This window comes from Ziziphus jujuba, chromosome 4, assembly GCF_031755915.1.
Source record: "Ziziphus jujuba cultivar Dongzao chromosome 4, ASM3175591v1".
In the NCBI taxonomy this organism is placed as follows: Eukaryota; Viridiplantae; Streptophyta; class Magnoliopsida; order Rosales; family Rhamnaceae; genus Ziziphus; species Ziziphus jujuba.
The window spans coordinates 15,218,098-15,290,186 of NC_083382.1; the positions used below are offsets into that span (position 1 = coordinate 15,218,098).

At 29.5% G+C, this 72,089-nt stretch overlaps 7 protein-coding genes across 9 annotated transcripts in view; 5 read left to right on the forward strand and 2 right to left on the reverse strand.

Moving 5' to 3' along the window:
• The window catches only part of LOC107417251 (transcription factor bHLH75), a 1,794-nt gene extending 1,209 nt beyond the window's left edge, over positions 1-585 (reverse strand). The window contains exon 1 of one of the 2 annotated variants that reach the window (XM_025073070.3): positions 93-585. In XM_025073070.3, the coding sequence (XP_024928838.3) occupies positions 93-473 (381 nt within the window). In that variant the 5' untranslated portion in view covers positions 474-585. The remainder of the gene's footprint in view (positions 1-92) is intronic. The other variant, XM_016025857.4, reaches the window with a different exon arrangement.
• Positions 586-1,952: 1,367 nt separating this feature from the next.
• On the forward strand, positions 1,953-5,932 carry LOC107417246 (uncharacterized). Of its 2 annotated transcripts, none has more exons than XM_048472819.2 (8): positions 1,953-2,409; positions 3,172-3,235; positions 3,360-3,479; positions 3,968-4,037; positions 4,126-4,174; positions 4,467-4,564; positions 5,146-5,284; positions 5,510-5,932. In XM_048472819.2, the coding sequence occupies exons 1-8, from the start codon at positions 2,053-2,055 to the stop codon at positions 5,660-5,662; spliced, it is 1,050 nt and encodes a 349-aa protein (XP_048328776.2). In that variant the 5' UTR covers positions 1,953-2,052; the 3' UTR covers positions 5,663-5,932. The 2 variants fall into 2 exon arrangements, with proteins under 2 accessions (XP_048328776.2, XP_015881335.3); XM_016025849.4 differs by having other exon boundaries at positions 1,955-2,409; positions 3,172-3,216; positions 3,350-3,479.
• Positions 5,933-8,950: 3,018 nt separating this feature from the next.
• LOC107417247 (small ribosomal subunit protein eS7) lies at positions 8,951-11,438 on the forward strand. Its single transcript, XM_016025852.4, has 6 exons — positions 8,951-9,085; positions 9,719-9,803; positions 9,882-9,955; positions 10,047-10,170; positions 10,788-10,970; positions 11,068-11,438. Exons 2-6 carry the CDS (start codon positions 9,729-9,731, stop codon positions 11,185-11,187), a joined length of 576 nt encoding a protein of 191 aa, XP_015881338.1. The 5' UTR covers positions 8,951-9,085; positions 9,719-9,728; the 3' UTR covers positions 11,188-11,438.
• A 2,464-nt stretch (positions 11,439-13,902) lies between these two features.
• LOC107417245 (mannose-6-phosphate isomerase 1) lies at positions 13,903-18,540 on the reverse strand. Its single transcript, XM_016025848.4, has 5 exons — positions 17,828-18,540; positions 17,512-17,679; positions 15,521-15,733; positions 14,648-14,914; positions 13,903-14,427 (listed from the first exon to the last, which is right to left on the reverse strand). The coding sequence occupies exons 1-5, from the start codon at positions 18,197-18,199 to the stop codon at positions 14,092-14,094; spliced, it is 1,356 nt and encodes a 451-aa protein (XP_015881334.3). The 5' UTR covers positions 18,200-18,540; the 3' UTR covers positions 13,903-14,091.
• An 8,924-nt stretch (positions 18,541-27,464) lies between these two features.
• On the forward strand, positions 27,465-31,744 carry LOC107417249 (elongator complex protein 5). The gene is made up of 10 exons (XM_016025854.4): positions 27,465-27,755; positions 27,882-27,974; positions 28,182-28,348; positions 28,490-28,536; positions 29,703-29,772; positions 30,074-30,300; positions 30,394-30,483; positions 30,652-30,727; positions 30,895-31,122; positions 31,397-31,744. Exons 1-9 carry the CDS (start codon positions 27,589-27,591, stop codon positions 31,086-31,088), a joined length of 1,131 nt encoding a protein of 376 aa, XP_015881340.2. The 5' UTR covers positions 27,465-27,588; the 3' UTR covers positions 31,089-31,122; positions 31,397-31,744.
• Positions 31,745-66,926: 35,182 nt separating this feature from the next.
• LOC125420987 (uncharacterized protein At2g29880-like) lies at positions 66,927-67,832 on the forward strand. Its single transcript, XM_060816779.1, has 3 exons — positions 66,927-67,033; positions 67,179-67,373; positions 67,542-67,832. Exons 1-3 carry the CDS (start codon positions 66,950-66,952, stop codon positions 67,830-67,832), a joined length of 570 nt encoding a protein of 189 aa, XP_060672762.1. The 5' UTR covers positions 66,927-66,949.
• Positions 67,833-68,532: 700 nt separating this feature from the next.
• On the forward strand, positions 68,533-69,563 carry LOC107417864 (uncharacterized). The gene is made up of 3 exons (XM_048471668.2): positions 68,533-68,601; positions 68,749-68,964; positions 69,375-69,563. The coding sequence occupies exons 1-3, from the start codon at positions 68,533-68,535 to the stop codon at positions 69,561-69,563; spliced, it is 474 nt and encodes a 157-aa protein (XP_048327625.2).
• The last annotated feature ends 2,526 nt before the right edge of the window (positions 69,564-72,089 follow it).

Below are 72,089 nucleotides of genomic sequence, written 5' to 3' on the forward strand. Positions count from 1 at the left end.
AAGCAAAATATTTTCAAAAATCAAAAAGCCAAAAAGATATTAGAAAAAACCACAGAGAATATTAAAAAAAAAAAAAAAAAATGAAGGCTCACATTCTTTTTCAAACTCTTTTCTTTATCTTCCAATCCATTTTTGCTAGATGCTATTGAGAAAACATCTTCCATATTCACTTTTCTCTTCTTGCTTTCATTGAAATCATTCATGATCATCAGCTGATGATTGGACTGTGAAGCAGCAGGAAGATCTTCATCAAATAAGTTTGTTGGATTTTGATGGTGATGATCATGACCAAGTACATGGTGGTTTTTGCAGCCAAAAAAATTTGCCACTGAGTAATCTGTTATACTGGTGTTGAAATTCTTCAACAATATGCTTGAGTCCATCTCTGGTCCAAACTGGTTTATGATCATCTCCATATTTACAGCCGTCTCTGGGTAAGCTATAGAGGGCCTATAACATTTAGGATCAGCCATGAAATATCTAGCTAGAAAACTATAGCTAAGAGCTAGAGCTAGAGCTAGAGCTAAAGATCAATTACTACTGCCTTAAAATATATGGAGGAACTAGTACTAATGGTGTGTTAATATATATAGAGGTGGAAAATTGTTTTTGTATTGTATTAATTTTGCATTTTTGTTGGGTTCAAGTGTAATTATGTTTTTCTTTACAATTAAGTAAAAGAAAAGGAAAGCTCTATCTTCAAAGACTAGTAGTGTCATTTTCTTCATTTTGGATCAAATCCTTTAGTAGGGTCCATTATAGGTATATATATATATATATATAAATAATTCTATCCAGGAATGCAATCCAATTTAAGATTTCTTTTTCTTTATATATATATATATATATATATATATATATATATTTTTTTTTTTAAGTCAAGGTTAATAATGCATATGATAAAGTATACGTGTTTTTCCTTCTTCTTTTTCTTTTTTTGCCCTTACATTTTAAAGATAATTTTCAAAGTTTGGTAAGTAAGTTGGAAAAAATGAAGTACTTTCATGGCCTTTATTATTCTTTTTAATTATATATATATATACACATACAATATACATATACTTTTTTAGTAGGATATACCTTTTGGTCTTAACGTGGAAAACATGGTCTCTTTATCATAAAAATAATTAAATAAATCAATCAATAAAAAAAAAAAAAAAAGAGGAAGTCAGTACGTGTGTTTCTTTTTTTTTTCTTTTTTTTTTTTTTTTTTTGGGTGAATAGAGAGGAAGTCAGTACGTTGTCTTGATGTGGTAGCCTAGCTTTTAACCTGCAAAGAGGAGGCAAAAAAAAATTGAGAAAGGTTTGGCATTTGTTCCGAGAAAAAATGATGAGTCACCAAAATACAAATTAAAAAAATGGACTGAAAGGTTAGGCATTTGTTCTATATTTTTCTTTAGTGTATCTATAATATAATGAATATTTATTTCTTTTCAAATATATATATATATATATTATAATTTTTCTCTCATCAAAATACAACAAAAAAATTAAAAAAAATCCAAAATTGGTCTAGAGAGCACTTAATATATATATATATTTTTTAAACTCTCACCACATGTGGAGAGGCGTTTTCTGGATGAATTTTGAGTAGCTTTTCTCAGATGAAAGAAAAAGTATATTTGTATATTATTTATATTTTGTACAATATTCTTTTCAAAAACTTAATTCCCAACTAAATAATTTTGCAAATAGTGCAGTTCCTCATCAACTACACTACACATAAAACGGCTTTCAAACACACATACAATATATATATATATATAATAGATAAATTTGATTTAGACCATTTCAGTTGATTATAATTATATTTGTAATTTTTAATTATAAAAATTAATAGATAAATTTTAAATATGATTTTTCAAAACCATAAGTTGGATTGTAATTAAGGTAAGTTGAAAATATCTAAATGGAACATTATATATTTATATAATGTTATTAATTTTGTCTCTAAAAATTGTAAACAGGGTATTTTGTCCCGTGTCCAAGTGAGATAGACTTGAAGTTTATGTAACCGAGTGGGAAAATTGTCAGCTCAATTTCAGAGCAAAAATGGCTGCTGCTGCTTTGCTATCCTTCCACACTGTTTCTCCGTTTCCGCCGATCCTTTCCTCCCCAATAATTACCATAAAGCCACGAGCTGTCCTCAACGAAGCTCGCAAAATGCGAGTCCCATATGAGTTGAAGCAGGGACAGTCCCGTCTTTTCCACGAGCTCCCTTCTGGGCTGAACATGGAGGTAATTATGCAGAAAGGTGCTGCGGACGAGAGAAATAAGAGAAAAATTGAGAACCCACCTCTGATTTTTGTCCATGGAAGCTACCACGCTGCTTGGTGCTGGGCTGAGCATTGGATACCATTCTTTTCAGCTTCTGGGTACGATTGCTATGCCATTAGCTTGTTAGGCCAGGTGGGTTCTTGCTTTTCTCACTCTAAAATTGTTTCATTTTTAAATCTCAATTGGTTATAATAACTTGAAATTTCAGTAAGGGTAGTTGTTAAAGTTTGTCTTTCCTTCTATCTTTCTTGTTCTTTGATGCTTTAAATTGTTTCATGTGATGGTCAGAATGGTTTGATCAAATTCTGTATACTACGTAGTAAATTGTTTCTTATTCTCGCTTTTATCTTCTTCTTTAATTTTCGCTTGCATTAAATTCATAGTTGCCTCTACAATCATATAATGTGAAAATGGAGTGTCTTACTTCTGCTCAAATTTTGAATAAAACAAGGAGAAAGTTCAAATTAATAATTGAACTAATAATTATTGCTGGTCTCTTCTAACATTTGGGCTCATTGCAGAAACATTTTATATCTTCTGCTGTTCTGTCTTAAGGAGACATTAGTCGTATTAGAACAACAAGTTTCACAGTGTTTCTTATTGAACATTTCAAATATAATAACTATCACCACTATGTGTTGGTTGTGGCACCCAAATAACTCTGCTAATATGATTAGTAATCTGCATAACCATTTTTGGTATCTTCTATTGCTAAGAAACTATTTTTGGTACTTAGAACTCCTATCGTTCTGATCATCTGGATTTAGGAATGCTTAATTTTATAGTGGAAATGTAGATGGAATATATCTCCAAAAGTTGTATTTAGCTACTAATATCAAGATTGCTTTGTATCCAAGTTTGGCACTAATTTGGCATGCCTTTCAAATTTACTAGGGTGAAAGCGATGAACCTGCTGGTTCTGTTGCAGGAACACTCCAGGTATATCAGCACACCATCAGTAAAGGCTCCTAATTCAGTTTAATTGATAACAGCTTTAGCAAAACTATGTTCTGTACATGCGATAGTAAAGAATGCTCTTCCTAGTTCCGAATAACTCTGACTTCAGCTGTAGACACATGCAGGTGATGTTGCTGACTTTATTCGTAGAAAACTCATGTCACCACCAGTTTTGCTTGGACATTCATTTGGGGCTCTTATTATTCAGTACTATATTGCAAATATTAAGAATGACCAATTCTTAGGTAATCCTCTACTTCTTCTATTGGTGTATACTTAGTTCTTAGAAATGATGTAGAGACTTCAAGGTGTATGAGGTGTAACTCAAACCAATGTGTTATTGTGGTGCTAGATGCATGGTAAATCTAAATCCATCGTTGAGCATATGAAAATATTTTTGTTTAAAAGAAAGGCCAAAAATTGGAATTGATAGTCTTCAAAAAGAATGAATCTAAGAATGGTAATTCCTGTTTTAGATATTAATGTTGATTATTCTGTTCTCACATGCACTACGAAAACCAAACCTTTTAGTAAAAGTATAAAAGTTTATTTTATTGGAGATGCATACTCGTGATACAAGATATCAAGCATAAACATATTATTAGCCCCAACTCTAAGCTAGGTAATGCATAAACATGCACATTTCGTTAACATACTCTAGATTTCTTCTTAGATTTAAATGAGGATTTACTTATGTAGACTTTTTGTATTTGTTGATTGAGATTGATTCTAGATTTGGAAAATTTGTACCCAAAACTTGCTGGTGCTGTTCTTGTCTGCTCTGTTCCTCCTTCAGGTAATAGGTAACTTCCATTCCATCTCTGATTCAATGTTTATAATTATAATTTCTATTTTATATGGTTTTTTAACATTCCTCTTCACTTTCTCCAGTGGCTTAATTTGGCGCTATCTCTTTACAAAGCCCGTTGCTGCTTTTAAGGTATTTTCTTTCACTCTCTTAAGAGAAAAAACTCAGTGTACTCTTTCTTTGTGTACATTTCATATTCAATGATATAGATTTTTATGTCTTAATTATATTTCAAACATCATCCTTGGTCACTTTTTTGGACATATAACTACTCAACTGTTAAATAATTCTTTATGAGGAATCCTTCTCTTCATGGTCTAATTCTCAAACAGTTCAACCTAACTACTATCCCTCATGTTCTTTTGGATTCCTTTTCTGTCAATGTCTTTCAATTTTCTCATTTATATTTGAAGTATATATTCAGGTAACGCGTAGCTTAGCAGCAAAAGCTTTTCAAACTTCTCTTCCTCTCTGTAAAGAGACATTTTTCTCTGCAGCAATGGAGGATCATCTGGTTCTACGGTTAGTCAAAAAGCAACTCTGTTTTAGTCCATAAAAATTTTGTTAATAATGAGAACTGATATTGCATAATATGTCACAATATTCTGGTTCATACATACGTTTTGAAAATCATGAATTGCTATTAACTTATCAAAGCAGATGGTTAATTCGATATGGTGGATTGCTAAATCCATGATTAGTAGTTTCAGAAAGCTGTGTGTTGAGAAAACTGGAAAAGTGGCTCTTTACTGAAAATTGGAAGCATGACCTAGGATTTTTTAAATGTCTCAGTGTTGGAAATTGACCCTAAATTCAACACAGGAAATGTAAATTGCTGGCTCAATACTAAAATGGAGGATGGAGAAAACTGTATCTGGATTTCCCGCAAAAAATCATCTAAAAAGTCAAATTTGCAAATGCTGGGGAATAATGCTTAATGACATAGGCAGCATATATAAAATAGGTTCTCATGGTTTTGTGTTTCATAATACTTATGTTCTTGTTGGTTAAAGTGAAAATTATGTAATCAGAGTTAAAATAAAAGATATGTAATTTTTTGTTGTATACCAATATATAACATATGTTATTTTGTTTTCTTTCAGTTACCAGGAACTAATGAAAGAAAGTTCAAGAATGCCGTTATTTGATCTGAGGAAGCTGAATGCATCACTTCCAGTTCCTTCAGTTCCAAAATCTTCTATTGAACTTCTTGTACTGGGTGCAAACGATGATTTCATTGTGGTAAACTCTTTTTTGCATATATTACCATTATCATTTTTCCTTTACAGATAATGGCAGTCTACAAGTAGAAATACCACATGTTGTTTCTACCTTACTGCTCTTTTCTATTTCCTGCTTGTTACCATCACCCACCAATTTTTCATACCACAGTGTCCGATGTAAGATAATATAATTGAATGGCCCTTATTGATTAATTAATCATTTTCCATTTTCTTTTCTTGTTAGGATGGTGAAGGTCTGAAAGAAACAGGAACATTTTATGGCGTTTCACCCATTAGTGTTGAAGGGGTTGCCCATGACATGATGTTGGACTGTTCATGGGAGAAAGGTGCAAATGTTATTCTATCATGGCTAAGTGGTTTGAGCACTATAAGATAACAAAATTTTCATCTTAGCATGTCATTTTTCTCATTCCATGCAAAGTCTTGTCTTCTTCCAAAATAGGTCACATTCTGAAGGAAGGGAATAGATTCAAGTTTTCTACTAGAATTTGGATGACTTTAGTACCTAGACCATTATGAAATTATGTAGTTCAAGCGCATTCCTTGTATTTCCTTTTTACATGAAAATGTTGGCTCTTGAGTTGTATGATATGATGAACAAGATGAATATTTTGATCAATGAGAGGAACTTGTTTTTGTTTGTTTATTGAACTTGTTTTTGTTTGTTTTTGCTAATATATCAATTACTCTAAATACAAATCTTGGAATTATTTTAAATAGTTTTAAGTAACTTTTTAAACAATCTAATTAACAAAATCGTTACATTATAGTAAAAGAATTTAACCCCAAATGTAAAATTTATAACCATCTTTGAGGAAACAGTATTTATATTATCCTAATATTTTGAGTGAAAATATTAATCTCTTATGAAAATTGTAGAGAATTAAAACAATTGAGATAAAATCAACAAAGTCCAACCCAGGTTTTAAATATATGGGAACGGATAGAATTTCCATAATATCAATTGAAATTTTTAAAATTTTGTCAAAATTTCCATAGAAATTTTATCAAAATATACATATCAAATTCTTAACAATTTGGTTAAAACATCCATAATATATATATCCAAATTTCATAAATTTCCATGTAAATTTTTAAAATTTTTTTGGAAATTTTGAAAAATGTAAATTTTTAAAATTTTTTTGGAAATTTTGAAAATACCTATGAAAATTTTTAAAATTTTTTTTATAAAAAATTCATAAATATTATTGATATTTGGTAAACTTTTATACCAAATTAATTTTAGTGATAGTTTTTTTTTTTAAACTGTTAAATATTATTTTAAATATTTAATGATATGAATAAAATATAGTGAATTAAATTGAATAACCTTGATAGGTTTTATTTATTGATAATATATATATATATACTTGTTATACATTTTATATAAGATGGATTAATTAGAATTCCATAATTACAAATTAATAGTTGATTATATAAGAATATAAAATAACAACATAAAATAATAACATGAAAATATAATATTATGTAGAATTTGTATTAATAGTATTTAAAACAATAGTATTAAATAAATAAAAATAAAAATAAATGATATAATATATTATACAAAACATTAAGGACAACAACATTTAATACAAAATCTTTATAGTTGATATATTAATAATTATATAAAAAATATCAAAGAAATATATCCTTTAATAATTATTTTTTATATTTCACATTTTAAAATAAAAATAAGGAATAGACTAATAATTTCCAACCAATTAAGAATTCTATAAATATTAAGATGATATTTATAAAATATAATATAATTATAATAATTATTTTATCTTAATTAATAAACAATTTTTATCATTTATATATACTTTTTTTTAATATTTTAATAAATAATAATTTATTTATAATTATTAATGCTTACTATAAATTAAACTGATTAAGAAAAATATAATATCTATTCAATTTTACAATTTTTATAATCAATTTGATAATTTTTAAAATAAATTTTCATCATTTTTTTGAGTTCTTATCGATATTTGATATTGTCCGATATTTCTATGAAAATTTCTATATTTTGAATCTTCGATATTTTCATCGATTGAACTTTGGTCAAATTAAGATTCAAAATTTTGGTATTGGTGTAAATATTGAAAGCTAAAAATATGAAAATTTCTATAGAAATATCGGAAAGCATCGAATATCGATAACTAAAAATATGAAAATTTCTATAAATATATTGGAAAACATCGGATGTCAATAAAAATTCATAAAAAAATGATGAAAAATTATTTTTAAAAAAATTATTGAAATTTTAACATTAGCTTATTTAAACAATCAGCTATCAAATTAATTACAAAAATTGTATAAAGATTTAATCAATATTATACTTTTGTTAATCAATTTAATTTATAATAAGCATTAATGTTCATAAATAAAATATTATTGACAAAAATATACAATATATATATATATATTTGATAAAATTATTTATTAATTAAGATAAAACAATCATTACAATTACATTATATTTTATAATTATTATCTCAATACTCATAGAACTCTTAGATAATTGAAAATTATTAATATTTTTCTCGTTCTCATTTTGAGATATAAAATATAAAAAAATAATTATTAAAAGATGTATCTCCTTAATAATTTTTTATGTAATTATTAATATGTCAATCATAAAAAACTTATATTAAATATAGTTGTTTCTTATGTTTAGTATAATATATTATATCATCTTTTTATTTTTATTTACTTAATGCTACTAATTTAAATGCTATTATTATTAATTTTACATAATATTGTATTTTCATATTATTATTTTATGATATTATTTTTTATTTTTATATAATTAATTATTAATTTGTAATTATAGGATTCTAATGAATTCAACTTATACAAAATATATAGCAAGTATATATATATATATATATATTTTATCAATAAATAAAACTTATTAAGATTATTGAATTCAATTAATTTCATTTTATTTATATCATTAGATATTTAAAAAATAATTAAAATGTTAAAAAAATTATCATTAAAAATAATTTATTAAACATTAATAATATTTTTGAATTTTTTATAAAAAATTTAATAGATATTTTCAAAATTTTTATGAATAATATGAATTTTTTAATTAAATTGTTAAAGATTTGATGTAAATATTTTGACAGAAATTTTTATAAAAATTTTGAATATTTCAATGAATATTATGAAAATTCTATCTATTTTTATTTAAAATCTAAATTTTATTTCGATCTTTTAAAAAAATAAAAATTTTGAATAAATTTGAAATTTTTTTTGGATATTTAAAACTTTAAAATTTTAGATATTTAAAATCTTGGTCCAAATTCCCTTTTTATATAGATATATATATATATATATATATATATATATATATATATATATATTTATATATATGTTCTAGAAGCTAATAATTTATTTATTTTGCAATTTCTCAAATAAATACTTAATAATGTATTTAATACTTAATTTTCAATTTTAAGAAATATATAATATTGAAAATTTTACTAAAACGTAAAGGTAATATTGAAATTTTATTGTTTATTAACTTCAATAAAAAAAATTAATACATTTTTTTTTTCTTACCGTAAGATATTCCTGTGCATCTAAAGGTCCACGTCATATTTTTAAAGGAAATATAGTTGAATCTCAGCCGTCCAAAACTAGGGCAACTTTGGCCACCATATTTAACCCCCAACTATAAAACCTTTATTTTCCTCTCTGTCACTCTTCTCTCTCTCTCTCAAGCTGAAGCTAGGGTTTTTCTCTGCATTGTACGACCTCAACAAGCTTCGGCTTCATTTGTACGGTAATGCTCCTATATTCTAATGGGTCGCTTCATTTTTCGAACTCTACAACTGGGTTTCCCTCGTCTTCTCGTTTTTAGCTCGTGAATCTAAGATTCTAGTACTTTTTCTTGTTCTTCAATCATTCTGTCTACGCTAGAGAGATTGATTAGATACACTAAAGATTCTCATTAACCTTATTAGTATAAATTTAGTGCCTTTATGTTCACCAGGCTGCAATCTTCGTCATATAGTAGTTTGCGCGTTTAAATGTAGTTTACTAGTCAACGAAATGCGTTTTCTGGACCCGTTTTTTATATTCACTATCTTACTAGGTGGTAATATGTATTCTGAGCTTAGTAATTGGCTTATCATCTTGTCACAAAATTTTAGTTTTCAGTTTTATTCATATGGTTTATGAGTTGGGTTGAGTTTATGTTTTATGGATTTGAAGTTTTAATGGATTTGTGAAAACTTATTTTCCACATGAAAAATTGGTTACCTCTAGAAAGAATGCAGAGACTCTTGAATATATAACGTGAAGATGATGTATATGAGAATTTTTCATTCTAGTGGGATATTGGGTCCTCGAATAACTTGATTAAAAAAAAACACATTTCTATTGGTTGGATATTGACAAAACACTCACTGAGCAGATCTTTGAAGATGTACACTTCCAAGAAGAAGATTCACAAAGACAAGGATGTCGAACCAACTGAATTTGAGGAGACAGTTGCACAGGTTACTTTCATGCCCGGATTTTCAGTTAAATTCTGGTCTTTTTAATGGTGTTGATATCCCATTATGGATGTCTTGCAGTACCTCTTTGATTTGGAGAATACCAACCAGGAACTGAAAAGTGATCTGAAGGATCTCTACATAAATTCTGCAGTGTATGTGATGTTCAGTCTGCTTGGTTTTATAGTATTCGTCTTTTTTATTATTGGTGGGTTTTACTAATTAGGGACAACCTATATTCTTCAGTCAAATGGATGTTTCTGGAAATCGCAAGGCAGTTGTAATCTATGTCCCCTATAGATTGAGGAAGGCTTTTCGCAAGATTCATCTGCGGCTTGTTAGAGAGTTGGAGAAGAAATTCAGTGGAAAGGTAATGTTATTATAAGCAGCGTATGGTATATCAATTATATACATGACTTAGAAATTTAGTGGGAAGGTTATGCTATATTATCAGGAGGGTTAATATGATTACCAATACATGTTTTGGTGAGATGGTAATGTTCGATGATACACAATTATTTTGGAGGCTTATGGGGTTGTTATGTTCATTTTTTTGGATGTTTTAGAATCTTTATCCTGTTTCTCTATTCTTATTCTATTTCTCTTTGGTTGCAATTTAATCTTGTTAATATTAAAGTAATGAACTTTGTTTTAGAACTTCATTAAAAAAAAACAAAACTTTTTTTGAATGACTATGGGGAAAAAAAAAAAATTAGAAAATAATTTCTAGTTTGATCTTTTTTTTATCTTGCTGCATCAATTACTACACTACTTTTCTTATGAAAATTCAAGGATATGATAGATAAAAGGTTATGACTTGTTGATTTTGCTGTAACCTTTTGGAATATTAGAATCTGTGGCATGCATTTCTGTAACATGATTAGTATCTAAGTTGCTAGAAGACCGTCCTGAATTCAGTTAAATCTAATTTTTTGGGACAAATTTGGTTTCTGAGTGATAATCACTAAAAAAAAAAAAAAATGGCAGGATGTAGTCTTTGTTGCTACCCGAAGGATTTTGAGGCCACCTAAGAAAGGCTCTGCTGTTCAGCGACCTCGCACCCGTACACTAACTGCTGTCCACGATGCCATTCTAGAAGATATTGTTCATCCTGCTGAGATTGTTGGAAAGCGCATCAGATACCGAATTGATGGATCCAAGATAATTAAGGTAAGAGTGTCTCTCTGTTTTTTAATTTACATTATGGAAATGATACTCGCAATTAAAGATGTGTTGTAATTAAAGATGTGTCATCCTTATGTGGTAGATTTTCTTGGACCCGAAAGAAAGGATCAACACTGAGTACAAATTGGAGTCATTAGCTGGAGTTTATAGGAAGCTTACTGGGAAAGATGTTGTGTTTGAGTATCCAATCACAGAGCCTTGAAGTACCTGCCATTGATGATGTGTTTTGGTGCTGTTGTTTCATTTGAGTTTTACAATGCTTTAAATAGGTCATCTTATCTTGAAAATTTTGACTTGGGAATTTGATTTTTGTGCTCAAAGGAATTATTGTTTCTTTCCCTTATTTAATGTGCTGCTGGTGAGTTGTTCATTGTATTAGTTTAAAGATTTGTTTTCATTTGGCCGATGTCAAAATGGTTATGATATTTTAATTTATCTTTCACTTTCAGAGTATGGTTGGATATCAGCATTATTTTTATTTCTTTGGTAATAGATTTATCAGCGTTATGCTTATACCATGTGCAGTGTTAACAAACTCAACTGCAAGCAAAGCTCATCGTGCAAGGCAATTAATGAAATGAGCCTTGTAGCAACCTTTGTATATTTAAATTTTGGAATTCTGATTTCGTATATTTGTATTTGTTAGAAGTCCATTTACCTAAAGGCTTTTTTTCTGTGCAACCTAATTGATTGTAGTATTCAAATTGGGTCACTCAGAGCCTAAAGTTGTTTATAATCGAAATGTTATTAGAAAAACCAGAGTCTTGTAGGGTTGGCTCTTAGTTTTAGGTTGAACGCTGAAATTGAAGGTTTAATTCAAGAGATTTATAGGGGTAACCTAATTAGTTGTACATTTTATGCAAGTAGGAGGGCTTAATTAGTTTCGCTTTGAATATTTGTGTTTTGGATTCCACTATGGAAAGGAAAGAACAATAGAAAATGAACAATGTAATATTCTTTCGAACTATAGTGAAAACCCTCAAACATAACCGTGGCTGAAAACCAAGTCTTTTTTGTCAAACGTGGAAAAGAGACAACACCATATCCAGTTAACTATAAAGAATCGCTTTCATTCAGACACAGACACACACACACACAAAACTTGAACTCTAAAAGCATGAGGAGATAGTATAGGGGATGAATTTAAACTAAGATTTGGGAGACGGAGATGAAAAAAATCAAATGAATGACATCCTAATTAGTTGCTAATTGAAAGTTCCTTCGGAGATAATCCACTGATATAGTCCATTATTTCTCATTCAGAAAGCTTGAGTGTGCTTCTTCCACGCTCATAATCAAAACAACAATAATAATAATAATAACAATAATAATTCTCATATCAACGAACGTATGGTACCTGGACCAACCACAAATATGACTCAAGTCTTACCTTAGGATTCTGATCCGAAAATGCATCTATAGCTATGAATGAAAGAGGCGATCAATCAAAAGTAGTTGACCATAATAATTTCTCCAGAAAACATAAAATTGGTCATTTGTCCTTTGAGTTTTTCAAAGAATAATATCAAAGTGACATTGACGAACACTATTAATGTCTTGAACGCATACACTAATCGAAGGTAATCGAAGGTGAGCCATCATTATAATTTTGAGTATTGCCCGATGAGTTGCCACATCGCTTGCTCGTGATTTTTCACTTGTGATAGGTAGTATTTTTGTATGGTGAGACTGACACAAAAAAAGATGATAAACAACGATGGTACCATGACGACAAACAACATTAACTAGTTGAAGTGTCGATGTCATGTATGATGGTATAGCGGCTGTCGCAGCCAGCTGTGGCAGAGAGATATGTATCAATATACATATATATATATATATATATATAGTAGTTTTATGGTAATCATATTGAAATCGATGTTTTTTGGTATTTTTTTGAAAAAAGGCATACTTTGGTGTGTATGTGTCCGATGCTTTTTTTTAAAAAAAATATTGGTTTTTATATGGTCCGTACCATAGAATTTTCCTATATATATATATATATATTGTTAAAGTTCCTATATACAATCTATCCAAATCCTTACCCTCATATGACTCGAATTCATATGTAATGCGTATAGGTAAGTATGTTTACCCACTAGAATTATCTAATTTGTAAATCATTATAATGATATTGATAACTAAAAATCGATAAAAGATAAAGATGTTATATATATATATATATAGACACCCTTTTTATTTGTGGATGAAGATGCTCATCATTTAGTGAGTATCTAATGCATATTTATCTATGTATTGATATGTGTTAATCGCTTAACAAGTGATAAGCACCTGCCCTCACCATAGCATTTTTATATATCGTTTGGCTTTGATTAGGACGTCTTGATGTACTTAAAGTATGAATTCGAATGTATCCTTTTAAGTGCACGCTGATATTTCAAAATACATATTCAAAATACATATTTATCTTCAAAATAATACATTTGGGTCCGTATATTAACTCCATCAGAATGTTTTGATGGGAGTATTGCTATTCTAATATATGTATTTATATACATATAAGCATGCATGTATATTCGTGTGCGAGGCTAGACAGCTAGTGAGGAGTTTTCAAGTTTCTGATGGAGGAAAAATTCCAGTGTCTTGATTTGATGATTAAATATGTAATCATGATTAAGCATGTATTGGGTTTACAAATCCTCATTCCAAACAATAGAACAGGGCTATAATTTTTTTTTTTTCTTTGGAACGACTTGAATAACCCTCCTGCCTTAAAATGAAAAAATAATAAAATAATAAAATGCAAGAATTCTGATCGAAACCCAAATTGGTGTTTCTTGTTTAAAGATCATATGAAAGCTCATTATAAGAGAGTTCATTAAAATCTTTTCTCCTTTTGTTAAAACAAAAAATGCAAGTTCTACACTCAAAACAGATATATATATATATATATATATACATGTATAATCGTTTACTATATATTCTCATTGCTCATGCATTTACAAAAGAAAAGTTCTTATATTACATATAAATTATATAATTACACATTTCTAAAGAAGGAAAAAATCAAAATAAAACATGCCAAAAATAAATTATTTATTAATTTAATTGCCTAAAAGCTAAAATGTGCCTGCTACATCGCAGTTCAGGTGGCTTGGAAGAACCTGCTGTTTACACCAGCTCTATACAGCTGCAGTTCAGATGCACTTGTTATGCTAATCTCAGTGTTGGCAGGAGCAAAAAGAACATCTCCTTCAGCAATTATATTTCCTTCACTAATTAAGCCTCCTTTAACCGAATTTGTTCGTATGGTTCCCTCGCCCTGCATGACTAAGAAAATGGACGGACCTGGAACTGCAGGAAATGCCGCTGATTCCCCTTGTGGAAGATTACAGCGATCAACCTCAAATTCATCGAAAGGAGGGAGGTACCTCATTACATATGGACTCAATGGAACTCCTTGTAGAATTTCAGGATATCCCTACAGTAGAAATTTATATATCAGATAGGAATGTTCAAGCAAATTATGAAGGAGCATCAATCAAAGCAAAACTTGTCAGGCTTTTGGAAACTAGTTCTAAGAATGCACATAGATGGTTTAAGAACTTAGTGCAGAAATGTAATATAATTTTAGCTAAGAATAAATAAACATTTCCTACTAAACAGGTAGAACATTCTATCAAAATTAACAAATACTTCACCTGCTTATATGTGAGCATGGAACAAAGAGTTTTAACATCCCGATGCTTTGGGGTAAGGCCAGCCCTTACAACATTGTCTGAAGTAGCCATGCACTCAATGCAGTCACCAAAGATGTATGCATGAGGCTCATTCGCGCCGAGATACAATGCTTCTCCAGGATTAAGCTTCACATAATTAAGAAAGAAAGCTGAAATTACACCAATATCGGCTGGATATTGCTTTTCCAACCGCAACACCAACATTTCCTTATCTGACAACTGTCTCACCTGATGAAAAGGGTAAAAAGTTATGATCAAAGAATGGAAGAACATGGTGGCAAAAAGAAAAGAAAGAAAGAAAAAAAGAAAAGAAAAAAGAGCTTAATATACACCAAATGCTTACATAAAAGAAAGACCTCTGTTTTTATTTCAGTCTCTCTAGAGGTAATTGCAGGAGAAGGGAAAGAACCACAATTATTCAACCATACTACAACTAAAAGAAACTAACATAACCTTAAATTTGGTACCTTCAGTGTATATAGAAATTTGAACCTCAAATAGACCTCTAAAAATAAAGTTCGAAAGGCTAAGCCTGCAAATAGTCATCAAGAAAAAGCCCTAAATTCTGACTGACGAGATTGCGGATGTTAAAAGCTTGGTTCAAATTTCAAAAATTATCCATATGCTTAATAGTAGAAACTATAAATTAAAATACAAAGTGCTAAAACTGTCCAAAATTTATAGTTTTTCTAAATGCATAATATAGCAACTTATATGCAGCAAGTTTCTTCGTGAATGACTATTCATGCATTTCACATTTCCCTACAATGTTAATTTGAAAGTTAAACCAACCAAAAAAAAAAAAAAAAAAAGACGGAGGAATTTTCAACAGACCTGACTTTCCAAGTGTAAACGAATTTTTAATTCAGATGTTGCTTTAATTATCTCTTCTTGGCTAGCTGACATGAGTTTAGAGAAAACTGAACGGAGAACAGATTTTGTGTTCTCCTTCTCATCGAAACCACTGATTTGTAAGACTTGATTCACATCTGCACTGCCAACCAGCTTTACGATCTCGGGAACATTATGAAGCACACTCTTAAGTTCCTGGGTAAAAAAACAAAGAGCAAGCATCATAATTATTATCCATATAAATTGATAAGTTAGGTTTAGCTAAGGGCCTAATACATTCTCTCCTACTTAAGCATTCTTATAAATTTCATCTAGATGTAAAGCAGCTTAAGAATCCGTTTGTTGTTATTTGTCCCGTTTACCAATGGCACACTCAGATAAGTACTAGAGTTCTATTATCCACATTATTGATGGGATGTTGTCAAAAATTATATGAATTTTTAAATCTCAAAGTTGAAACCTTGCAGATAGCATCTCTGCCTTGGATTCGTGATAATATGCAATAGTCATGGAGAAGGTGAAGTAAGCTCGAGAGCTAAATGTAGAAAAGTGATAAAAATATAACACAATCCTGGGGCAGAAAACAGGAAAGAAATAAAGAAAAAGACATAAGTATCCTAGTTTAAATATACTGGATGACAGAAACAGGTACTACATCTCCTTTTAACATCGGTCTAAATGTTCAAAGCGAAGAATAGACAAAGCAACGACTAGATAAAGCCCTTATGATGCATGCTAGTTGCTAATAATACACAAGAAACTTCAGCTTAAATTCTCAGGAGAATAATTGAGAAACAGATGCAGCTTCATCTATCTGGAGCAGCAGAATTAGGTTCACTCTTTCCACACAGAGCACTGATATGCATATCATAGAAAACAAACAGATCTTGGATTACGGAAGAAAGATTATTTTATTAAACTGACGTTTCTTGAAATTAAATATATATTTTTTAAAGACTTTTGGTTACTGATTTTGTTTTGGAAAGATCATCTAGTTTATCATGAGGTTAAAAGTGAAGAAATTATTGTTAAATGCTCAAGATCTATAGACTAAACATTAAACATTAAGATATTAAAGTAAAGAACAAATAGTTAACTCAGCCAACAACAACATCATTAGGACTTACTTTTCCCTGGTCCCACAACATTGGATATAAAAATCCCAGATCGCCGGACACAAAGTAAGCGAAAAATTGAGATTATCTGAATGTAAATATTATTAGTAATAAGAAAACCCACATAAACCGTTACTCATTCATATGGAATCCAACAAAGTGAATACTTGATTCCAAGCTGTTTTTACTAAAATTTTCACAGAAATAGCTACAGTAGTTACGAGAATTTAGAGATACAGGGTACATGTCTCTATTATCTCCCTGTTCCTCTTACTTTCATTTTCCCTGCCAGAAAACCATCCAGGGAAAACAACGAGCAGCACAGTATTAATTTAGGAACTAAAAACTCAAATAGTACTATAAGAATTTCAGAAAAAGCAAATTGACAAAGACCAATAACGTCATCACAACATACCAAATCAAAAATAGCAGAACAAACTCAAAAATGCTAGACATCTGAACAAAAAATAAGCTAAAATTGACAAAGATAATCAAGGATGGCAATCAAAATTCATGTTTACAAAGACACAAAATTTTGTAAATTCGTTCTGATTTAACCCATAAAGTTAATGTACCAAAACAGTCACCTATAGAGCAATATGACAACAGTACCAAAAGGAATTCGTCCTTTCTGCATACATTAATAATTAATCCTCTAACAACATGCTTTATCAACACAATAAAAAAAATAATAATAATGGAGGAAACAGAGGAAACCCATTTATTAAAATCATTATAAATATTAAAAATATATATATATATATATTTTTTTTTTTTTCTTTTTTTATTTATTTATTTTCCCTCAAAAACAGAGAATATAAAAGTTGAAGCAATGTCAAAAACGAGGATTAGTATTACCTCGAGACTGATAAACCCACAAAGAGCCTCAAAGTGAGTTATAGCCAGAGCCATCTCAGGTTTGTGATTATCATCCTTATAAAGATTTGGATGCAATTTATGCAGAGCCTTAGCTAATTCCTTATCGGGGTGAGCCTGTATTGATAATGCCTTAGCCACTGAAAGCACCTGAAACAGAAACACAAAAATACAACAACAAAAATAAAATAATCAAAACCCAACAAAAATCTCAATGAACCCAGATTTAAAAAACCCAAAAAAAATAATAATAAATAAATAATATCCCGTGAAATTCGAAGAGGTTAGAAAACAGAACCTTAAACAAATAAGGAAGGTCATGACCCCATCTCTGAACCACTTTCTCTCCAAGCACATTAGGGTTGTTCAAAACCCAGGACTTGAGGCTAACAGTAGCCTCCGAGTCATCCGGCAAAATCCCATTACTCTCCTCCCATTTCTGAACCAAAAAAGACGGTCCCGACTCATGGGTACCCATCCAGAACTCAGCGTAAGGCTTATCCGGGTCGATTTCCACCGAGTCAGAATTCAGAGCAAACAGCTTCGCAACCTGAGACTCACAACCTTTTCGACCCCAATCATAGTTCTGTACTGAACAACGAAGCCTCTGAACCGTATTAGTCTGATGGTGCTTCATTGGAGAAAGAGAATCAGTGTTTACGACCTCCATGAAATTAAAAAGGAAAAGCAATGAAGGAAAATCAAGAAGCGGGAATAAAAACTTTTATAGTGGGTTTTTGAGAATTGAACGAAGAGAAGCAAATTGTGAGAGGGTATATATATCATATATGCTAATGAGCCATAAGCGTAGGAAAGAGAAAGTAGTAAGAACGTGAAAGAGAGAGAGAGAGAGACAGAAGGGTCTTTGTGTTTTGCTGCTTTTTGAAGCGTTTGAAAAGGTACCACGAGAGAGGGAAATAAATTAGAGAGAGAAAGAGAAAGAGAGAGAGAGAGAGAGAGAGAGAGAGAGAGAATTTACGGAGAGGGAAATTTCTGAAGTGGGGTCTCTGTACGGGGTCTTTTTTTCTTCTTCTTTTTCTTCTTCTTCTTCTTTGCAGAGAAAGAGATTAGGAAATTTCCGTTTTGCTTCATGACTCTTTTTTTTTTTTTTTTTTCCATGTTTGATCACGATATTTATTTTTATTTTTTACTTTTTTCTCCGTTATTTTTTTAATTTAATTTTGATGTCGTTATCTATCTAGAAAGATTTGTTTGTTGGTCCAGTCAAAATGTTTGTATGTGTCTCTATTTCTATGAAAACTTTGTAGATAATTTTTCTTTAAAAAAAAAAAAAAAAAGAGAATTGATGGAATAACTTTTTTTTTTTCAAATATTTTGTGGAAAATAGATAGTATATCTTAAAAGTGTAACATTTACCGCACCAAAAATATAAATAAAACTTAACCAAAACGAAGAGAAATTTTATTTAAAAAAAAAAAAAAAAGAGTTGTGGGGGGGGGGGGGGGGGGTTGGGTTTAAAAAGAATAATGAATTTCTTATTTCAAAAAAACAAGAAGAAGAAATTATATAATTGTAATTGTTAAACTTTTTTGACTTAGAGGATTAATAATCTTTAAAAACCAGCATATAATTGTTAATAACAAGTCTAAAACCTCCTACACATAAAATCAATGGGTTTGAAATGCAATTTGATTAGTGCACTTTTACAAGTTCGTGGAAAATGTCCCTATTTTTCAAGTCATATTATATATGTATTGAATTAACGAATGAAAAAAACCTTAACCATACAAGTTTCATAAATCTAACATTATTTTTTTTAAAGATTTTTTTTTTTAATAATCCATCTAATTTATAAACTATCCAAAATTTTCTATTCCCATTACAGGAACTTACTCTAATAGGCATAAATAGAAATTCTCTACTACTGAAGCTATCTGTTTCGTCCTTTTTTTTTTTTTTTAATTAAGAGTGGAAAATTTGACATCATAACCTTATATGAGATTCTACACACAAAATAAAAAATAAAAAACCTTTAATTAAAAAAAATGAAAAATTATCTACTAATTTTATTAGTCCCTATAGCATAAGAAATACAAAATATAATATCATAAATAGACTGTATGGACTAAGTTTTTTTTTTTTTTTTCAACGTAAGGTTAAAATTATTTTATGTAGATTATTAAACATTAAACTTTAAAATATATTCTAATGGTATAACAATTAGATGAAATCTATGAGTAGCTATAAAAACTAAAGTTAAGCATTTGGTTTGAGTTTAAGTTTTTAGACAACATGCTTCACGCAAAGGAGAAAAAGATAAGAATTTGACAACAAGCTTCATGCAAATTGAAGAGATAATTATTTATCACCAAAAAAAAAATGAAGAGATAATTAGGTTAAAATTAAACATTTGGGTTGAGTCGCTTTTTGACAACATGTTTCATGCAAAGGATGAAAACATATAAAAATTTGACAACATGCTTCATGCAAATTGAAGAGATAATTATTTTTAATCTAAAGTTGCCTAGATATGTAGGTACATACCAAATTTTTTCTTAACCAATTTATTTACTAATTAATATGACAATAAAATTCGTCTACAACATTGTATTATTTACTATATATGCTAATAAAAAAATCGATTAGTTTTTGGGAAATATTTTTTATTTGCATACCGAGCAAAATGGATAAATGGGTTAAAAACAACAACAACAACCAAAAAAAAAAAAAAAAAGGATAAATGGAAGTGAAACCCATAGCGTACACGTGGGTTGGAGGGTTAAAAAGAGAAAATTGGGGGGTACACAGAAAGCCACGTCGGACAGTGACGTGAAGAGAAAAAAAACAAATCGAAATTATCGCGACAAGTTTTTAGCTTTTCGAGAAGTATTACGTATAAATAAATAAAAAACAGAGGTGCTTGGATTTTATCGTAAGACGAAACGAGACAAAAATGAAGCCGTCATATTATTAATCAATAAAACGCGATATTAAAATGGTCGGTGCACAGAAAACTGCCTTCTTTTATGTTGTGTTTCCTTCACGCTTTGCTCATGAGTCTGTCATCATGTGGCCCCCACCCACCCCCGTATAATACGGTGCAGTTCCGTTATGATTCATCAAATTCAGTTTTAAGTTTTTCTCTCTTTAAAACTAAAATAAAATATTTAAAAATTAAAAAAATATATTATTTATTATTTTTTTTTTATAAAATTAAATATCTACAATTAAAATTAATACAATCATCGTGATAACAAATAAAAAATTTAAAAAGAAAAAATCAGTTACAGTTTTCGGCATATGAGTGGGTCCCACAAAAGCGATCATCGTCAACTTCAAAGCATATCCAAAGCTGTCATTTGGTTCCGAAATTGATGTTCAGCCTAATCCTTACACGTGGCAATTCAGATATGCATTGAATTAAAGAATTATTTGACTTCTCACCTACAAAGAAAATTAAGATCTTTGACCGCATTTTATTCTTTTATTTTTCTTTTTATTTGTCGAATGAGAATGCAACACCGCTTTGTGACTCTACAACTTACACGATTTGCAATTTATTTCCAATATTTCCTTAAAAAAATAAATAAAAAATTCGTCCCAATACACTTTCAAATCTGTCGTGCTCACATTATTAAATTGTATCTAATAAAAATTACGATTCTGTATGTATATTATGATAAAGTCGTAAATTAATTCTTCAAATTCATCAATTAGTCGACTTTATACACAACCCTTGTTAGATCATTCATTATATTTCCAATAAAATAAAATTTAATATTTACATAATTTTCCCACATAACATATGATTCTTGTAAGAGGTAGCTGGTTATACGGTTATCACATGTGGACCTAATGAAACATTAAAACCTATTTAATTAATAAATTATAAGAACACATTTATTAATGTCATGTTTATATATATATATATATATGTGTGTGTGTGTGTGTGTATTAATTAATTTAATAATTAGTTTACTTTAATGAATCAATAAATCCGACAACAAATTTTAGAATCAAATCAAATAAGTTTGTTGTTGAATCCTTCCAGAAAAAAAAAAAAAAGAAAAAGAAAGAAAAAAAAAAAGAAAAAGGGTTTTTATTCAATTTATTGATCAATAAAATGCGTAATGTACCAAAAGAAGGGGAAAGAAGCATGGAACCTAAGCTTTTTTATCATTATCATTTTGGAATTAAGAATCACCTTTCCCAAAAAAAAAAAAAAGAAAAAGAAAAAAGAAAAAAGAAAAAACAACTAGAATCTAAAAACGTATTTTCTGAATTGAAATTTAAACTAGGGAATATATGTATACATATATATATATATATATATACATATATGTATATATAATCAACCAAGGAATTGAAAACGTGCCAATCAAAGTCAACTCATCAATCTGAATTAGTTCCACTTGGGTTTTTGATCATGGATTAAAAAATTGAAACTTTTCACAAAATTTTTATTTTTAGTATAAAGAAAGGAAATTTAACTTTCAAATAAAACATATATAATTTTTATTATATTTATTAAATTTTTTAATAATTTTTATAGAAATTTTTATCTACCATGTATATAAAATCCTTTATAATTTGGATAAAAAATCATAATTTTTCATAAAAATTTATATAAATTTTTTTAAAAATATCTATAATATTTATTTATTTTTATTAAAACATTATAAATATTATCAATGTTTAGTAAACCTTTTGGAAATTAACATTATTGATATATATATATATATATTACATTTTAATTTTTTTCCAATAATTAATCAAATAAAAAAATTCACATTTAATACATAATGTCCAAAATTACACTATATAAGTCTATTTATCATATTTTTAAATAAATAAGTGTGATAAGCTACAAATCTATCTATTCATTATTATATTTTTTTCACAATAATAAAGTTAATATTTATATAAATATTATAAAATATATAAAAATTAAAACATAGACAAAAATTGAAAAATATGCAATCAATATATTTTATAGTTATTTATATCATTAGCATATTATCAATTATATACAAAATTATCAAAAACATACATTTTTTTAATAATTACTTTTTACATTTCATATTTCAAAATAAAAATAAAGAAATGATTAATAATTTCAATCATTTAAGAGTTTTATATGGTATTGAAATGGTATTTATGAAATATAATGTAATTGTAATATTATTTTTATACATCTTAATTAATAAGTAATTTTATTAAATAAGTATTTGTTATATATTTTTTTATTAATAAGAATATATTTATGATTATTAACATTTATTATAAATCAATTGATTAACAGAAATATAATATCAATTCAATATTTTTTACAATTTTTATAGTTAATTTGATAATTAATTGATTATATAAGTTCAGATTAAAAACTTTAATAAAAATATTATTTTTAAAATAAATTTTTATAATATAAGTTCATATTGATAATTTTCAATATTTTCATTGATATTTTCATATTTTGAACTTTTTATATTTCCATTGATACTAAAATTTTAAACATTAGTTTCAATGCATAGATGAACTTAACTCACTTTAATTGTAATTTTATTTTTAAATTTTTCTTAAAAAATTATTAAAAAATTGATGGTGTATTGCTTTATAAATAGGAAATTGTAGTTACACCTTTATTTTTCATTATGAAAATTTAATACTAACACTCTTATCACTTAATGGGAAAAAAAATACAAAAAGGAAAAAAAAATGACCTCTTGATATTATTTAATCGAGATACTATTTAATGATGCAACAAATCGATTTTTTTTTTTATAAAAAAAATAATTAAATTGGCGAAATTCGTTTTCACTCATATTATGAAGCTTGAAGAAATATCCATGGAAAGAGACGCCGTTTGGATTACTTGAATTATCGGACACATATATGCATTAGAAAAGTGAAAGAAAACAAATATTTTTCCATATTCATAAAAGAAATTTAAAAAAATTCCAATATCTATGTGACCGTTTGGACTATTTCATTATCTCAATATGTACATCAGAAAGAGAAAAAGACTCCCAACTTTTCCAATATAGACGTGATACAAAGAGAAAGGAACACCATTTGGACTTCTATTTCACTTTTCCTACATCCGTGCATTAGAAAGAGCAAGAAACATTACTTTCGTTCTTCCAACAACAATATATTTGACTCAACTATATTTTTAAATATATACATATAGCAAATATATATATATATATATATAAAGCTTTTATTTTTTTGAGCAACAATTGCTTATAGTGACACCAAATACTATTTCATATATATAACCACAAAATTAAATGTTTAGAATAATATTGTTACTGAACTTATATATGTTGAATAATGTTAATTTACACATTACTTTTTACATATATTATATATATATATATATATATAATATTTTTTTTCACATTTTTTTATATTTTTATAGGCTAGTAAGTTACAAATAAATTGTTGCATTTAACTTGAGTGTATATATACATATACATATAAAACTAAGTTAAAAATATGAGATTTGCTATTTCTCACCCCTGTGATCATCACAAGTGACACTGCTATTTATATGATAAATATCAATTGGAAGCATTCAAATTTTTTTTTTTAATATTGAAAACATAATATAGAATTGTTTAATGATAATAAATTAAATTATTGTTTGACACCTAGATTCTATTAGTATTCAATTATGAATAGTGACAAATAAAAATTTTCTTTTTATTTAGAAAAAAAAAATCACATTTTCTACCTTATCACCATATAGAAAATAAATCTCATTTGTTGGTTTAGAAAAATCCACCAAATAGATAGTAAATATCAATATGTTGGTTTAGAAAAATCCAACACGAATAACAAACTTGTAGACATAAAATTCACTGCCTCCCATAAAGGAAGTTTAAATCCAAACAACTCTAACGGAGAGGTGTTTAGGTTCTATCATAATTTGGGTTGGTATATTCGATATACCTGTGAAATTTTAAATATAAACTAATACAAATTTTCCAATCAACATAAACGGATTTACCGATTAAAATTGCAATCTCAATCTCTATCTTTTCATTATTTATTTCAAAAAAAAAAAAAAAAAAAACTACTTCCCACAAAAGAAGTTAGATCCAAACTAACAAATAGAAGAAGAGTAAGAAGAAAAGAAAAAGAAAAATAAAGAAAAGAAAAGAAAAAGAGGTTCGAAGTGGCATCACCAAAATACACCGTGCCGTGAATGTGAAGAAGTAAGAGATTTTTCGTGTCAGCTTTTGGATGTTGAAAAACAACCCTCTATCATGTAAGAACCTTCTAAGCCACGAGGATGAGTTGATTCAAAGTATCGGATTCAGCAACAACATCAATCAATTGGCGTCACGAATTGAAACAGCACTACATAAAAAGTGGTAAAAAAATTTAATTTTAATGAAACATTATTTCAAATTGAAGAATAAAAAAACAACAGAGGATTGAAGAAACCTGTTAATTAGATGGGGGATTCACATAAAAAAGTTCAATAAATTGGGTGGGGTTAGGCCGTTAGGGTATTATGGTCATTTGGACATGAAGGAAGATTACTGATAGCAAAAGTAGAGACAAAAGAAAATTGACTCTGTTTGCAGTCTGCAAAATGGCCATAGAACTACTAAAAACTCTTTTTTATTTCTTTCATTTTTTGGTAATAGGTAAGAAAGAAGTCTCATTTATTGATTGAATTAGAGATTGGTATATATATAGGAATTAGGCAAGTGATCATGGATATAAGATTGATTCGATGCCATCAATTTATAAAAGATCAACAAATATGAGTTGGGGTGAGGGGAAAATTTTATGTTAAATAGATTTTTAAGCCAACAGATTTTTAAGCCACATAGTGTATTGAATCTAGAATTTTAATGTCTAAATGTTCGTTTTGGAAAGATTTTGAAAAGGTTAAAATCATTTTCAATTAGATAGAAATGCTTTAAATAATAATTGATTAAAAAATACAAAATTATTTTGTTATTAAAAAATCACCTATTTAATGATTAAGAAAGAAGTACCAATTAAATAATTTTTAAAAATCATTCTTAATTGGGGATAACAATTTTCTTCAAATTCCCCTGTTTCCATGGCGCATGGCTTTTAATATGGTGGGGATTCCCCAATTAATCTGGGCGACGGGGCAAGGACAAGGCCCCTGGTCCAGGTTGAAGCGTGGTTAGAGAATATAATCCTCATTCCATATTCTGCATTATTTACATATATATATATATAATAAAATTATTATTATTTTATGATTTCTATATATATATATATATATATTTGGTTGTGTTGAAAAAAATAGAAAGAAAAGATTAACAATTTTTTTTCTGTTTACATATATATATATATATATAATAAAATTATTATTACTTTTATTATTATTATATGATTTATATATATATATTTGGTTGTGTTCAGAAAAAAAAAATATTAATAATTTTTTTTTAAAATATTACAAATTATCCAAAATTTTTCTATCTCATCATTCAAATTTATACTTTTATAACAATATAGATAGAGATGCTGAACTATTAAAATTATTTTTTTTATCAAAATATTAACAAGTTTAAAATATATTTTTTGAAAAAATTAATTTTTTAAAAATAAAATAAAAAATAATTAAATTGGAAAGCTGTCTGAACAATTCATTTCTCCGCCCTGATCTAGTAAATCTCCGTCCCGCCTGGCTTAATAATGTTAAATGGGAAATGGGATAGAGTAAAGATTTTGTCAAAAGTTATTCTAAATGGGAACAGATTCTAAATATGGAAAGTTATTCTCATCTCAATTATGATAGATATTAAAAGATTTTAAAAAAAGTTACTTTACTTTATTTTTTAACCCACGTAACACGGTGAAATTTGAATATGTCTCTTTTGAACAAATGTATGGTTTGGTGGTGGGAGGATCATGTATTATATTCTTTCATTACAAGTGAGGACAACATAACAAACCTCTGCAGCACATGCAGTGTGCCAGAGATCTGATTGAAACTATGGAATAAGAAAAATGTACTTGGTGAAGGAGGTCCCCACCGTATCTCACTCCCATCCGTTACCATCTATTTTAAAATTCTCAAATAAATTTCTATAGAGAAGTTAATGTAAAATCATTATCTCTTCAAATATTGATTTTTTTTATTTAAAATATTTTTATTTGTTATTATTAATAATAATAATTTATTTATATGATAAATTTTAATTAAATATTTAATTTTATTAATTATTTTTATATTAAAATTTTCAAAGTGAATTTTTTTTAATAATAATCAATTTAAATTGAAAAAATCAAACTTAAATAATTTTTTCAAAAAATAATGAACTGTCTTTATTAAAAACAATTCAAATAGTGATTTTGATTCCTATCTCAATATGTAAATAACAAAGAGGCAATTATTTCAAAACTTTAATTATAAGATAGACAGAACCTTTTACAATGTAACAATATTGGCAGGAATGAAATTATTTTTCAAAAAATAAAAAAATTAAAAGATTCGTTTGGAAAATATCAAAGTTGAAAGAGAAAATAATTCTCAGAATTTAATTTTTTGGAATTTAATTTTTTAAGAATTAATTTTTTTTTGATTTATTTGGTAAGTAATAAAAAAATTGATATTTACAAGTAATTAAATTTAAGATTATATATAATAAATTAAAGGTAAATATATATTTTAAAAAGAATTTTAAAATTAATTTATCTGAAATTCTTAAAATGATACCTATATATGTAGGAATAATTTTTCCATATATTTTTTTATATCGGTGGAAATATAATTTTCTGGATCCATACTTTTTTATTTTACAATAAACATCTAAAAATAATTTATTATTTTTTTAAAAAAATTAAATTTTTACTAATTTTATTTTTATCGAAACATTTTGTAAAGTGAAATTAATCCTTTGCGCCAAAAAAAATAAATAATTTTATAATTTTTGTCCCTGGCATAGAGTCGGAGACATAAACTAGCAAGCAACTGGTGTATAATGTGAGATAAGAGTGATGTTAGAGGACCTATTTGCAAAAAGCCCGTAAAACTTTTCCTAATTAGGGCATTTTGTTACACTTCACCGAGAGGTTGAAGCTCCAAAGTTCTCAGTGGCAATGGCGGAATCGATTTGCAGAGCACTACGAGACGGTGCGTTAGAGGGAGAGCACGCAGCAGCTCTCACGATAAAGGACTCCATAGCTTCACCATTTGGATTCGATGTGTTTGCTCATGTCTTCTCCAAGCTCTCTTCCTACATTTTGGCTTCAAAGTACCAGTCAAGGTCAGTTTACTTCTCGCTGAATTTTTCTTTTTTTTTTTTTTTTTTTTTTTTTATGCTTGTTTTACTAATCAGAAATTTATTAATTTTTATTTTTATTTTTATTTTTTTGGGTTAAATTATTTGCAGAGGTCTCGTGCTCGTCGCTTTTTCACGAAGTCCGTCGTTTTATGTGGATTTGTTGAAGAGGAGAGGAGTAGATGTTGCTTCTTCTCATAACTGGTGAGAACTGAGAACTGCCTATTCTTTAACAATTTTCACGTTTTAAAGAAATTTAGTGGGAAAAAGAAAACAAAAGGAAAATTTATTTGAAACGACAACTCTTTAACATGAAAGTCAGTGTTTTTTGTTTTTGTTTTTGTGTTCTTTTTTTTTTTTTTTTTTTTTTTTTTGAAGTGGGGTCATCTGAACTTGCAAATCTTTTACCAGGATTCAGATTTTGGATTGTTACACAGACCCTCTTGGCTGGAAAGATGGGGTTGGGGAGTGTGGAAGTGGTACAAAATCCTTAAACGAAGCTTCTCAAATAGCTAGTTTTTGTAAGAATGTGAAGGATGTGGAGACGTTTTTCTCTATGGTTGTTGAACTTGGTACAGGTGTAATTTCCTACCTATTAAGTGTTTATGTTCATAGGTAGATTTTTAATTTTTTTCTCAATAAGATGTCTGTTTTGGAATCCTACTCCGCTGGGGAAATTTATCTATTGGTAATTATGGATTGTCTGCCTGTGCTTGTAGGATTGGTTGGACGGGGCAAAGTTCGATTTTGTGTTGCAATAGACTCGGTAAATCTGCATTCTCAACATGGGGATATATGCTCATGTGAATTTAAGGACCAAATCAAGTACTTTGGGGGTGGGAGGGTTTCTCCTTGATTGCTTATTTCGTTTGCAAGAAGTAATATATATATATATATATATATATATATTTCCAATATTATTTTGGGCATGCAAATTACTGTTTATCTTATTTGGAAGGGCATACTCATCTTATAGATCTGTATTTTGAAATTTGTGTATTTTAGTCGGTTCAACGTGATGCTTGGAAACTTCCTATTGAGTTTTGGGACACACTACCAAATTTATTGAGTTATTTGTGAGGGAGTCCTCAGGAAACTTCCTTCCTAGTGGCAAAAATATGCCAAAAAGACATTTTGAGGAATCTTTTATTTTCTCCTACGAATCTTGCATTTATATTTTTTGCTAGAAAACTATTTGGTAGGTCAGCTTCTTATATTGGGATCATGTGCTTAAATTGCTAAATTACTTACTTAATTTGATTTTATTGTCCTGCTATGCAGGGAAGACTAGGAAATGATTTAATTGTAATAGATGTTATTGAGAATAACAACCATCAAACTATGTTGTCTAATTTTACAGGGAGTGGCTAATGTTTACCATTGCTTGATGTCATTAGTTGCCTTTACCATGACAAAGAAATATTTTTAAAGTTTTTTTATTGAGGATCAGTAATGTTACAATGGTTAGGAGCAGGAGTTTAGAGTGGTATGAAGCTCTTGGCCTATTGAAAACTGCATAAAGACGTATTGTGTGAAATTAAATAACTCATTAACTCCTATGTCCTGGGGCCTTTTTCTGTTCAAAACTGATCGTCTAAAGGAAATGAAGTTCTTAATCTTTTCTATAAGTTGTGTTTATCCAAGCATTGTGAATTCTCGAGTTTCACTTGAAAAGCTATATTATATGATTATTCCTCTTGTAGAAGAATCTTAATAATCACTTCTTAAATAGTTTGGCATGTGCGTCGATTATTTTTGGTTAACTGAGTTTCTGAACTTCATATTTAATATATGTAGCAATTTTAAAATAAGAAGTTACAACATCATTCATTTCTTCAGTTTCACAATTTTGTTCATGTTTTCTTGGCATATGCAACAGCAAATTTTCTTTTCCTTCCCACTATGTAATTCTGTTCTCATAAATGTTTTCAGGTAAGTGAAATGTTAAGACATGCTTCAATATCATCAGTTGCTGGCTTGTTAAGCAAACTTCGTAGCCATGGTATGTGCATCCTTTACATCCTCTTGATCTGTCAATTACTGATTTTAATTGCTTGCATAATCTTATATGTCCTCTAGTCTTTTTGTTTGAGTAGTATTTGTCGGCATCTACTGGGTACTTTTATGGTAGTACTTCATTTTCGCACCAGCATGTTTTGTTGGCACCATAATATGGTCTAAAAGCCTGTACATCTTATGCATTTCTTTAAGATTCTTATATTCATTTGGTCTAACTGTATAGGCCAATTTCACCTTTTATCAGAAGTAATGCGTGCAATTTCATTTTTATTTTGTGGTTACAGATCAAGTTTCAAGTATCTTTTGGTTGTTACATTCGGATCTTCATGAAGACAGGGTCACTGCTGTTTTGGAGTACATGTCCTCTATGGTGGCAAGCATAGAACCATTGAATCAATATGCAAATGGACAGAGGGGTAATTGGAATAATCTCTCTTTACTTGAACAGAATTGTACAAGAGGGAAGTTCCATATTCGATTCAAACGTAGAAATGGACGTGTTAGAGTGGCGGTGATTTATCTCTCTCTCCTCTGTCTTTGTTTGTGTGTATATGTGGTCTTATGCTGAACTACAAAGTGGCAATCTGATATGTCTTGCATTCAGTGTGAAGAATTTTGTATCGAGCAGTCTGGAATTATCTTTACATCAATTTCATCTGAAGATGAAAAAATCAATCAAAGTCTTTTGCCGAAGGTTAGTTTTATTTATTTATGTTTCAAATTGACCCATGCATGCACACACTGACAAAACTCAGTGGCAGACTTTGGAGACAAGAATAGTCATGTAAATTTTACAAGTTTTACTTTTAGCAAAAGAGTTTTATAATTTGTATGTGAAAAAACAAAATGCTTCTTTCTACAGTTGCAGTTCAATCTACAGCTGTCAGAAAAGGAACGAATTGATAGGGCTAAGGTTGTACTACCCTTTGAACACCAAGGTAATCCAGGATGCTTATGATTTCATTTTAAAAATTAATTTGAAATAAATTTTGGGTTGAAGATCAGAAAAAAAAAATATATATATATATATATATGTATGTATATATATTCCTTTGAAATCTTGTAATTTATCTTTAAAGTGTTTTTAAAAGATTTTGACTTCCAGGAAATGGTAAACCCATACAAATTTATGACGGGCGAAGATCTCAAGAGGACAGTGTAACTGAGGCAGTGCCTATTTCAACATCTAAATCACAAACAAATGAGGAAACTGGCAAGGGCGAGATAATATATTTTCGTGATTCAGAAGATGAGATGCCAGATTCTGATGAGGATCCGGATGATGATTTAGATATATAATTCTTTTTGTTCCCATTCACACCAGTTGAAGTTGGTAAATCCTTTAACATCTGATTATGAATTACCTTATTGCAGGGACTACCTTCTAAATGATATGATGTTCTTGTGCATTACACTTCTGATGGTATAATTACCGAGTTATCTCGAGTATGAAGCTGATATGACTTATTAAATAATAATGGCTTTAGTGATAACATTTTATGTGACGTTATCAAATGATTCCCTCCCATGTACCCTTTCTCATTTATGTTTATGTTTTTACTGCATATTTGAGTTTTAAAACTGTGAATGGATATTTATGATTGCAGGATTTGATCAATATGGGGAAGGTGGGCTTCTTTATAAATTTAATCGAGAGAATTCTCAATTGGAGGATGATAGTGAGAAGAAATTTTGGAAGTTGATGGAGAAAAGTATTTGTTTGAAAGCACGAAGGCTTTTGTATATAACTCTATATGTGCGTCTTTAGAATGTGACGTGTCAAACTAGGCGCTTCCAAAATTTTTGTTTGGTCTTGCTCTTTCTGGTAGATTTGGTTGGTTTAAAAAATGGAGGAAATTGTTTCTTATGATTAAAATTATATAAAACTATTGGTTTTATATAAAACTGGTTAGAGAGACAATGCAAGGATACCAAACAAAGATGCATTTTTTTTTTATTTTTTTATTTTATTTTTTTTCCTCTGCCGTCGTTTGTTAAGTTTGCATCTTTAGCTGTTAAGCCAGAACTGTGAAATTAGGTATGGACCAAGTCTGCAAATGGTCTCGATGTTTGATTCTAAGCTCAAAGTACATTGTTTGGTCTCGACTCATTGACCGGTAAAATTACATTCATGCCTGACCTGCCCAAACTGACTTTGACAAGGCCCAAACTGACAAAGAGAAGACATTTTCCAACACATGAAAACAGCCCATAAGGTTACCAAATCAAAGAAACAAGTTTCTTACATGATGAAGATGGAAAAATTAAGAAATTGGATTATTTATTTTGACCTAGAACTGAGATAGATGTTTATTGTGAATTTGACCCAATTTTTTTAACTGATTCACCTGAATAAGAAGTATGAGAAATGGGAATTTGTGTGTATATATATATAGTACCAGAACTCTACCAGATAAATTAGCTAAATTTTGTGAAATGTTGGATGTACTTTGAGCCCATAAGGTTCTAGCCTCAAAGCGCCCCACTGGGCCCTTTTTTTTTTTTTTTAAAATAATAATAATCAAGGATGGTTTTTTTAATCTAGATTTCAATGAAAGTCAGCAAAAGATCCGCTATCTTCCAAATTATGATTTTTAAACTAGGAAGGCTTCTTTAATCTAGATTCAATGAAAGTTAGCAAAAGATCTGCTATCTTCCAAATTATGATTTTAAAGGTATTTAAAATTTCAACTAAGCAAAAAATTTTGGATCAATTATATATATGTAAATAATTATCTACTTAAGATATTATGACTTTATAAAGTCTTAAAGTGAAAATGATCGATTTAAAAATTAATAGCAATTTAAAAAGAATTCCACCTAAAAATTTGAATTTATTGTAAGAAAACTAATAAATTGTGTTTTTTTTATATTTTTATGTAGCTATCATGATGATCATTGTTCTTATGGTTCTGCTTATGTGCCTTTAGTTTGACACTGGAAGTTTGTATTCTTATTAAAGCGTTTGTGCTGGAAACTTTCTGCATGGGAAAAATGCATATTATCTATCCATAGGAAATCTATATTTCATGAAGTTGCTTGTTGAATAAATCGTGCAATTAACTGAACATAAATTAAGCTATGTATAATCTATGATGGCAAGGGGTGAACTAATGTGAATGCAAGCAAGGATAAATGCAGACAAATGAGAAGCATTGGCAGGCTATTTTACTGGCAAATGTCACTTGGTGTCTAATCCCATATCGTCCAGGTGTGGAGCGATAATGATTTAAATGTAAAGTAATCACTCTTTTAACAACCAAGACCTTTTCAGAATAATTGAATTTAGGGGTTTGAAAGGAATTTAACATTAAGTATGCTTAAATGGATACAATTTTAGGGTGGATGATCTCGGAAGAAGTCTAAACAAAATCCCATATCATTTCAAATGCGATGGATAAATTAGGGATAATATTGGTGCAAAATGAGTGGGACGTTACAAATAATATCAGATCTTATACCCCAGCATAGGTGTTTTAGCGAAGATGCTGGTCCTAATTGGGGTGGATTGTGATGACCAAGTGTGCATGCTACCAAGCTAAGTGTGGGTGAATATGATGCATTAGTAGACTACCTTACACGCAAAAGTTACCTAGTGTCAAATCTCACATCGTCCAGGTGTGGATCGATGATGAGTCAAGTATAATGTAGACACTCTTTTCACAATCAGATTCTTTTCAGAGCAGTTGGTTTCAGGATTCAAAGTAATTATGGATTTCAGTGTGCTTCAATGGGAGCAATTTTAAAATGGGAGCCCTCTTGAAAAGTCTAAACAAAAATTCATATCATCTGAAATGCGATAGATAAATTAGGGACAATAAGTGGAAAGATAGTGGGCCATTACTTGATTAATATCTAGAATTTAGTGCATAAGCTAGACATAATATGTGAATCAATTTACAAACTTATATAAGGTAAGAAACACTTTAATTAATTTCATCTATGTTTTGTACACCCTACTGATCTTATATATATATATATATATATATATATGTATATATATCTACTCATTGAGGAAACGAAATAAATATGTCACCTATAATAACTTCTATGTTTGTTCATGCTCATAATATTATACCCAAAGTCTTTAATACTTTTGTAAATGCTCATAATATTATAACCTATAATCTCTAATACTTCGGTAAACATCTAATACCAAGTTGATAGGATTCGTTTTAGGAATCCCTTTAGAATTCTTATGTAGTCCTATCTTAGAAAGTTCCATTGAATAGGTTCTTATGGAAACTTTGATAGTATCTCCCCTAAAATATAAACAACAAAAAAAAATTGTTATGTAAAAAATAGATACATTTATATATATACACACACATTATATATATATATATATATATATATATATATATATATATATATATATATATATATATATATATATATATATATATATATATATATATATATATCCACAACACAAATCTCATTATTACAGTTCAATATCAACAACCACCACTACCACCACAATTACAACATTAATTAAGTACCAAGTATCCAATACAAATACAAAAATTTCCAATATATTCAGAGCGTACTAAGGGATTTTAAAATGTCTAAGAGTTAGAGATGAAGTGGGACGGAGATAAAAAAGTATAAAATTTGAAGATGATAATTATAGATTTATGGATATTTGTCTAATATTATTAATTGATCTAAAATATAAGAATATTGAATAAATACATGGTTTATCAAGATTAAAGCTATCAAGTGAACTGAGTTTAAAACCCTCCACATTCCACAAGGAGTAAAGGCTTCAAATCGGCTCGCGGGCATCCAATATTCCCATATATGGGAATAATATGGGAATATTGGAAGCCTTTGAGAAGATTTGGAGCCTTCTTCCCAACCAATGCGATTAACTTCATCACCTGCAAATCTCTCTCTCTCTGAGTCTCTGTCTCTGTCTCTGTCTCTCTCTCTTTCTCTCCCTCCCAAGCTTTCTATATCTCATCAACTCATCATCTGCTATAACCAATGCATACATACCTACTGGGTTTATATAGACATGAATTTTTATCAACTTGTCTTTAGAAAAGGCTACCCGTTGGATTAAATATTCTATTGTAATATTCCCACTTTTGATTTATTCATTTCTTTTTCTTTCCACCATTATGCTTGGCTGATCAAAATATCTAGGAGTAATACTTGTCCTTGCTGGCTTTGAAATTTTTTTTTTTATCTATATTCTTTGTTATCAAATTTACACCCTTATTATATATATACATATATATATATATATATATATATATATATATATATATATATATATATATATATATAAAACTAATCTTCCAGAATTATCTTCCAATTTGTCCTATGGATAACCAAAATCGGACCATATTGATTAAATTCATTTTGTTTTCATGTTAATCCGTTAAAAAACTACATTGTTTAATATTAAAAAAATATAAAATGGAAATGTAAACCCTTGAATATAAGCATTTAAATTTTTGATAGGATCATTTGGCTCCTATTAGTAGTCTCCACATCAATTCATCATTCACGCCTATCTAGAATTATAATTAACATTTTCAAACTAAAGGGGTTTTCGTTGAAATAACGACAAACATCGAGGGGCACGGCGGAATCTTTTTAGTTGGAGAGATGATATTGACACATGTCCATGCATGTAAGTGTCGTAAAAATTCTTTGGTGATGATCAATAAAGAGAATAAAGAGAAGTGTGATATCTTAGGATGGGCTAGCTAATTCCATATCCCAAGAGTCAAGGGGGTCGAATTTCCCTTACTACTTTTTCTAAGTTAAATTAGATAGGGAATGTTAATTAAATTTGCTTGACTCTTGATTGTTACTAAATCTTATATTCTATTTCATTCATTATTTAACAAGGAAGCCAGCTAGTACTGTTTTCCAATGTATCTAAATCTTGGAATCCATTTTTCTAACACTAGTATGTAATTTTTAATTTATATATAGGTTTTATCTATATATATATGTATATAGGTTTTTATTCCCTAGTAAGGAAGATATATAGCTAGGGTTAACCAAGAAATATAAATAACACAAAATTTCCATGCTTGGTTGCCACAAGAACAACTTACAAATTAAATTATCTTTTTTTTTAAAAGCTTAATTAGCTAATGAAAAGTGAGCTAACCACTTTATTATAATTTTTCTCAAATACTCTCCCATCACATCTAGGCTTGATCTCTTTTGAACTAATTTTGAATTCTTACAATTCATAATTCAACTCTACATATCAGTGCAAGAGAAAGAGGAGATTGATATTTTTGTAATTATTCCTTGTATTCAATGGAGTATTATTGACTTAATTGATTATTGACACAATACCAACCAGGTTTAGATCCTAACTTGTGGATATATCGAAAATATTAACCAGTGGATATCTATAAACACCCACATCAAGATTGTGTATATATTTTTTAAAAAATTATTTATAATTTTGAAATTTTTTAATGCTTTTTTTAAGCATTTGAAAACAAAGTTCATTATTGTTTCTTATGCCTTCAGTTTTTTTAAAAATATAAGCTTGGCTTTTGAGACATGTAGGAGAGATAGTCCATTCTACATCTGAAATTAGATCAAAATTCTACATCTCTAATCACAATAGCACATATATATATATATATATATATATGAATATTTTATGGTACGGACTGTATCAAAAGCCGGACTGTATCAAAAGCCGATACTTTTTTTCAAAAAATATCGGTTTTTGATGCGATCTGCACTATAAAACTACTATATATATATATATATATATATATAAATAAGTACAACAATGTATAAACTGTTTAAAGTATATACTAATGAGAATGGTAAAGAAAATCAGCATCCTAAAGGACAGTTTGGTAGACAAAGATCATGATGTTGAATCCTCCCAGTCCCAATATATATCAATAAATAAATATGATATCTTTAGTTTGGATATAAAATAAATAGCATTAGTTGCTTTCTTCTTTGTCAACAAAACATAAGAAATGGTCCCCTAAGAAACAAGCCGGTGGCTTAGTAATACATAAAGGGTCAGGATATCGAATACTCCACTTCCAATAAATATGAAAAATAAATGATTATACCTTTTTAATTTAAATATAAGATTGATTGCCAATTTGGAGTTTATATGGTTGAGAGTGCTCTAATTCATAAGTTAGGAGTGGAAGGGTTTTTCAGCAATGCACAAGTCTGCTAGTCGACTCAGAACGTTATATAAAACATCAAAAGTACGATTAACATTTTCTAGAGTAAAATATATAAAAGTTGCATGAAAATATGAAATTTAAAATGCATGTATGCAATTAAGAGTGTATGTGAAAGTCAATTTTTATTTTTTATTTTTAAAGCCTAAAAGAATATAGTTTATCAAGATAAAAAAAGAATAGAATTCAAATCCGCAGGTGCACACCAAAAGAAGAGTTTCAAATCTATTGATGATATCGAGAAGATGCTTCTGATTGATGGAATTGATTAACATTCTTTAGAATATATTTGCTTGGGAAAATGAAAAAATATTATTATTATTATTTTCCTGTTGCCTTCCGATATGGAATTTTATTCCAAACAAAAACCAATGGTGATTAAGTACTTGTGATTCGAAAGAATTGGCACAATAAAGGAGAAATGCAACTACATTTGCAAGTAAATTAACATATTACAAGGAAAGCTTAATTTATGCTTCCACAATTGTGATCTCTTTAAGGAAGAGGAATTTGTGGACCTTGTTTTGTCTATTTGGTTCTATATTCCTATTGGTTATAAAGTCAATTTCTAAAGGATTAACTTATGACTCCACTTGCAAAGTCAACACCAACAAAACCCATCTGTCTTTTTCTATGATACAAACACATGCACACATCCAACATCGATATCTATATCTATATCTTTATCTATATCTACATAAATGTTATCTTACCAAGCAAGGTACTCTTATGATGACCAGTATGGGTAGGTGCATGACATTGATAGACTACTTGGTGCTCAATTCCACATCGTCTAGATGTTAATTAAGGGATGATTAAAATGTAATAATAGTTGTTCTCATAATGACAAGGTCTTTTCAAAGTGGTTGGCTTTAGGGTTTGAAAGAACTCCGAAATTAAAGGTACTTAAGGTAAGGGTAATACTAAGATAGATGACCTCTTAGGGAGTTGTCTGAATGAAAAATCTCATACTGAATATGGTGGCTAATTTAGGGACAATATCAGCCGAGAGTGATATGTCCGTCGGTGGAGGTGGGGTATTACAAATGGTATTAGAGCGTGTACCTTATCGAAAGTGTGCGAGCAAGGGCACTAGATCTCAAGGGGGGTGGATTGTAATGACCAGTGTAGGTGTGTGTAAGGCATTGATAGACTACCTGGTATCCAATCCCACATCGCCCAGATGTAGATCAGTGTCAGGTTCCCTCATCGGAATCCTTGATAACCCTTAATCCTAGAGGAAATCCTATTGAACCGTCCTATGGAAAATCTTACAACATCTCTCCTAAGGGTTGAGCATGCCCTTAAAATTTTCTGCAGAAAAACACACTCATATATCATACCATCTTATTCCTTCCATATTACTATAAGATTTTCTACAAAAGATAACACTTTAATAACAAGGTATAAGAATATATATACTAGAAATAATTTAATAAACCAAAGATACCTTTAAATATTCATGTCCACCGACATCACCCACTTAGTATAGTATTACATTTGTATATCGTTTTACGAACATGCCAAATACATAAATGCATATAAAAGGGTGATAAAATAACAACAATAATAATATTAATAATAATAGTAGTACAACTTGCCCAATGGCTACCATACTTGTTTGAAGGCTATCATACTTACCCAAATGCCACCATACTTGCTTGAAGGCCATCATATTCATTCGAAGACTGCGATACTTGCCTGAAGGCTATCATATAATAATAATAATAATACATGATAATAACAACAAAAATAATCATAATAAATAATAACAATAAATATAGTAACAATTTGCAATAACAATAATAATAATAATGACAAAAATAATAATGATAATAATAATAAATAAGTAAATGATAATAACAATAATAATAACAATAACAATAACAATATTAATAACAATAATAATAATTAATAATAATTAACGATAATATCAATGATAAATAATAATAATAATAATAATAATAATAAATAGTAATAGTAATAATAATAATAATAATAGCAATGATATTAATAAGAATAACAATGATAGATAGTAATAATAAAAAACATAATAATAATAATTCATTAACGACAAATAATAATAATCCCATAACAATTAATTATAATAATAATGATAAAAACAAATAAGGGTAATAATAGAAAATCATGATTATGAATAGATAAGATAAAATAAATAAAGTAAAATAATATTTTAAAATTATGAATATACTATAAAATACGCACACTTGTAGAGGATGTACATATGATACCATATAACATGCTAATACGTAATCCCATAATATCAGCTATCATAGGTATACGGCTGCTTCTGCAGTATTCATGGACCGAATCGGATCGTTGTCTTTGTACGGTGTGGTACATACAAACATAAAATAATATATATATATATATATATATATATATATATATATATATATATATATATGTATATATAAAAAAGATACTTAGTGCACCATACAATACATCAGTGGTGCCAGATAGTACCCTGCATCCCGAGCACTATTTGACAAGGAGGTTAAAGAAAGAAACTTGCAATTGGTCACCTTGGCTTCCTGTGGTGTCAATTGTTAATAACTTGCCATGGCTAAAACAATCGCCTATCGATTGAGAGGAGGGTGGCTGATGCTCAGTGTGCCCTATACTTGTCATACCTCAGGCCTATAACTCCCATAGGATGGCCATATATTTATTTGCGGTAACCCATAATAACCAACCATCCTATAGCCAATGGAGGAGATGTCTGGTGCTTACTCTACATTATACTTACCTACCCTCTCTCAGTATAGCTCGCAAGGACAACCATGAATATAACTTGCGTGCTAATCTATAACATAATAAACAATCATCCTGTAGCTAAGGAGGGGGGCACTTTATGATCATTTTGCAAGTATACTTACCACCTTTCAGGTCCATGGCTCCTACAGGATGACCATAATATAATAAATAATGATCTTGCAGCCAAAGAGGGGGGCGACTAATGCTCACTGTGCAAATATATTTTCCAACCCTCAGGTTCATGGTTCTCATAGGATGACCATATATACTTGCGTGTTAATCAACAATACAGTACAGAACACCTGTACTGTATTGCATCTAAAAACTATAAAAAATTATAATATCATAAATATTGAAATTTGATAAAATAATATCACATTTGATACACTTTTGTTAAACTCATAAAATTCCATATTTCCTTTTTTAAATAACCACATAAATTCAACAATTTTATAGAATTAATTATCACCACAATAATTTCTTTAAAATCATAAATATAAATTTTATATAAGAAGTATATTTATATCACATAATTTTTACACGATAAAATTAAATAACAATTTTTTTTTTAAATTTTAAAACAAACACAATACTTTTCGAAATTTTAAATAACACAAAATATATGTAACATATATACGTAAAAGAACACAAAATATATGTAACAGATATACATAAAAGTTAGCGCACGCACATATATATATATATATATATATATATATATATATATATATATATATATATATATATATATATATATATAAAACAAGGTTTATGCATATATTTTGCTTTCATATATACATTTTCATATATGCATATATAAATGCTTTCAACAAATATATATGCATATACACATCTATTTTTACATACACGTGTATACATACATATATATATATATATATACACACAAAATATATGTAATTGCAAACCTATATACACACAAAATATATGTAATTGCAAACCTACAGGCAAGTACACATGCATATACACATCTAAAACACATACACAGACATATATATATTTATATATATATATATATATTCAATTTCACACCATTCTCACACTAAATACAAAAATTCACTCAAACGGTTAACTTTTCAAATACACTACCATAATTCACAAACAAAGTACCAATGGAAAGCTAAAGAGATGAGAAACATGTTACTAACCTCCGTTGGGCTCAACACTATTAGGGTTGGTCGAAAAATACATGGAAAGTTTTGGCCAAATTCCCCTTCCATGTATCTCACAAACGGTTTGGAATTTGGATGAATAGAGGTCATTTTTGAAGTTAGAGGGTTGAAAATTAGGAGGGATGGCCGAACTCGCAGTTGAAAACTGTCTGAAAATCAATGAATGGCAGGGAAGTAAAAATCGGCGAGACAGTGGAAATGTCGACGATAATTTCCGTTGTCGACGCTGTCCGACACCGACAGGGGGGGGGGGGGGAAGAAGTTTCTTGCACGCGTGTCGTCGATCTGTCGCCGGAATCGATGGAAGTCGACGGAATCGGCCATTGTCGGTGAAGATGTCGGATTTTGGGTGGATAAGGTGGAAAGATCGGGTGGGTTGTCGATGGTAAAATGTGGAAATTTCTGGATATATCGGTTCGGGGGGGGGGGGGGAATAAATGGAAATTGATGCAGCAAACAAAGAATTAATCCAATTAACCAAATAGCAGAAGAAAAATACAGAAAAAAATGAAAAATCAATCCAATTTCCCAGCATCCCAGCAGCAGAAAAATACAAAAAAAAATAAAAAAAAATCAATTCAATTTCCCAGCAGCAGAAAAATACAGAAAAAAATAAAGAAAACTAAAAATTGGGAATGAGGGGATCATTCGGTTGGGGGGAATGAGGGGAAATTGATGCAGCAAACAGAAATGAAAAATCAATCCAATTTCCCAGCAGCAGAAAAATACAGAAAAAAATGAAAAATCAATCCAATTTCCCAGCATCCCAGCAGCAGAAAAATACAAAAAAAAACAAAAAAAAAAAACAATTCAATTTCCCAGCAGCAGAAAAATACAGAAAAAAAATAAAAAAAACTATGATTGGGAATGAGGGGATCATTCGGTTGGGGGGGGAATGAGGGGAAATTGATGCAGCATCCCAGCAGCAGAAAAATACAGAAAAAATGAAAAATCAATCCAATTTCCCAGCATCCCAGCAGCAGAAAAATACAGAAAAAAACAAAAAAAAAAACAATTCAATTTCCCAGCAGCAGAAAAATACAGAAAAAAATAAAAAAAACTATGATTGGGAATGAGGGGATCATTCGGTTGGGGGGGGGGGAATGAGGGAAAATTGATGCAGCATCCCAGCAGCAGAAAAATACAGAAAAAAATGAAAAATCAATCCAATTTCCCAGCATCCCAGCATCCCAGCAGCAGAGCAGTGACCCAGTCACCCAGCGAGGCAGTTGTGTGTGTTTGTGTGTGTGTTTGCTGTGTGTTTGGTCGGCCGGGAGAAGAAGCTTGAAGAGATGGCCGGCCGAGAAGAGAGAAGAGGGGAAAGAGAGGGCCGGCCCGAGGGGGGGAAGAGATGGGGTTTTCAGTTTTCACAGAGAGAAGAGACGAGAAGACAAGAGAAGGGAAGAGAAGAGAGAGGCCGAAATTGGGAAATTGGGTGTTCTTTTTTATTTTTTATTTTTTATATTTTTTTGCTTTTTGGGTTGTTATTGGCTTAAAAAAAAAAAATTGATTGAGAGGGTGAGAACCGAAATTGAAGAAAGCCGAAATGATTGATTGTTTGATTTTTTTTTTTTCAAAATATTAATCAAGTATGATGCTGAAAGTATTGAAAAAAAATTTGAAATGAAAAAAAAAAAAAATTTACTGTGAGTTCACATGCTTTGAGCTTTTGAGCCTCTGACTGAAAAAGTAAAAGTGACGAAAAAAAACCATCTAACAATTCCAGAAACAAATAATACAACGAAAGAATTGCGGAAAGAAATAATAAAATAAAGTTATTATAGCCTCGAAATAATAAAGTTACTATTAAGTTTGTGCTGTCATTTTTGTTTTTTTTTTAAAGTACATTCACGAGACAATTATAAACTTGAAGAGGTAAGTACTATAAATATGGGTGTATTTATGTTTTGATGTTTTGAATCCGTCTGTTTCACTTTCAGCATAAATCATAGAGAGAGTAAACATAAAGCTTCAGAAAAATGAAATTGAGTGCACGCGAAGTTTAGTTTTTAATCTTCTTTTCTTTCTTTATTCAACATTTATATTCATAAAAGGAAGAATTTTTGGAAGATCCACGTTAGAAAAAAATTATCAATTCACAATTTCTAGATCCTCAAAAGTAAGCATTTCAATAATAAATATTATTAAAATTGTGTTTATTATTTAACAATTTTTAATTATTATTGTTATTATTGTTGTTAATATTCTTATTATTTATATTATTATTAATATTGTTATTATTATTATAATTAATATTATTATTATTGTTATTTTTTTCTAATTTACTATTGTTATTATATTTATTATCGTTATTAGTATTAATTTTGTTATTATTATTATTAATATTATTATTATGGTTATTATTTTTCTTCTTATTATTGTTATTATTATTATTATCATGTTGTCATTATTTATATTATTATTAATATTGTTATTATTTATATTATTTTTAATATTGTTATTATTGTTATTATTATCATGATTGTTATGAATATTGTTATTATTGTTGATGTTATTATTTTTATTAATGTAGTCATTATTATTTCTATTATTAATATTATTATTAATCTTGTTATGATTGTTGTTTATTATTATTATTATTATTGTTATTTTTCTTCTAATTATTATTCTTATTATATTTATTATCGTTATTAGTATTAATGTTGTTATTATTGTTATTAATATTTGTTATTATGGTTATTATTATTCTTCTTACTATTGTTATTATTATTATTATCATGTTGTTATTATTTATATTATTATTAATATTGTTATTATTATCATGATTATTATTAATGTTGTTATTATTGTTATTAATGTTGTTATTATTGTCATTAATATTTGTTATTATGGTTATTATTATTCTTCTTACTATTGTTACTATTATTATTATTATGTTGTCATTACTTATATTATTATTAATATTGTTATTATTATCATGATTATTATTAATGTTGTTATTATTGTTATTAATGTTGTTATTATTGTTATTAATATTTGTTATTATGGTTATTATTATTTTTCTTACTATTGTTATTATTATTACTATCATGTTGTCATTATTTATATTATTATTAATATTGTTATTATTATCATGATTATTATTAATGTTGTTATTATTGTTGATGTTATTATTTTTATTAATGTGGTTATTATTATTTCTATTATTAATATTATTATTAACGTTGTTATTATTGTTGTTTATTATTATTATTAATATTATTATTATTGTTATTTTTCTTCTAATTATTATTCTTATTATATTTATTATCGTTATTAGTATTAATGTTGTTATTATTGTTATTAATATTTGTTATTATGGTTATTATTATCTTCTTACTATTGTTATTATTATTATTATAATGTTGTTATTATTTATATTATTATTAATATTATTATTATTATCATGATTATTATTAATGTTGTTATTATTGTTATTAATGTTGTTATTATTGTTATTAATATTTGTTATTATGGTTATTATTATTCTTCTTACTATTGTTATTATTATTATTATCATGTTGTTATTATTTATATTATTATTAATATTGTTATTATTATCATGATTATTATTAATGTTGTTATTATTGTTATTAATGTTGTTATTATTGTTATTAATATTTGTTATTATGGTTATTATTATTCTTCTTACTATTGTTATTATTATTATTATCATGTTGTTATTATTTATATTATTATTAATATTGTTATTATTATCATGATTATTATTAATGTTGTTATTATTGTTATTAATGTTGTTATTATTGTTATTAATATTTGTTATTATGGTTATTATTATTCTTCTTACTATTGTTATTATTATTATTATCATGTTGTTATTATTTATATTATTATTAATATTGTTATTATTATCATGATTATTATTAATGTTGTTATTATTGTTATTAATATTGTTATTATTGTTATTCTTATTATTATTGAAATTATTATTACTTTTATTAATTTTTTACTTGTTATTATTATTATTATTTTTCTTATTCCTATTGTTGTTTTTAATATTATTATTAACTTAATAATTATGTATGATTATTAACAGGAAAAATGGAAAGTAGTAGCGGAAAAGCAGATCCAGCTTGGTCACATTGTATTCCAATTGAAGGTAACAAGTATGGTACAATTTGCAAATATTGTAACCATAAAATGCAAAGTGGTGGAATAACAAGATTAAAGTATCATTTAGCACATTCCGATCTAAAAAGTAATGTCAAGAAGCGCCCCAATGTACCTCCAGAAGTGAAGAAAGAGATTTACCATTATTTGAGGAAGAAAGAACATGCAAAATTGAAAAAAAAGACAATGGAGGAAGACATTCGTAATGAATTACGGGGTAACTTAGCTCCATCTCGGAGTAATTATGATGATGGTGACGATGATGATGATGATATATGTATATATCCAGCAGATATGCATCCTGATGAAAGAGACTTATATAAAGCTGCAGTCCGTGCATCTAAACAAGATAGATGGGAAGAAGAACAACGAAGGAACTTTGTTAACCCTAGAGGTCAAGGATCAGGATCTTCTCGAGAGGGTGGTAGTCAACCATGTGCTCAATTTCGTCGTGCAACAAGTGTGAGGGAGCCCATTCGTAGACAACAATCTCAACAATTTTCTCCAGTTGCACTTGCACCTTCGTTGTATAAGTCATCCGGTGCAAAACAAAAAAATATAAAAGATGTGTTGACAAAAGGTGGTATGAAAAACACATTGGGAAGGCTAGTAGCAAAGTTCTTTATTTATGATAATGTCCCACCTGCAAAGGCAAAATCGTACAATTTCAAAAACATGATCGTTGGTGCTCAACAATCAGGTATGGGAGTTCAAATTCCATCTCCATATGAAATTAAGGAAAAATATCTAGACATGGAATATAAAGAGATGCAACAGCATATTGAAAAGTTTAAAGAAAGCTGGAAGACATATGGTTGTACAATTATGTGCGATGGATGGACAGGACCAACTAAGCTGTCAATATTGAATTTTATGGTCTATTGCAAAGGGTCATCAGTGTTTCTTAAGTCAGTTGATGCCTCAGATAAAATAAAAAACTATAAGTATATATACAAACTTTTGGAGAATGTTATCAATGAAGTGGGCAAGAACAATGTTGTGCAGGTAGTCACGGATAACGGTTCTGCATTCGTAAAGGCTGGTAAGAAATTGATGACACAGTACAACTTGTATTGGACACCATGTGCTGCGCATTGTATTGATCTTATATTTGAGGATATTGGAAAGCATGAAAGTATTGCAAGGATCATTCAGCGTGCAAGAATGATAACCAATTATATTTATAATCATAATTGGTTACTTTCTTTAATGCGAGATATATGCAAAGGAGACATCGTTCGACCAGGAGCAACAAGGTTTGCAACAAACTATATTGCTTTAAATAGTCTCCTTAAAAAGAAAGCTTCTCTAAAACAAGTCTTTACAAGCGATGCATGGGCTGAGCATCAATTGAGTCGAACAAAAGGAGGTAAAGAAGTGGAGAAACTTATCCTTGATAATCATTTTTGGGATTCTGTTACTCACGTTGTTAATTTGTATGGGCCATTATATAATATTTTGCGAATTGTTGATGCTGAGTTCATACCTACCATGCCAATATTGTATGATTATTTTCAAAAAATGAGATATGCAATCAATAACCAAAGAGGAATTCAGTGGGTGATGGGCATCATAAATGCTCGATGGGACAATACACTTTCTCATCCTCTCCATATGACTGGTAATTTTATGTCAATTAGTTATTATTAATTAATATTTTGTCTTATAATTTATATATTAGATTTAATTTTTATTATTATTTTGTAGCATACTTTCTGAATCCACGGTTCCAGTATAAAGAAGGAATTGGCACTCATTCAGATCTTGTACAAGCTGTTCATGATGTCTTTGCAGCATTATATCCAAATTCGGATCGTATATCTCAATTTGGAAATGAAGTAAGATTTTGTTTATTATTATTTTTTAACTAACATACTAATAACATTTTTTATAATTTTTTTCATTTTTACATATAGATAATATACTTTAGAGATGCACGAAAAGGGTTTGGTGATCGTGCAGCAATTGCCGCCGGCAGAAATGATACCTGGTATGTGCATTTCAATTACTTGTTATAAAAAAATGTGCTTAATATCAAAAATTTTATTAATAATTAAACTTTTTTTTTAAAATTTAATATATTTTAATTTATAATGTTGAAATATACAGCTGAATGGTGGACAATGTATGGTAATAGCACCCCAACACTCAGAAAATTGGCAATGCGTATTTTGTCACAAACTGTATCATCATCCGCATGCGAGCGTAATTGGAGCACCTTCGCTTTAATACACACAAAACAACGAAATAGACTCGCATATGAAAAACTTCAAAAATTGGTTTTTTGCTACTATAATATGAAATTGCGGATACGTGATATGGAATTAACAAATCAACCGCAATTAGATTCTGATTATTTAGATCTTCTTGAAATTGGAGCTGACCCTGGTGAAGATGAAGATAATCCTATTATCCAATGGGTTAAGAATTCACACTTAGATGATGAGGAAGGCAATCCAGATCCTCGAGTCGCAATGCATGCTTCACAATTAGGGATAAATGTTGAGAATGTTATTGCTGAAGAAGTTATAAGCAGTGATAGTGGAGGAAATTATTCGTTTGAAGTAGTGACAAGGCCTTCAACTAGACGATTTAGTCCTCGTGTAGAAACATTTGGTGGTAGTTATTCTCAACGAAATGAATATGAGGATGAAGATGATGATGATGTTGTTGATCTTGATGATGATGATGATGATGATGATGATGATGATGATGATGACGACGACGACGACAATGACGGTGGCAGTGGTGGTGGTGGTGGCAATAGAGGAGGAGGATATAATATAGGTGGAGGTGGGAGTGGAACATACTATCGAGAACCAAGCCAACAACCATTAAGCCCATTTACTGGTGAAGATCAATATACACATGCAACACAGGATTTTGACCATGGAGCTCGAACAACAGGCACTGGTTCAAGAAGGCATTATGGCAATTCGATGATGAATCAACATGATGAAGATTATCTTTCTAACTCTTTGGATGCAATGAGTTTAAATACACAAGTTAATTCTCAATCTAGAAATTCTGAGATTCCAATTGTGTATCCAATTGGTCAAATGAGCTCACATAATCCTCACAGAGATTACGATGTTGACATCTTCAATCATCCCATGTCTCAAAATGAATGTTACACTCCTCATTGGATAAATCCACACTATCCTCCACTTGGACAATTGGTTGGGATTGATAGAGAAAGATATACTTGGCACATCTACAATTACATGGAAAATTTCTCTAATATGATGAGTTGGAATGCCTATTGTTATACACGTGAAACATCAAGATATGATCATCAATTTGAAGAACCAAGGAATTCTTTTTGGTATTAATAATGTATTAGGGATTATATTTGAGAATTTCTTGTATCTTACTATTATCTGTTAAATTTTCTATATTTTGGTGTGAATTAACTTTATATTTTATTCACTTATAAATAATTTGTTATATTTATAGAATATTTTATGATTATTGTATTCTAATTATTGTATTCTTATATAATTTTATTATATTAATTATCTCATATAAAAAAACTATTTTCTAAATTAAAAATTTACAGTTTCCGTAACTTTACCGATATTTCCATCGATATCGAGATTTCTATCGATATTTCCATAAAATCATACCCTCGACATTTCCATCGACATCGATATTTTCTTCATTGATGAATGGGAAATCATCGGCCGCTGGCAATGGAGCTCCAATCCAGGCTTGTGTGCCGGCCAAACGGTTGGAGATTCGGCCGTTGGCATCACTTGGTTATGGGCTCCCACACCGATCGGTGCATGTTGCCGCCCAATAATCGAGACATGGCCAAACGGCTAATCAACAGAGAGAGAGGGAAAGAGAGAAAGAAGATATATATATATATATATATAGAGAGAGAGAGGGGTTGTTTTCCTGCATGTGTAAGAAGGGAGAAGGAAGGAAAAAGAAAAGAAAAAGAGAAGAAAAGAAAAAAGAAAAAAATAATTTTTTATTCAATGGTGACACGTGACATCTATTCAAATGTGACACATGATACTTTTCAAGTGGTGACATATGGCTTAAATCAAAGACTTCTTTAAATATTCTACTACCTAGTAAAATCATTCCTAAAGAAGACGGACATGGTTTTACAGACTAGTAACTTTTTAACCATAGATCTAAATTAAGCATGCAATCAATCTATAGGCACTATCAGATGATACACGAGTTAATATCAAAATCCATATAGATAAAAAGTTAATTTAGACTTACCAATCAATGCGGATCACATCTTGTTTTGGCCATAACTTTCTATTCTTAGCTTTGATTTTGGCATATACTAGTCTACAAACTTGTGTTGATGAGTATTTTACCATGGTACCTCAATCAACACAAAATTCCTTTCATAATAAAAAGTCAACTATGAGACCCAATTGGTCAAACTTGATCAAAAATTCAAACTCAGGCCATTTTTTTGGGTCGATGTGCTACATCAGGGGATGATTTAAATGTAAAAATGATTGCTCTCATAACGCTGATGCCTTTTTAGAATGGTTGCCTTTAGGATTTGAAAGAATTCTGCGTGCTAAAGTGAGAGCAATCCTAGGATGGGTGACCCTTTGGAAAGTTTTAAATGAAAAATTCCATACTGAATATGGTGGCTAAATCGGAGACAATCAAGTCTGCCAGTGGAGACGGCGTGTTCCTACTCCAACATAATGTGGCCGACATACATTTCATCAATCAATAGAACGTACACATCCTGTCAAATTTTTATAGGCTAATTTCATCTATCTCCTCTAAGTTTTGACTTAAATAAAATTTAGTCCCTCTTGTTTAAAAAATATCATCAATTTCTCCTTAAGTTCTGAAAGTTATCATATTCTTTCCATTGTTTCAATTACACACTTTGAAATAATATTATTTTCACCATTTTAGAGGTGTTAGTTGTAATTTTCAAAATCTGAAGGGTTAAATAGCAAGTGATGCCAATCTCATAGGGTACATATGTAATATCTTTATTTACGTTCCACCACTAATTGTGGAATTGGTTCTTTGGCCGACATAAAAAGGGACGATGTGGCCTAGTAGATAACTTTTACATATATCTACATGTATGTAAGGTGGCTAAAAGAAATTGTAATTAGAAAAACGTAAATTTCATGCATTTTCTTGTTGCCTATATTTATCATTAGTTACACCATTATTGCTCACTATAAAGTTAGAAACATTGTGCACTATATATAATCCAGCTTACATTGAATTGACATAATAATATACCATTAGGATTTCTTTTATTAACTTTTGGATTACTTCAAAAACTAAAATTTAAACACCCCTTAATGGCTTATATGGATTTATGTAGGGCTTACTTTATCTTTGCATGAATTTAGCAAAATTAACTAGAGCCAAATAAATCAATAATACATTTTTAAATTTAAATGAATTTAAAAGCTAATAAAAGATGTTGTGATGGTAAAAAAATGATATCTCATTGTTTCGATGATGTTGGTAGCCACATAGAAGTTCCTCCTTTTAATTATCTTATGAAGTTCTTAACATATCAAATCCCTATGTATCAATACATATATTTGCATTCATGGCTCATGTTTTCATGAAATCTTAGAAAAAAATATGTAAAGCTATGGATACCAAAGTTTATATAACGAGACATATCGCATGATGACCCTGTTTTGGCTCATAAATTTTAAATTTTAATATATGTTTTGATAATGTGAAAATTTACATCCCAAGAATGTTTTATTCTAAAGAAAGGAAAAGAAAGTATTGGATATTATCTTCTTATCAAAATGATAGGAACAGTCTAGGAGTCCTCCTAAAAACCCTAGGTGGTCTTGCTTGTTATATTAGAGCTTTGTAAGAGTAATTATAAATTTAGGTAATACAATTGATATGAATAGGTCTATTTAAAAGTAACGAGAAACAAGAGAAAGATAAATACTAATGGTGCCGTGGGAAATAAGGAACGACAAGTAATACGTGAAGTAGACTATCCACTGATTGTCTGAACCTAGGGGAACAAATTAAAAATGAGTAACATTTGAGATAAAAATATCTCAGTGAGTAATATAGTATAATTAGAAAATAATTAATTTATCCTTGTAAACCTTTTTCTTAAGACCTTATGTTCTAACTTTGAAAAGTTAGTTCCCTTTTAAAACCATTTCACAAAATCCATATTTGTGACCCAAAAAGTCTAGTTGAATGAAATGCAATATTCACTGAATAAATCATATTAGTTTAATTATTACAAACAAATTAAGTGCCAAACATATAATTAACATCAAATAGCATACCCAAACATTTAATTTACCATCATAATTATCAAACCACAAATATTTATCTATGATTTTGTGTATCATACTATATATCAAATATTGCCATATGGTCTTTAGTGTCTCAAGGCACCACAAGTTAGTAGAGGAAGGGATAAACTCATCACGAACCTTGGCATCTCAAGATGTGGTAGCGGATCTTAGCATCACTCTTTATAGTGGGGGATGGCAAAAAAAGTATATTGGCCATAATCAATATCGACTGTATTTACTAGTTTGGTATAACATATCAAGTCATCATACTAAATACCATCATTATCCTGGTCATAATCTATATCAATTTTACTCATTGATACTATATAATACACCAATCTCATCATACCAAATATCACTAGTTGACCATTAGATCCATATGCATGTCATTGATGTCAATCACAATTTCTAATTCTTGTATTATTAACCAATTCATGTAAACCACATTTTCCATGCCATAAAATTAGACAAATAACAATTTGACTAAAATATGACTTAGATATCATGGCATTCATATGCCAAGTCTTATAAGTTCACCATGAACATAAAACATTCAAAATATTACCAAAAACCACATAAAGTGATAACACACACACAAAAAAAAAAAAAACAAAAAAACATATATATATATATATATAGTTAACTATGTATGCATAAATAAACATTAAAATTTTTCCAACCCATTTATATAAAATATATATGTATATACATATGAACTATATATATAGTACTAATATGCCTCAAATTAATTTAAAAAAGTAAACCACTCATACATACTACTAGTACTCACTTTTACTCCTCCACAGGATTGCCTTCGAGTTCATTATGAGTGTTTATAATTCTATGTGAATTTTTATCGACTACAACATCTTTTGAGACAACAACTTGCATTTTTGACACATCATATATTTTATAGCCTTTTGAAATTGAGTTATAGCCAACAGGAATGCCAATGTATGCTTTCTTATCTAGCTTGGACCTCTTAGTGTCATAAATATGCATGTAACAAATATTTCCAAAATCATTAAGCAATTTTCTTAGTCAAATTGCTTGGTTTGATGGTGTTGTTGCTGAAATATACTCGGCTTAGGTGGTTGATTGTGTTGTGGTTCCTTGCTTGTGCGAGCTCTAAGAAAATGGACCTGAAACATGAACAAGTATATGATAAAATATTTCTTAGACTCTAAAAATTAACAAAAAAATTGATGTGTACCAAATATCTTAGAATAATTTTATACAACTATAAAATTACATAAATTAAATATTGAATGATTTAATTATATTTCAAACCCTTAAGATTTAGTGTTCAAAATTGGAGGTTTTTCACCTGAAATCCAATTTTATGAAATTGAACTTTCTAATGAGTCATAATAACATTAAGAAACATAATTTTAACATCAATTTGGTCTAAATTTATCCAAACACAATTCAATTTTTATCCAGTAGTTAACTAATAGATCAAAAAATGGAAATATAGTTGAATGATGTCCAAAATTAGCAAATAATATACTAATAGAAAGCCCATGAGATAGGATCACATTAATGTATTCACCTTATTTCAAAAGTCTTGCTGGTAGCTAGAAAATCCTTTTAAAGTTTCAAGCAAAATTTTTAAAATTGTATCTGCCAAACCATGGGGTATCTTGACAAACAGAGGCCAAAATTGAGCTTCAAGGGTGTAAAATAGAAGGAAAAGTTGTCTAGGTTAGCCTGGAACAGCTAAAAAAGCTTGATTTTCAATGATCCAATAAAACTACAGTTCGATGGCAAATTAGTTGAAAATTTGAAGGCTAAGGTCACCATGAGGTGGGCTTTTTGATGGGCTAGCGTGTGTTACTTGTTGGTGACTGAAAGTAGGTGAAATTCGACTGTCTTTGTTAGTGGGTTTGTTGGATGCGGGTCGTTGGTTTGAGTTCTCTTGGGTCTGGAAAGGGGTTTATTGATCTAATTGGTATTTTGAAATTTGTCCACTATCTAGCATGCTTTCCAACATATATATAAGCCTTTAGATCACTGATAAAAAAAAAAAAAAATTCAAAAACTGTTTAGACATTGATGTAATATTGATGTTTGAAAATTCATAAAACTATAACTTCTTAATCATAAAGCAGAATTTGATGTGTTGTTAGTCTATAAATTCATATTAACAAGCTCTACAAAATAATGTACCACTTAAACCAAAACTTTTGCCCATAAAAAAAATCAACTTGGGCTTCACATATGGTCCACTTGATCAAATCTTGTCAAACTTTTATAATAGCGTATTTTAGTATGAATTATTATAAAAAAGCATACCAAAAATTCCCAATCAATTAGTCCGTTCATACCCAAGATCATGATCATGACCTTTTAATTACTCTCCAAACTAAAAATTATTCTTCTTCTCGTTACAACTTTTAAAAAGTCAAACCAATCAAATTAGCTGCCCATTGATTTGCAGTGGAAATGAATGATTTTCTATAATAGCTAACTGCACTGATAATCTAGTATTTTATCAAGTAAACTTATTAAGAAATCATATATATATATACATATATATATATATATATATATATATACATATATATATATATATATATATATTTATTTATTCATATTTTAAAAGTGTAGTATAAAAGGAGGTGCATGCCAAAATGACCTTTGCATGCACACATTGACAAAACTCAAAGGTAGACTTTGGAGACAAGAAAAGCTATGTAAATTGTTTCAAATTTTACTTTTGGCAAAAGAGTTTCATATATATATAAATATATTTATTTATTTATATTTTAAAAGTGTAGTATAAAAGGAGGTGCATGCCAAAATGACCTTTGCATGCACACATTGACAAAACTCAAAGGTAGACTTTGGAGACAAGAAAAGCTATGTAAATTGTTTCAAATTTTACTTTTGGCAAAAGAGTTTCATAATTTGTATATGGAAAACAAAATGCTTCTTTCTACAATTGCAGTTCAATTTATAGTTGTCAGAGAAGAAACAGATTCATAGGGTTAAGGTTGTGCTACCCTTGAAAACTAAGGTAATCCAAAATGCTTATGGTTTTGATTTTTAAAAATAATGCGAAATAAAATTTGGGTGAAAAATCAGGATAAAAAATTTCTTTGAGCACTTTCCTTGTAATTGATCTTTAAAGTGTTTTTAAAAGTTTTTGACTTATAGGAAATGGTAAACCCATACAAACTTATGATGGGTGAAAATCTCAAAAGGACAGTGAAATTAAGGCATGTAGTGCCTATTTTGATATCTAAATCTCAAACAAACAAGGAAACTGGCAAGGGCGAGATAATATAAGATGAAGACGAAGTGAAGCTAAAGCTGGGTTGAATTCTCTTTCAATGTTTGAATTCAAATATGGCCATTGGAGATTGACCCTTGCTTATTACGTGCTCTTGTTTTGCCAGAGTACCTGAAGGGCATTGGTTCATTAATGTCTTTTATTTAGTTTTCTGTCATTGGCTTACATGTCTTGATTGTCCAATAAGAAGCTATCTTAATTAGTTAATTACTATTAGTGACTTGTCAAGTTGTTAGGAAGCATTGTTTAAAATGCCCTATTTCGTTTGTGAATAAAGCTAGGTCATCTTCTTCGTCTTAGTCAGTCCTATTTGTTTTACACCATTGATGAAACTAAGAGCTCAAGTAGCTCTCTTGAGTAATGAATTTTGTGACACCGTTTAACTCCTAGACCTTCTGGGTTATTAATTGTAGTATTTTCTGATTATATTTTACTCTTACATTAAATTGGTATAAGAGTTTGGAGATCACTAGGACAACTTAGACAGCTAATTCCGATGAAGGTAGTAGCCATACTCTTAGTGCAAGTTATGCCATTTTGCTTATTCAATGCTCCCAGCACCTTCATGAGGTTAATAAATGAAATCTTGAAGCCATTCATTGGACATTTTATTATGGTATACTTTGATGACATCTTAATTTACTGCAAGGGCTTCGCAAAGCATCTTAATCACCTTAGGCAAGTCTTACAAGTTATGCGAGACAATGAATTGTACCTCAGCATATGAATTCATGACTAATAGATTATTGCCCTCGGGATTCATTGTTAGTAAAGATGGCATTCATACAAATCCAAAGAAAGTCTAAGCCATCCTTGATTGGCCAACTACAACAGCAGTCACTGAATTGAGAAGGTTTCATGGATTAGCAACTTTTATAGAAGATTCATCAAAGAAAGATAGGTTTCGTTAATAAGCAATATAACAACAAATCTTTGAACCATTAAAAGAGACTATCACCAAAGCTCTTATTGTAGCTCTTCCCAACTTTGATAAGGCTTTTGAGGTAGAAATTGATACTTTTAAAGTGGGCATTGGAGCTATTCTAATTCAAGAAAGAAGGCTAGTCGAATTCTTCAATGAGAAACTTTGTCCAACTGGACAAAAATGGACAACATATGATAAGAACTTTATGCAATATTTCTAGCATTTGATCACTAGGAATACTATTTGGTTCAACGAGATTCTATTCTCCGTAATGATCACCACCCTTTGAAATATCTTAATTCTTAGAAAAAGCTCAACAACTTGCATGCTTGATGGCTCGATTTCCTATAAAAATTTCATTACTCTTTTCACCACAAGGGTCATAAAAATATTGGTGCTGATGCTTTACATAGAGAGCCTACTTTACTCACAATTTATGGTTCAATCTTCAAAATTTTGCTCATTTGAAGGAACTTTATGCTACTGGTCCAGATTACTCCTACATCTGGGACTAATGCCTCCTACACAGTAAGATGGAAGACTACCATATGTTGGAGGTCATCTTTTCAAGTGAAATAAGCTTTGTATACCATGAACTTCATTATGAGATTTCATTATACAAGAATTACACAGTGGGTGCTTAGCTACTCTTGTTGGAAGGGATACAACAATTGTACCCATCACTTCTCAATTTCATTGGCCAAAAATGAAGTAAAAAATTATTAATTTTGTAGCTCGACATTCAATTTTCCAGTGAGCCAAAGGACATTCACATAATTTTGGTCTTTACACTCCTTTATCATTTTCAACTATTATTTGCGAAGATTTATCTATGGACTTTGTGTTGGGGTTGCCTGTCACTAAGAGGAAATTGGATTCAATCTTTTTAGTTGTTGATCATTTCTTCAAGATGGCTCACTTTATACCTTTTAAGAAAGCTAATGATGCTGCTACATTGCCTTTCTCTTCTTTAGAGAAGCGGTATGTTTACATGGCATCCCGAAATACATTATTTTAGATGGAGATGTTTGATTCCTTAGTCATTTAAGAGAGTTTTGTGGAAGAAATTTGACTCTACCTTACAATTTATCAGTTTATACCATCCTCAAATTGATGGGCAAATTGAGGTTGTTAATAGAACACTTAGCTCCATGTTACATTGTCTAGCAAGTGACAAGATGAAACAATTAGACTCCATTCTCCCTTAAGTTGAATTTGCATACAACACCATGGTCAACAAGTGTGACACCTCGTCCCAAAATACATCAAAATTTTCTACACATTGATCGAGTTTGACCAAGATTGATAGAGTAGGGCCAAAATTTAACTTTTGTTGTGGATACATTTTCATGTTGACTGACTGGGGTGGGAGCTTATTGTTCTTGTTCGTTGTTGTACTCTGAGAAAAAAGTTTTCTTTCTTTCCTATATTCTTTTTTCTTTTATATTTCTCCTTGTTTTTGAATTAAATTCTATACTTGGTGTAAACCTTAGTATACTCTAATTCTACTGTGTTGGATATTTATTTGTTCTTGTACTTATTGTTGTTTTTAACTTTTATTTTGAAGTGTTGCTCTCATGGAAATCTTCTAGTCTGGTGGGAAGAACAAGGTAGTGCTTTATTGGAGTGTTTTTCTATGTAGGAAATTTTGAGGCATGTCTAATACTTAGGAGAAATGTTATCGGATTTTCGGTAAAAAGGTTCGGTAGGGTTCCCTAGTTGAGGCTTATTTAGGGTTCTGATAAGAAATTTTGGGTGGGTTTTGACAACAGGTCTACAAGGCTTGCACCTTTACAATTGTCTACACCAAACTTCTAAATAATATTGCTGATCTGATTTCCATCCTCTGCAGAAACATAGGGCTCATACTTTCACTGATTCATATTCCCAGTTCCATCAGGATATTCGAACTTGAATTAAAGAAGCTAGACAAAAATATAAAGCTATTGTAAATGCACATTGTCATACCCAAACTTTCTAGGAGGGTGATTTAGTGATAATCTTTCTTCAAAAGGGAATGTTTCCTCTTGGCATATGCAACGAACTCCATTAAAAGAAAATTGGTCCTTTTCCCATTTTGAAGAGACTCGGTGACAATGCTTACCAAATCAACCTTCCACCTGAATTCAAAATTTCTCCAATCTTCAATGTTGCTAATCTTATACCAAACTTATCTCCTGATTCCTCGCCAATGGTCACTGATTCACTTGAGGTTGAGTTATCTGAAAGTAAGGAGGAATTGATGATGATGAAATGAAGCTAAATCTACGTCAAATTCTCTTTCAACGTTGAAATTCAAATATGACCGTTGGAGATCGACCCATGCTTATCACGTGCTCTTGTTTTGGCTATAGTACATGAAGTACTCCGTTTCATTAATGTCTTTTGTTTAGTTTTATATCATTGGCTTACATGTCTTGATTGTCCAATAAGAAGCTAGCTTAATTAGTTCATTACTGCTAATGATATGTCAAGATGTCAAGGATAGTTGTTTAAAACCCTTTTTTCGTTTGTAAAGGCTATAAAGCCATGTTGTCTTCTTCATCTTAGTTAGTCCTATTTCTTTTACACCATTGATAAAACTTGGAGCTTAAGTAGCTCTCTCAAGTAATGAATTTTGTGACACCCTTTAACTCCTAGATTTTCTAGGTTCTTAATTGGGCTATTTTCTTATTGTATTTTGCTCCTACATCAATATATTTTTGTGAATTGGAAGACGAGATGCCAGAATCTGATGAGAATCCGGATGATGATTTAGATATATTGTTCTTTTTGTATCCATTCACATGAGTTGAAATTGGTAGGTCCTTGAACTTTTGTGTTAGAGGAAAAGCATAAAAAGAATAATAATCCACTTGTAATAACTTATAGTTTTTGGGAGAAAAGGTAATTCAATTTCATATTAAAACCAGAAATCCAAAAGATAGCAAGCTTAAAAAAACAAAGGAAAAAAAAAAACTCATGTAAGAGACGACCCAAAAAGAGTCCAAACGAAGTAAAAATATAAAAGGAATGAAGATCCACTTCCTAATAGATTAGTTTAAGCTTTTGAAAAAATGATAACATGTTCAAGTCCGTAACAATTGATATTTTTTAAACGGGCTTTAACAAGCTATATATGTGTGTATATCACCTACATATTGATTAATGTACTAATCCAATCTACTATTAGCTATTTCTACCAAGTCTATATTACCAAACCCACTACGTACTCGTTTTACTAGCCTTTCATACTTTTAACCTATCTCCTCTTTTTATAGCAAAATACTTTTTTCTATACCCGTGTCCCACTTTGCCTTTCCTAATTAAATAAAAACACCCATTCAACCAAGTTACCATTTCATCCATTAACCCATTTACTAAAAACCATCAGTGCTAAACTATCCTAAAATTCCATCATTCAGATTACGAATTACCTCATTACAGGTGTTGGGGATACCTTCTGATCAAATGATATGATGTTTTTGTGAATTACACTTTTGATGGTATACTCCGACTTATCTTGAGTATGAAGCTGATACGACTTATTAAACAATAATGACTTTCATGATAACATGTTATGTGATCGGATAACTCACTCCCACGTACCCCATTTATCTTTATGTTTTACTTTTTTACTACCTTTTTTTTTTTGTTTTTTTTTTTTTGGGTACTACATATTTGAGTTTTTAATTGTGGACAGATATGTACGATTTCAGGACTTTGTGGACATGGGAAAGGTTGGTACTGTATAAATTCAATCAATAGAATTTTCAATTGTAGGATTTGTTCTTTTTTTTTTTTTTTTTTTTTTTGGGGGTAGAAATTCTCAATTGGAGGATGACAATGGAGATTGGTGGAGAAAAGTATTTGTTTGAATATATGATGGCTTTTGTACACATTCTCCTTGTGTATGTCCTAGGATGCGACTTGTTAAACTAGGTAGTTCCAAAATTTTTGTTTGGCCCGGTTTATTTTATTTATTTCATTCTTTTGTAAAAACAAGCAGTTAATATAGATTATACTCTCGGATATGCTTTTATAGTTGTAAAACTTGATTTGAAAAATGAAGAAGGAAATTGCTTCTTTCATTAAAATTATATAAAAATATTGGTTATACATGTAACTGTTGAGAGAGACAATGCAAGGATACCGGAAATTTTTTTTTGTTTCTCATAGTTTGTTAAGTTTGGCTCTTGAGCCAGGTCTATGAAATTAGGTGTGAACCAATTCTACAATACTTTATGGTACAACTATGAATGATGTCGATGTTTGGTATCTAAAGCTTCAAAATTGGTTTGCCTAATTGTCTGGTCTTGACACATTGACAGGTAAAATTACAATCGTGCCCAAATTAACTTGGCGGATATTATGAAGCCCAAACCGATAAAGAGAAGGCATATTCTAACAGATTGAAAAAGCCCATCAGGTTAAAAAATCAAAGCAGCAAGTTTCTACATGATGCAGACCCAAAAAGTTAAGAAATTAGGTTATTATTTTGACCTAGCACTGAGATGTACAGATGTACATTGTGAATTTGACCCAATTTTTAACTGGGTGCTTCACCTGACTCGGAGGCATTGGAAGTGGACTAAATATGGTATTAGAACTCTGCCAGATAAGTGGGTTAAAATTTTGTGCAATATTTGCTTGTATTAGGAGCCCATAAGGCTCTAGCCTCCTCTTTTTTTTTTTTTTTTTTTTTTTTTTTTCCTTTAAGTTTTAGATTCCGTGAATTTCAGCAAAGACTATGCTGTCTTCCAAACTATGATCTTAAACGTATTTAAAAATTTTAACGAAGTAAAAAATTTTGGTCCAATCAAATACTAGTTTTTTGTATATTTTTCTGGGTTTTTCTTCTTACGATGGACTAGAGGGTGTTAAGAGTACATAAACCATTCTCTGGGCCCACCTTCTAAAAACTTGAGCTTAATTTTATGAAAAATCAAGTGGCAATTTAACAAGATGCCCTCTCAAACAGTTTGGATTTTACTGAAAGAAAACAAATAAATTGTGTTTTATATATGCATATATTTCACCTATATATCGATGAACAGTGTTTGTTATGATTCTGCTTATATGCCTCTAGTTTGACCATGAAAATTTGTAGTTCCTATTGAAGTAAGAAACTCTCGGCCAAAAATAAATAAATAAACAACAACAATAATAATAATAATAAAGCATATCATCCGGTCAAAGGAAACCTTATATTTTATAAATTTACTTGCTGAATATATGATCTATGCAATTAACTGAACATAAATTGAGCTATATATGATTTTATGGATGTTCATGAAATCTATTGCATAAGCTAGACATAATATATGAATTATCGTACAAAATTATTAAAGTTGGAAAACATTTTTATTAACCTCATCGAAAATTTTCGTACTTTAATTATATATATATATATAAACTCGTTGAAGAAACGAAATAAACCCGTCTCATCTTCCCTGTTTTTGCTTATAATATTATAACCGATAGTGTGTGTGTATATATATACGTTTATGATCTCAAGCAATCGAGGACTGGATTGACAGGCTAGCTAGCCCTAAGGCCATGGGGCTTCCATATGCATGCAGTTCTTTAGTTTACTCCACCTTTAACACCATATTATGTTAATATCTATTAAAATAAATAGATCATCGATATCAAAATCCATGATTAGCTATGATAGATTCATACATACATACATATATATATATATATATATAATATTGTGCTGTACAGCAGTGTGGATGTTTAATATCAAACAACTTATATATTATTTAATAGACAATTTCTGTAATATATTGTCTGATATATTGGTTACGAGCATTCTATAGCAAATCTATATAAATATATATATACATATATATAAATATATATAAAAGCATGTATACCGCAAATCTTATGTGTATATATATATATATATATATATGAAAATTATAACCAAGTTAAAAGTTCTGAACTTTGAAGAATTATCATTTGTGATATATCAATTGTACAGCCCCTTGACATGGCACCAACTAATTTCTTAGGCCAAATGTAAAGCGTGAACCTTTTTAACGTCCTAATTAATAATATCTATGCTTATATAGTTATAAAACTTATGCGGATGATCAGTACGTTGGAGACTGGAGAGTAATAAATTAGAGCTTAACTCCACCTTCTGTATAGCCGAATCCATGCAATATTGGGATATTCTTCCAAGGTGATATATATATATATATATATAATATCACACACACAAATATATATATATACACATACACATACATATATATATATATATATATATATATACACACATACATTTATATATATATATATATATATCTATATAGATAAAGTTCGTTTATAATATGTGGTTATTGACGATGATTTAATAATAATTTTTTAAAAAACTGTCATTAATATTCATAATCTCTATGTGAACTGTCTGTACTGTAAAATATATATATATATATATATATATATCATGAAGTTTTACATATATACCTGTATATATACACGCTATATACATATATATATATAATTTTTTTCTTATCTATAATTCTGGATAAATTTTTGTAATATTTATGCATTTTCAAATGTTTAAATGTGCATTGTGATCCTGGACACATATTTCCTGAATAAGAGAATCACTATATATATATATGTATCCTCTTCCTGTATAAAAAGTTTCAGTGCCAAGGTTGAACTGAACTGAGCTGAATTAAAACCCTCCATATTCGACAGGAAGTAAAGGCTTCAAATTCCCTCGCAGACTTCCAACATTCCCATATATACTGAATGTTATCAATATATTCAAATCATAGGGAAATATCGGAAGCCTTTGAAGGAATTTGGAGCCTTCTCCACAATCAATATAATTAACCTCATCACCTGCAAATCTCTCTCTCTCTCTCTCTCTCTCTCAAGCTCTCACTTCATCAACTGCTATACCCAACCCACTTGGTTTATATAGACATGAATTATATCACTTTCTCTTTAAAAAAGGCTACCCATTGGATTTTATATTCTATCGTAATATTCCCACTTTTTATTTATTCATGTCTTTTTCTCTCCACTATTATGCTTGGTAGATCAAAATATCTAGGGTTAATATTTACTGTTCAGCTCCCTTGAGATTTGACATTATTTCGATCCACTAGCCTTCAGATTTGAAAAATATCATCTACCTCTTTGGTAGTTTGAACCTTGTCATATTAACACCGCTTCAATTATTTATTATTTATTTTTAATTTTTTTTTATCAGTTTATCATTCATGCCCGTTTAAGAGTATAATTAACATTTTCAAAAACGAAGGGGTTTTGTTGAAATAATAGTAAAAGCTTGAGGGGCATGGGGGAAATTATCCCTAAAATCTTTTGAGTTGCAGAGTTGATGACGCATGAGCATGCATACTCCTGCTGTAAGTGTAGTAAAAATTCTTTTGGTGATGATCAATAAAGAGGAGTGTGATATCTTTGGATAGCTAGGCTAGCTAATTCCATATCCCAAGAGTCAAGAGGATCGAATTTCACTTACTACTTTTTTTTTAGTTAAATTAGATCGGGAATGTCAAATATCTTAGTTAAATTTACTTGACTCTTGATTGTTACCAAAACTCATGTTCTATTTTATTAATTAAATAACAAGGAAGGAAGCTAGTACCGTTCAATATATCTCTAATCTTGGAATCCATTTGCCTTGCACTAGTATATATGTTTAATTTATCAATATATATATATATATATATATATATATATATAGGTTTTATTCCCTAGTGAGGAAGATGTAGGCTAGGGTTAACCAAGGAATATTAATAACACAAATTTTCATGCTTCAGTTTCCAGAAAAACAACTACGTATCTGTGCAAGAGAAAGAGGAGATTTATTTTTTTTATAATTATTTCTTGTAGTCAATGGAGGATTATTGACTTAATGGAAATTAACTGAATGATATGTTGAGCTACACAAAGTGCCTTTTTTTTTTTTTAAAAAAAAAAAAAACATAATTAAGTTTCTAAGTGCATCAGCTATTATTAACTAAGATTGCTTGCGAAGTACTCTCTTACTATCTCACCCTATATCCCTACTTAACTTTCGGCATGTTTATATATAACATAATCCATATATATAACATAATCCATCTATATATATATATATATATACAGATGAATAATTATTTGGTGCGGACACTAACTTGCCGATTTTATACGGATTCACGTGGTGAGATAGTAGTTTAATTCTCCCAATCACATGGTTATAAAGCATATATTAATGAGAGTGGCAAAGAAAATCAACCCTAAAAATAACAGCAAATTAATTTGATTAGTTCTTTCTCTACACAATATAATTATAAATAGCATCCTAAGGGGCAGTTGGATAGGAAAGGATCAAGATGTTGAATCCTCCCCTCCCAATATATATCAATAAATAAATGATGCTATCTTTTTAGTTTGGATATAAAATAAACAGAATTAGTTCCTTTTCCTCTTTGTCAACCAAAACAAGAGAAATGGTCCCCTAAGAAACAAACCGGTGTCTTTCCAACACATAAAGGGTCAGGATATCGAATCCTTCACTTCCAATAAATATGAAAAATAAATTATTTTACCTTCTTATTTTAAATACAAGGTTTAGAGTGCTCTAATTCTTAAGTTAGGAGAGGGAGAGTTTTTCAACGATGCAAAAGCCTAACCGAATCAGAATATCATATAAAACACCAAATATGCAATTAAAAAACATTTTCTAGAGTAAAATCACTAAAGTTGCAAGAAAATATAAAATTTAAAATGCATCTATGCTAAGAGTGCACGTGAAAGTCAAATTTTTTTTTTTTTTTTTTTTTTTAGAATATGGTTGTTTACGATAAAAAAAGAATTCAAATCTGTAGGCGCACACCAAAAAAAGAGTTTCAAATCCATTGATGATAACGAGAAGGTGCTCCCGATTTGGCAAATACTAATGCCGCATATAATTTGATGGAATTGCTTAATATTCTTTAGAATATATTTGATTGGGAAATGAAAAATCAGTTTTTTTTTTTTTTTTTTTTCCCTCCATTGCTTTTTGATATGGAATTTTATTCCAAATTGACAACCAACGGTGATTGAGTAATTGTGATTCGAAAGAACTGGCACGATAAAGGAGAAGATGAAACTACAGGGGGTGTATTCGATTAGGAATTTAATAGACTTTAAAAGATTTTAAAAGTCCAAAGGTATCCAATTAAGATTTTTATGGAATCCATTAAAATATTAGGGTATTCAATTCAGAATTTTATAGAATCTATATAAATCTGATGTTATTCAATTATGACTTTTTAAAAGTCCATAAAAATTTATTGGTATTCAAAAAATCATTAACGTAGAAGGATTTTATAAATTGATGGATTTGATTGGATTTTGAGACATTAGATATAAATACTCAAGCCTTTCACAAATCCAGTCCCCACCCCAAAGATTTCATCGGATTGTAAAACACAAAACATTGAGTGAGACCTTGCTTTGAGACAGAACGAAGAACGAAGAATAGACGGACAAACCCAACCCGCTGGATGAACAGTCGAACAAAACTGGCGAACTGACGGTAACCAAAACAACGATCTTTTCTGTGGGTTCTCTCCCCGTGCTTCCTTGGTTGATCTGATTTTTTGGGTATGATTCAATTTTTCTGCTTTTTTCGCATTATTCTTCTATTGTTTGATAAAAACCCAAATCAATGTTGTGAAAGTTTTGAATTTCAAGTGAGAAGTTTTGAGTTAAAAAAAAAAAAAAAGTGAGAAAATTTCTAAGGAACGTATCTGTTATCTGCTATCTGCTATTGTAAATATATTCATATATGTTGTATATATGTTTAGCCCTAGTGTAAAAAGAAACAGAAGGTTGTGAAGCCGTACTTTAGTGCCAATTAACTTGTTCTTTTGAAACATTATTAACAGTACATGTCCACCATCTTTATACATAATCTCCATCGATCTTTTCCAGCACAGCCCCCCTTCTTCCTTGAGCCATAAACAGATAGACGAAAGCCCTAACCCCCCCCCCCCCCCCCCCCCTCCCCCCCCCCCCCCCCCCCCCCCCCCCCCCCAAACACACACACAGACCAAAGCAAGAGCATAGAAACAACTGCCAGATGATAAAAATTTTGCGGGGGTTAGTTTTCAGGAGGGTAAAGATCATCTCTAATCAGTGTATTTTCTTTGTACCCAAAAAAAAAAAATAAAAAATAAAAAAAGGAAACAGATGGATAGGGATGATCACGTCTCTGAAGAAAGGAAAAAAATGGTTGGTAGATTAGGCATAATAAATGTGTATGTCTGAAGCTAGCCTCACAATTTTCCATCAATTAATAAATTTATATAGCTTTGAAAAAAAAAAAAAAGAGTTGTGGATTAGGCACAATGAGTGTTCACGTCAAAAGCTAGCCACACAATTTTCTATCAATTAATAAATTAATATTATAATATATATATATATATATATATATATATATATATATATATATATAGTTTCTTGTACTTAATGAAACACACTTCCCCAAGAATTTGTGCTTTGGTTACCGTTTCCACTATGAGTCAAAAGCTAGCCACACAATTTTCTATCAATTAATAAATTTATATTATAATATATAGTTTCTTGTACTTAATTAAACACACTTCCCTAAGAATTTGTGCTTTGGTTACCGTTTTCACTATGAGTGACTGAATTGGTGTTCCATCATTATTATTGTTATATATATATATATACTTCTTGTACTAATTTAACCCACTTCTCCAAAAAATTGTGTTTTGGTTTCTGTTTCACTGTAAATGGCTAACCATGTTTAGTGTTCCATCATTATTATTATTTGTTACGAAAATATTACTGCCTACTTGCACTTAAAAAATATATACTATGCTATAGTACTACATGTTCATGCATATATATATATATATAATTTCAGAAAAAATTAGAAAAATACATTATTGTTTGGTTGTAGTTAATAGTCTTTTAAAATGCATTATGAATCTAATATGATTTATTAAATATTTTTAATCTGATTTTATATTTTGATGAGTTAGAATGTGAATATTTTGATCTTGTTTATTATATGTTTAATTTATAATATATATATATATATATATATATATATATAAATGTGATTCAACTATTCATGGGCTTTATATTTAGATATTCATTGTTACAATGGGAGATTCACAACGAAAAGGTAAAACTGCATATAACACATGGACCTCACAAGAGAGTAATATGTGATAATAATGGTGTATTTAGCAAACTAACTGTGGAAAGTAAGATACTTCCTAAGCTAAATGAAGCACTTGGATGTAATAAAATTATACTCAATATCAGAGTCGCTTGAAATGGTATAAAACGCGTTATCAAACATTTTCTCAACTCATGCGTTTCAACTCTGGTTTTGGATGGGATGCAACCACACAAAGATTCACTGCCACAGATGAAATATGGGATAATTACTTTAAGGTGAGGTTATAAATTTTCATAAGAATGTATTTTATATTATTATATCTTATATATATCTATATATATATATAGATATATTTTTTTTGTATTTTTATATGTTAACAAAATATTGTATTTATTTTATTTTGTTTTATTTTTTTTACAGTCTCATCCAAACCAGAAACACCTTCGAACAGACACTTTTGCTGACTTTGAGGATTTAAAAATTGCTGTTGGAAATGGAACTGCCATTGGAAAAAACTCTATTGGATTGGGAGACGATACAGATGCAAGAATTTATGGACAAGATGAAAGTACACATGGTAGGATAGATGACTATGTATATGATGAGATTAACAAGGTATATGTTCCAACTCAACTCGATCCATCATGCCAAGCACCTTCACCTGGACATAATGAACCATCAATGTCAGAGTTCGATCCAAATTTAGAAGTTCCCATGGAAAATGTTGTTCAAAGAAAGTGAACTAGAAATGAATATGAAGGAAATACTCGTTCATTTGATCAGAATGCCACTCGAGTTGATCTTCTAGAAAAACTTTCTCATGGTTTGGACTCGATTGGAAAAATTGCCACTGAAATTCGAGGTATGTATAACCTAATAGAGAAAAGGGAAAAGGCAATTAGTGAAAAGGAGAAAAAGAATGATATTTGGAATGCTATTAAGGAAACTCCAAATTTAGATAACATTGGTCGCTATAAAGCACTTGCATTGATTCAGAAAATGGGAGTTAAAGATGCATTCTTGAAGATGTTACCTGAAGAGCGCTCAGAATGGATATCATTTAATATGGAATGAGTGTTAAAACATATATTTAGCTATAACTATTTTATGAAATAGGTTTTTTGTTTTGATATATTTTTCTCTCTAGTTTGTTTAAGTGAATTTTTTCATTTGCTTTATTGTTCAATTTGTATTGAATTGAATTTTTCATTAAAGATTTTTTTTTCCCTTCCTGATATTATTATTTTTTATGACATTTCATATTTTCTAATAATATTTGATGTTATGTCTTAGATTAATAGAGAAAATGGAACGGGAAGAACTGGGAGAAAGAGATACACAAGAAGATGAAGAATTTTATGAAACCATTAAATTAATGTTGTTGGCAATTCAAGCAATACTTGAGGTATTAGATGCACTAATGATTAGCATATGTGATGAATATATCGAACGTTCACTGGCTCGACAACCAATCACTCCTAAAGGGTATAATTATATTCATAAAGTATTGAAAGAAGATCCTCAACATTTTCGGCAACTCTATAGGATGTATCCTAATGTGTTTTTGAAGTTATGTAAAATTATTAGAGAAAAAACATATTTACAGGATACAAGATTCATTTGCATTGAAGAAATGCTTGCAACATTTTTACTTATTATAGGTCAAAATTCTCGCTATCGTATGACTCGTGAAACATTTAGTCGATCACATTTCACAATGAGCAAAAACTTCAACAAAGTTTTGAGGGCTTTGAACACAATAGCATCAGATATGATGGTTAAACCAAAATCTACAGTGCCAAGTAAAATAAGAGAACATACAAGATTTTACCCTTACTTTAAGGTAAGTAATGAATGTTTTACCTATTTATTTTTTTAGTAATAATAATTATTGTCATTATTGTTATAGTTTTGTTATTATTAGTGTTGTAATTATTATTCAGAACACCTTATATTTTATGTTAGTTATAAAATTTATTATTTCTTTTAGGATTGTATTGGAGCTATTGATGGCACACATATACCAGCAACAGTAAAAGGTCGTGATGTAAGTAGTTATCGTAATCGCCATGGAAAAATTTCACAAAATGTATTAGCAGCTTGTAACTTTGATTTGGAGTTCATATACGTGCTTAGTGGATGGGAGGGTTCGGCTCATGATTCAAAATTACTACATGATGCTTTATCAAGGAGGAATGGACTTAAAGTGCCACAAGGTATATATATATTTTTATTATATATATTTTTCAATATGTACTAATTTTTACAAAATAATATTTATGAATTAATAATTAATATCTTATATTTTTAGGTAAATATTTTCTTGTGGATTGTGGATTTCCAAATCGTCGACAATTTTTAGCTCCATTTAGAGGGGTTCGATACCATTTGCAAGATTTTTCTGGTCCAGGTCGTCATCCCGAAACTGCAGCTGAATTGTTCAATCTCCGTCACTCTTCTTTAAGAAACGTAATTGAGAGGATATTTGGTATATTCAAATCTAGATTCACAATTTTTAAGTCTGTACCTCCATTTCCATTTAAAACACAAGCAGAGCTAGTTTTAGCTTGTGCAGGATTGCACAATTTTCTTCGCAAGGAATGTTGCTCTGATGAGTTTCCTATAGAGCCAAATGATGAATCTCCATCATCGTTATTAACACAAGAAACTGAAGAAAATAATTTTGAAGAGCTGCTTGAAAGTCAAGAGCAACAACGAGAGAATGCTAATGAATGGAGAACTACAATGGCTTCAAATATGTGGGTGGATGTCCAAAATGCAAGAAATCAAAGTAATGAGCAATGAGTTTTTTTTTTTTTAAATAAAATTTTGCGTACAATAAAAATAATAATAGAGATGATATAAGACTATTTGATATATTTATCTACTTTTATTTTAATTTATCTTGACAATGTTTTTTTTAAAATATTTTAAGGATAATATTATTAAAGTTTAATATTCATGTATATGTTGTTTGCCTATTTGTTAATATTTGTTAATTTGTTCGATATCATAAATATTCAACAATGCTAATGGTATGATTAAAAAAAAAAAAGAAACTATGCTTATAGTATAGAATAAGTGATATTATTCACTAAAATAATAAAATAAATTATATAAAAATATTTAAAATCATTCGAATTCCATCAAAATCTATTAAAGTCTATAATATAAGTCTCATAAACTTCATTAAATTCCATATAGAATTGTGATAAAATCCATGTGGAGTTTTTTGAATTCTAAGTAAATCCATGAGTTCCATCAAACATTTTAACTCTTTTAAAATCCATTAAATTCCTAATTGAATACACCCCTCTACATTTGCAAGTAAATTAACATGTTACAAGACAGCTTAATTTATGCTTACACGATTGTGATCTCTTTAAGGAAGAGGAATTTGTGGGCCTTGTTTTGTCTATTTGGTTCTATCTTTGTATCGGTTATAAAGTCAGCTTCTAAATTAAGGATTCACTCGCGGCTCCACTTGGCAAGTCAATACCAAAACCCATCTGTCTTTTTCTGTGGTACAAACACATGCACATACCTAACATCTATATCTATATGAGTACATCTATATCTACATAAATTTTATTCTACTAAGTGCGATACTTCAATATAACATGGCTGACATATAAAGATTGTCCACTATATATCACTATAAGAAAACCAACGACAAACGACCTAATTAATACATTGTTTGAAATAAAAGCTGACGCTTAATAAAGCGTTGTCTGATATTATGTTGTTAAAATTATCAAAAAAAAAAAAAAACTGATGTTTTGTAAGTGTTGATAAATGTATAGAAATAGCTGACGCTTTTTCAAAAAAGCATTACTAAATATATAGAAATAGCTGACACTTTTTTAGAAAAGCTATGCAATATATATAAATAGCCGACGTTCTTTTAAAAGTGTCGCTAAATGAATAGCATTAGCTAACACTTTTTCAAAAAACCATTGCTAAATGCATAACAATAGCTGACGATTTTTTAAAAAAGCATCGCTGAATGCGTAACAATAGTCAATACTTTTTTGAAAAAGCATCGCTAAATGCATAACAATTGCTGATAGTTTTTTAAAAAAGTCGACTATTGCTGAAGATTTAGCAATGTCATCTTTTCTTTATTTTTATTTTGAATGGTGCTTTTAATTTTGTCAAATTTAGCATTGTTTAATAGCTAGTTTCATGCAAAATAATTGATAGATAACAAAACTCAAATTAATATTTGCATAACAATATAATATTTCATATAAATTAAATATTAATTCATATAATAATTTTAGTATTTTATCAAGTTATGTATAAACAAAAGAAATTAAACTATTATACTTATTAAGATGAAATGTTTGAGATCATAATTGATACCCATTCAGCTCTAAACTGTCTGACATTATCTTGTGACCAAATTATACCCTCATACTGCACATGAAAAAATTATTAAAACATATGCAAAATAAATAAATATTAATTATTATAAAGTAATTAATTATATTAAAATGTTAAAATTACCATTGTTCGTAAGTTTTGCCGAGATACATTTTTCTTAATGATATCCCTCATCATCATCATGATATAGTAACCACATTCGGTGTTCCTAGGTTGCTTAAGAGTCTAAATTTGCGAACATCAATTTAAATATAATATTAGATAAGAAGTATATGTGTAAGATAAAAAGTATGCAAATTAACAACTAATAATGCTCACTTTAAATATGAAATTCCAACTCATATAATACTTCAAATAAAATTAAGCGTGCCTTTTCGAAAGATGCAAAATCTGACACAATTTGAGGCTAAGCTGGTCATCCAATGGAGCAAACTTCGGTCGTCGTGCTTACCCAATCCACTACACAAAGAGCGACCAAAATCAAAATGAAAACCCCCAACCTGATGCAAAATCAAAAATAAAATCTCAATCCTAAGCAAAATCAATACAAAAAACCCAATCCCAAGTAAAATTGCAAACAAAATATCAACCCAAGCAAGATTAAAAAAATCCACCAGTTAATATGCAGAAAAACCCATGACCCAAGCTTTTTCCACCTGCAACCCATACAACCTAGCAACACAGCAACCCAACAATAAATACACCAAAAAATCCAGCAATTATAGCAACTTAGCCCGCGGCGCCTCCCCCCCCCCCCCCCCCCCCCCAAAAAAAAAGGCCAAAAAAGGAAACCCACCTATGAACCTAGCACGACCGCCATTCAAAATTAAAGAAAACTAGTGAATGTATTCTTGCTGATGGCGACAATAAGGAAAAAAAAAAAAAAAACAAAACCCACAAAATTCAGCTAACCCGACTGTTCAACTCTTCTTAGAGCACAGCAAA

Coding starts and splice junctions, on each gene's coding strand:
- LOC107417864 (XM_048471668.2), top strand. CDS start 68,533: ATGGTTAAACCAAAATCTACAGTGCCAAGTAAAATAAGAGAACATACA. Junction 68,602..68,748: donor GATTTTACCCTTACTTTAAG/GTAAGTAATGAA, acceptor TATTTCTTTTAG/GATTGTATTGGAGCTATTGA. Junction 68,965..69,374: donor CAAGGAGGAATGGACTTAAA/GTGCCACAAGGT, acceptor TGCTCTGATGAG/TTTCCTATAGAGCCAAATGA.
- LOC107417249 (XM_016025854.4), top strand. CDS start 27,589: ATGGCGGAATCGATTTGCAGAGCACTACGAGACGGTGCGTTAGAGGGA. Junction 29,773..30,073: donor AAGCAAACTTCGTAGCCATG/GTATGTGCATCC, acceptor TTGTGGTTACAG/ATCAAGTTTCAAGTATCTTT. Junction 30,301..30,393: donor ATGGACGTGTTAGAGTGGCG/GTGATTTATCTC, acceptor TCTTGCATTCAG/TGTGAAGAATTTTGTATCGA.
- LOC107417246 (XM_048472819.2), top strand. CDS start 2,053: ATGGCTGCTGCTGCTTTGCTATCCTTCCACACTGTTTCTCCGTTTCCG. Junction 3,480..3,967: donor TAAGAATGACCAATTCTTAG/GTAATCCTCTAC, acceptor GATTGATTCTAG/ATTTGGAAAATTTGTACCCA. Junction 4,565..5,145: donor GAGGATCATCTGGTTCTACG/GTTAGTCAAAAA, acceptor GTTTTCTTTCAG/TTACCAGGAACTAATGAAAG.
- LOC107417247 (XM_016025852.4), top strand. CDS start 9,729: ATGTACACTTCCAAGAAGAAGATTCACAAAGACAAGGATGTCGAACCA. Junction 9,956..10,046: donor CTCTACATAAATTCTGCAGT/GTATGTGATGTT, acceptor TATATTCTTCAG/TCAAATGGATGTTTCTGGAA. Junction 10,971..11,067: donor ATGGATCCAAGATAATTAAG/GTAAGAGTGTCT, acceptor CTTATGTGGTAG/ATTTTCTTGGACCCGAAAGA.
- LOC125420987 (XM_060816779.1), top strand. CDS start 66,950: ATGCGTTTCAACTCTGGTTTTGGATGGGATGCAACCACACAAAGATTC. Junction 67,034..67,178: donor TATGGGATAATTACTTTAAG/GTGAGGTTATAA, acceptor TTTTTTTTACAG/TCTCATCCAAACCAGAAACA. Junction 67,374..67,541: donor TATATGATGAGATTAACAAG/GTATATGTTCCA, acceptor TCATTTGATCAG/AATGCCACTCGAGTTGATCT.
- LOC107417245 (XM_016025848.4), bottom strand. CDS start 18,199: ATGGAGGTCGTAAACACTGATTCTCTTTCTCCAATGAAGCACCATCAG. Junction 15,734..17,511: donor GTGGGTTTATCAGTCTCGAG/GTAATACTAATC, acceptor TTTTTTACCCAG/GAACTTAAGAGTGTGCTTCA. Junction 14,915..15,520: donor GTTTACACTTGGAAAGTCAG/GTCTGTTGAAAA, acceptor CCTTTTCATCAG/GTGAGACAGTTGTCAGATAA.